The sequence below is a fragment of the Melozone crissalis genome, unplaced genomic scaffold, assembly GCF_028551555.1.
Source record: "Melozone crissalis strain CALT ecotype California unplaced genomic scaffold, PUWL_Pcris_2 ptg000042l_1, whole genome shotgun sequence".
NCBI lineage: Eukaryota > Metazoa > Chordata > Aves > Passeriformes > Passerellidae > Melozone > Melozone crissalis.
In genome coordinates, this window is record NW_026535820.1 from 41,689,924 (window position 1) to 41,761,313 (window position 71,390).

The following is a 71,390-nucleotide window of genomic DNA, read 5'->3' on the forward strand; positions in this document are numbered from 1 at the left end:
GTCTCCTGTGGGATGGTGCAATGCTCCTGAAGAGCATTCCCATTTGAGGTATTGAGCCATTGAGGCTCCCATTGAGCCTTCCCACTGAGGCATTCAGTCAGTAATTAGGATCCAGAAGAAACAAGCACTTCTGTGAAACAACTGGCTTGACCCAAAGCTATGGTAGTAGAAAGGGGACAAGTTTTGAGCCATTTTTGTTTCAGCCTCTTTCAAGGACCATTGAATGGAACATATTTGGCAAAGACTGTCTCCCCTTCATGGCTCAGCTGAAGGTCAGGGCCACATGGCAAACTGATACATGTGGATGTCAAAGAGCTAGGACAGGAGAGGACTTGCTAAGCCTTAATTTGACAGCAGGCTGCCATCTCAGCTCTAAGGGACAAAAGGCTAAAACAAGTACCTCAGCTTGTAGGAAGAAAACAGCTACTGTTTTTTCTGTGTATCAATACCTGTCCAGTTGTATGTCACCTGTCGTCTTGTGTCCATCCTGTCTTCCTTCCCCATTTTCTCTTTTGTGTCTCCTTTCCCTGTCTCCATTATTATTTCCTTCATATTCCTTTTAGGAAGTTTTTTCTGCAAAACAGTCTGACATTTCAGAACAGTGACTCTGCCTTTGAGACACACTATGGCTATAAAAGTACATACCAACATGTTCAAAACTCAGACACCTTAGCAGTGGAACCAGAAAGGGTAATACTAATCTCCAAAAGGGCAGGCAATTGAACTTCTCATCCAAGATACCAAATTTAAAGCAACTTTTAACACTTTGGTCTCTTAGCTCAGCTGTATTTGAATGCATAGTTTTCACCATATAGACTAAAATTGCTCCATTGTTTACATGTTCATATTGAAGTTATTAAGGAAACACACTGACCTTCCATGCTATTTTATAACATGAACATACACTTAACACTAGCATATTAATAAAGTCTGGTGGCAACTGGGGCAAACCTCCCTGGTCATTCACATCCTGCTTTTGGGGAGTCTGCAAAAGGTGACCAGGAAGAAAAGCCTTTGTAAGTTTCAAATTATTCTAAAAGGATTTATACCTTCACTGGGAAGGAAAAATTAAGTAAAAAGCATTTTTTAAATTGTTTCAAATGGGAGGAGTGGTGGTATGGCAAATCTTAGCAGTATTTGTGACAATTTGTATTGCATCCAGATGCTGTAATTCAATTTAATTCCATCAATTTAATGTTAATAAAAAGGAGCTACATGAGAAGAGTAGAAAGAAAACTGGAGACAAATATTTCATATCTGACTTCAGAGCTCTTGCCTAGCTTAGTTGGTATCTCTGGTGAACAGTTTCTTGTGGCTCTATTTATAGCTGCAGTTTCAGCTGAGTTGCTTTTTATAAATGGGCTTGCTATCTCTCTGTGCTCGGACTAAACTACAGAAAAGCACTTGCACAGTGGCAAGCAGGTCTCTGTTTAGGAAGCTGATGCAAGGCAGCTGTTGGATTTTCAGTTCCACTGCTCGCTTACACTGTGCTAATTTGGCCCATGCTACAGAAAGAACAGGATCTTAATTGGTAGAGGGACATTATTAGATAAGCAGATGGAAATTGTCACTAATGATTAAAAAAAACCACCCACACCAGTCTGCAGATTATAAAGCCTCCATGCTACACTTGCAAAGAAGCTGGAGTCTGTGTAATTCAGTAGATTTATAAAGGGAGAGTGGCAGCTACATAGGGACAATACTTTTGTAGGCCTGAATTATTGCCTGGCTCCAAGATGCCTGAAACAATCAGTTGTGAAGATTTCTAGTACTCTGAAAGTTGGGGGATTTAAAAAAAAATTTGGATGTTTGGTAAAATTCAAGATGCCTGGGAGAGTGCTATTGTGAAAGTGCTTTCCAAAAGATACTGCACCCCAAGAAAGGGACCCACGCTGAAGCATTCATGACAGACTACAGACTGTGAGAAGGATTCACAATGGAGAAGTTCTTGGAGAACTGTCTCCTGTGGGATGGATGCAATGCTCCTGAAGAGCATTCCCATTTGAGGTAGCATTAATAACAGTAATGCTGTGCCTACAGGACTGTAGCTCTACACCTGTGGTTACAGACAACAAAGGTAAACTAAACCAAGCCACTCACAGATCCCCAAGGACCACAGAAGAAGCAGCATGGGCATAGTTACATATATGTATTAAACCAGGATAACCATGGGGTGAACATCAAAACTAGGAGCCAGGTGCTACTAGGGCAGAGCAGTTTTACAGTCAGTCTGAGATTTATACTCAGAAGACCTATTTTCAGTGTTCCCAACACAAGTAAGTATATGAGAGAATTTTTGAATTGCACTGCCTGAAATGGCTGAGCATTCTATGCTGGATTCTGCACCTGGGATGGGTCAACCCTGGATGTATGCACAACTCAAGGAATGAGATGCTGGAAAGTAGTGCCATGGAAAGGGACCTGGGGGGTCCTGGTGGATGTTAAGGTGAATATGAGTCAGCAGTGCCCTGGCAGCCAGGAGGGCCACACGTGTCCTGGGGTGCATCAGGTACAGTATCAGGTACAGCCAGGCAAGGGAGGGGATTGTTCTGCTCTGCTCTGAGCTGGGGCAGCCTCACCTCGAGCGCTGGGGGCAGATTTGGGTGCCACAATTTCAGAAGGACATAAAGTTGTTAGCATCTAGAGGATGGCAACAAAGATGGTGAAGGATCTGGAGGGGAAGTCATATGAGGAGCATCTGAGGTCACTTGGTCTGTTCAGCCTGGAGGAGACTGCAGGGAGATCTCACTGCAGTTACGGCTTCCTTGTGAGGGCAAGAGGTGGGACAGGTACTGATCTCTTCTCTGTGGTGACCAGTGACAGCAACTAAGGGAAGGGCCTGAAGCTAAGCCTGGGGAGGTTTAGGCTGGATATTATACAAAGGTTCTTCATCCAGACGGTGGTCGGGCACTGGCACAGGCTCCCCAGGGCAGTGGTCACAGCATCAAGCCTGACAGAGCCCAAGAAGCATGAAAGCCTGTGCCCGAGTAGATGAGCTACTATCCCAAGGGAGAAGCCCAAGGTCCTCATAACACTGGCTCCTTATTCTGGTGGAAATTCCATGCTGTGGTGTGGTTTTATTCAACTTGCCCACCTAGAGGGGGATTTGGGGCCTAGTGCAAGCTGTCACAGCAAAAAAAGACAGTCCCCTTCGGCTAGGCTTTGCTCTAACATTCATCCCCAGCTTCCAAGGACGCAAAGGACCAGGGAGCTGGAGTCGCTGCACAAGACTGAGACCAAAACTCCGCTATCGGGTGTCCAGGAACCCACACTTCATGTCTGACAGAGCCCTTCGGGAGTCCCCGAGCCCCGGGGCGGTTCCGGCCGTGCTGCCCGGGCCGGGCGGGGCCCAGGGCGCTGCCGGGTAACGGCGGCGGGGCACCATGGCCGCCAGCGGGACGCGCTTGGCGCAGGAGGCGCTCGGAAACGCGCCGGGGAGGAGGCGGCCTGCCCTCGCTTCCTTCTCCGCCTTCAGCTTCGTCCCGCCCAAACGGGAAGGGCCTCCGGAGCTCAGCTATTTCAACCGGCCGCACAAGGTGAGGGGGTGAATGGAGCGACCCGGGACAGGCGGGGAGCAGCGCCGGGACAAGCTTTCCCCGTGGGTCTCTGAGCAGTGTAGACCCTCTGCTTGGACCCGGTGCAGAGCTCCGTCCTCACCATGAGCGACCTGGTCAGACAGGTGCCAAAAATCGTCATAGCATCGTGGAATGGTTTGAGTTGGAAGGGATCTTAAAGGTCATCCAGTTCCAACCCCCTGCCATGGGCAGGGATGCCTTCCTCTAGACCAGGTCCAATCCAGCCTGGCCTTGAACACCTCCAGGGATAAGGCATCCACAGCTTCTATGGGCAACCTGTTCTAGTTCCTCACCACACTCACAGTGAAAAATTTTTTTCTGATACAGAAATGTGGGACATAAATCTCTATTACTATGCTATCTAATGCCAAAATAACAAGAGTCACCATCAGAGGCTTTTGCAAAGTGTGTTTGCTAGTTGTGGATGACAAATGAGGGTAAGGTCTTTCACTGGATAACAAGAAAAGGCAGAGACATTACTTCCCAAGGATTGAGGATGAATGGGCCACTTGGTATCAATGAAATGTGAGGCATTTTTAGGAGGAACACTAGGAAAGGCATCATCTGTCACTAGGGTTTGATGGAGCACCAGTGGATTTTGTTGTAACACACACTCTTGGGACCCCTTTAATAAGAAACTTCTCCATTCTCATTTGAAGTAAAAGATTTTCCATGTGCATTGCATGAATTTTCTGCATGGTCAGCTTTAATAAAATCACTAGAGCTACTCAAAACAGTAACATATATATGTTACAGATATATAATATATGCCTCTGTAACTGAATGCTTCTGAAGGTGGTACACTGCCACTCAATGTGTGGTAACTCAAGTGTGCTGGCAGGGAGCCTCACTCCTCACTCTGCTGCATTATGTCACCATTGCTTCTCATTCTGTCCTCATATTTAAAATCAGAAATGAGAACAATCTTACACATTCTGCCTCAGCTGAGCTACAGTTTCTGGGTGGTGAACTTTTCTATGAAGTGTCATATGAGACATTGAAGTTAACCGGCTTTTTTCTCAAAAAAAAAAATTGTATAAAAAAGTTCTGAAATGCCTATTATGTCAATGTAACATAGCAATGCTATGGCAATTTATAACAATAAATACAACCCATGAGTCCTCTCCTCATGCAAATGACAAGCTGTTGAATGCACCAAGCACTGGGCAGCACTGACTGGTGGTTTGTGAGAGTTTGCAGATACTGTGTCCCTGGGATGTGGGCAGGGTACAGACCAGAGCACTGTGCTGGGTATTTAATGAACAGCAAATTTCCTGCATTGACCAGGTGGCCCTGCTAGAAGACAAGAAGATTTCTCTTGTGACTCTTTTGTGTTGATTGGCAGGGTGATCTGACCCAAAGGTGAGCAGGCACAGTTGGTGCCATCCTTCACGAAACAGTAGGGAGAGCACAACAAGAGTGGGATAAGTGCAGGTCAGAGGGCTGGCATGGTGCTCTTGGAACTGGTGGAGCTCACCAGTCTGCACAGAATTTGCAGCCCGGTGGCAGAGCTTTCCTATTCTGCTTTCACACTCACAACAGCCTGGTTTGTGAAAAAATCTGCTCCAGTGGCATGGAAACAAAAAGTGATGACAGCTGTTTAATAGGTTTCTTCACAGCCCAGGCCTTGGCCACAGGGGAGGAAGCAGATTCAACCCATTCTTCTGCAAAATTTTGGAATTAGATCATTTTAATATTTTTATTTATAGAGCAAAAGGAATCTCATTCCTTTTTGCAGCTTAAATACCTAAAACCAACCATGTATGAGAGACTGAAGCAGAGAGAAGTAGGAAGAAGATGGGCTCATTGCATGGCCAGAAGCCAGAAATTTCTACCTTTTAATCCCTTGGTTGACAGTTTCTCCCTGGATTGCTTTACATAAGTTACTGTAGCCAGTGTGCCTGGTGTTTCCTCTTCTGAGATGTGGAGAAAGCTATTACCTATTTTATGTGTGTCTGGAATACTAATGAATGCTTGCAAAGCATTTAGCTTTAGCAGCAGTACACAGAGGATGCCTACCCTGAGTGCACATTTATCATCAGCTCTGTGTGACTCACTTGCTCTGATGGGTTTAAGAAACAGCTTGCTGCCACCACCACCACCACCCAGGCCAACCAAGTTATCATTTACAGCAAAGAGAAACAGCAGCAGAAAGTTATCAGTGTATTGAGCAAAGAAGTGTTGTCTCTACAAATCTGGCAGAAAATCTTAAACAGATATCTGGGACAGAGCTAGTTCTTGATATAACAGATTGGCTGACTGCGAGTTCCAGAAAGGATGAATTATCTGCTCTGACATGAGCAACAGATGACACTTACTCTTTCTTACTCTGAAACAAGTAACAAATAATGCCACATGAATACCAGCAAAGAACAAACAACATTTCTGGTGGTAAGTACAAATTAAATGCTCACTGAATGAAACTGGTAGTGTGGGGAGGAAAGGAGAAGCAAGGAAGCATGGAAATAATCATGGAGATGAAAAATCATTGCAGGGTGCTCTTGAACATGCCTGAAATCCTTTGAAGCTCAATGGTTTCTGAGTAGTGAAGGGGTAGATAGGTTAAATACAAAAGAATCTCTCCTCTTGGCAGAACCAAGTATTGAGATACCTTTACAAACAAAGCCTGAAATTACAGCAGTGTCTCACTAGTGCTCTTAACTATGATTTCATTTTAATGGAACTATTATAACCTTCTTGACCTGCCATGACTTGACTATATTTGGAGAATACCACTGTAATTTGAAAATCTCAAAGTACATGAGATTTTTAAAGGTAAATTGGACACGCTGTAAAATTAGAGGACAAAAAAGGGCCAAACAAAATGCACCATTCTTTTAGTCAGCCATGCACAAAGCCAATATTGATATTTTTAACAGAATATTGACCCTTAATGAAGTTCAGTTACAACAGGCAGCATATTTCAGTAGGGGATTTTCTTTTTGTTTTTTTTTTCATTGAAAAGTTTTTTTAGTTTTGAAATTGCTTTGATTCCATTTATGAAAACTTCTTGACTGTATTTCACAAGCACCTTTGTTAGAAGAGCAGATCTTTTTTGTTGCTTATTTGGAAACAAACTGTGTCAACAGTTGAACAACAATATAAAATAAAGCACACTCCAAAGCTTGGAGTGTGTTTTATTTTAATGTCTGACATATGTGTGTCATGCATACCACCGGATCACAGGATTACCTCTGTAGCACATTTCTCAATTCTGCTCTAATCAAAAATTAAATTGTGTTTACAGTGCAGGGTACCTTTGTCTGTTTGAAAGTTCCTGGTTTGCTTTTACATAATTGTGCCAGATCATTTGACAAATACACAAATTTAGGAAGGAGAATATTAAGTGCAGAAAATTAAAACAGATCAGATCAATTTCCAAAATTACAACAGATTATGGGGGCAGGGGCGGGGAAAGAAGTAAATTGCCACAGGGGATATATCAGAGCTGAACAAAGTTAATAAATGATACCACATGTCATTAGGTAATTTTGCAAACAATTCAAAAGGACTGGCCCAAACTTCCTAATGAGGTCAGTAATATTACAGTTGTCATCATCTAATGCAATATATGCACTATTTAGATGTTGATTTGACTACACGTATTCTGTAATCTGTAAAGTAAAGCAATTATGTGAATTAGCCATTTCCCCCCTTTTCTCAAGACAGGAGATTTTTTCACCTATGATGCTGCTTTTGGAATGCCAGACGATTATGACCAATATCTTCCACGATGTGACAGAAAACATGCAAAGGCTCGTGGCCTTAAAATTAATGAGGAGGTAACCCTTTGGTAAATTCATCATTATATTTGTTTAAGGTGTTTTGTACTTTTTTACATGACTGGAGGCTCTAGGCATTGTTTAACCCTTTATAATGTAGCCCATATTGTAAGAAAGGAATTGGAAGGAGGACATCAGCCTGCAGGTTTAGGAGAAAGCATTATCCCATGAAGACACCCAAATTAGCTCTTGCTCTTTCATATCCTGAAGATTTCCAGGTGACAAGACATATGCAAGTTAAAGCTATGGGGAAGAGGCAAATCCTCTTTTGCAGAGTGCAGGGTGTACTCTGAACCATCTGTGCTCCTCAAGAGTTGTACTTCAGGTGGTTCTGCAGTTATTTCTGTGGTGCTTAAAAACTCTTTTCCCTAAGAGGACTGGATTCAGAGGCCATGACTTCACTACTGTCCTCTGACACCCCACCTCTCTACGCCAGCATTTTCTGTGCAAGCCCAAGTCTCTGAAGCTGGTGAGTTTGTTAGGAAAACCTACCAGATTGCCCTGCAGGAAGGAAATTCATAGGGTGCTAGTGTAAAGGTGTGGTCAATCAGAACACATGGGCATGCCTGGGAAAGGATGGGCAAGTATTTAGGCCAGCAGAATCTGGGTTTGATGTGCAGCCCACTAGGTAAATACTCCTTTGGGAACAGAAACACTATAATGTATATGATAAATGTATGTGGATGTATTTTTGCATGCAGCATCTGAATAATAGACATACATACAACTGACTCTGTATATAACCATATATATTATATATATATAACCATATAACCATATTTATGCATACACACACAAGACTACACACAGAGGCAGAGGCTGTCATAAACCAAATGAAGTGTAACCACTGTGTAATAACGACCTCAAAATCCCAATGAGTTCATGGGATATTAGAGTGATGGGTAGGCTAGGGATGGCTGCCTGCTTTGATGGTTATGGAGAAGGAAGAAGGAAGAATGACACAAGAGTTCAAATTCCTCTAATATCTGTGCAGTAAAATTGTTTTTTTTCTGACAAAACCCACTGCATGGGATTCGTCTCACTAGCAGTTATATATGCCAGGCATTTCTGTGCAAGTGTGTAGCCATAATGCCCTTCAACTCTATCAGACAGTGCAGGAAGCATTAGATGCTCCCAAAGGAATCCCAGGAGTGTCCATTAGCATCACCTTTTCATGCCTAATAACTGAACTGCAAATCTGTGCATCTGTGTAAATGACTACTCCAATTAGAAATTAAACTTTTTATTTAAACAAAACAAAGACAACCTCCCTCCTCTAGTACCAAGCTTATTTTTCAAGTGGGAAATTTGTGTAGAAAGTTCATCAATACAAAGTTACAGCTTTTTACTGAGCTCTTGTATCAACAAAACTCACTTTCCAATTGGCTTTCTTCCTAGAGCAAACTTGTATGGGCCAGAATTCATACCAGCTGTGCTGGGCAGTGCACACAAGGGACTGTCCAAACAGGTGTCCCTTAATCCAGTCCTTTAATTAACATGGATACACATCAAACCCACAGTTACTTAATACTGCAACATGATCCTCCTGCATGTCATGGCACCCAACACTGTAACCATAACTAAGTGCAGATCACATACTCAACTCATCTTTATCACAGCGGCCCTCTCAGGTTTTATGTAATAATAACTAAATTATAAAATATAATAAATAGAAATACAATTGACATCTTTCTAGTTCAACATTGAACACAGACTGTACCCACCACAGCACACTGCTTTACCTGAGCTACAAAAAAGCAAACCACTGCAAGTAAGCCCCTTATTTCCTGGGCTGCACCCAGGGGATTCAAGAGTACAGTGACAGATACTCGGTTTAGCTGCATGCAGCTGAGTGACTGCAGTGGAGTGTGTGCTCAGGGCTGCCATTGCTGATTGCAAGTGCTAACAGTGCTAGAATTACACACTGCGAGGGCGGGCAGCAGGATGCTTCCCAGCCAACTGTTGGAAAATCTGAAACCCACTGAATGCCAAACCCACAGAGATGAAATGCCAGTGTGCACAGTCAGCACTGTGCTACCAAGAATGCTGAAAACTGATTTTAAATAAACTTATTTATTTAAAAGGAACACAAACTGTTGGAATTACATACTGCTGCCTGTCATTAGCACTGTAAACCCTGAATTTCTAGCAAAGTCTTTCTTGATGGTACAAAGATTTTTTAGTTTCTCATTTTTCAGCATTTATCCACAACTAGGGCAGGGGAGGAAATTATCTTAATTTTGCCTGCCAGTCTTCTTGACTTGATTTTCATTCTGCTGGGGTTAAAAGTTGGAGTACTGAATAGGTTTTAATAGGGTGGAGTAAGGTGGGCAGGAGAACTGGGAGATCAATGGTTGTTTTGAAATGAGCTTTTGTATTGAGTGGGTTGGTTATTTATTTATTTAGTTAGTTAGTTAGTTAGCTTGTTTGTTTGTTTGTTTGTTTTTTAAAAAGTGTTTACAGCATCTTTCCAGGAACCTCAGGTTCTGGCCATGAGGCTAGAAATGTGTCATAGCTGACTGCCCTGCAATGAGATCCCACCAATCTGTGCTCCCACCAGCATCCTTGCAGGACATAGGTGCTGATTTGCTCACGCTTGTGTCTGTTGTAGCAAAGTAGTCATTTGCTTGCACTTGAACTATGGTGGCATCTGCATTTTGATTTGCCTGTTAGATACTATGTCTATTATGAGATGAGAAAAACACATTGCAGACCAAGGTTTACTGTGTTGGTCTGTGTGCAAACATACAAGCAGCCTGATAAATCTGAGACCTTTGGCTAGGGAAAGAAAAACAAACAAATCCTGTCTTTCCCTTCTGACTCCGTAGCTCCCTGTTGCTCTAACACAGGAAGGAACGGCAGATTGCAGATAGTGATTGCACAGCCACTTAAAGTGCAGCTTACTAAGAACAAGCTTAAAATCTTTTCTTGGTCAGGTTGTTTTTCATCAAGTCCACTTTCCATCATGGCAAAGCAGATATTTCTGTAATCTTACAGCTGCAAGTATTTTTAGTAAAACCTTTCATTGTGCAGAAATAAAGTAATATATGCTTTATTTCCTCCTGGAAAAGCTTGCATGGGCTAGTGGTTGTTCAGGGTTTTTCTTCAGACTTTGATTTTTTTTATGCTGTGCTTTCACTGAATTGTGCAAGCAGGGTAGGTGTTCCTGTAACAGGGGGCACAAATCTCTCATGTTTTTCAAAAAAATCATGCAACTCAGTGCACGAGAAAAATAAAAATAAAATCAGTGCTTTTCAAGCATTTAGTTACCCAGTAATCACATGGTAATCATGTGTGTATGTATTTGTGTAAAAAAATTATCGGTCCACAGCTCTGTCTCTTATCATCTTGTCATCTAGTGACACATTCATGTTTTACTAAGATAAAAATAACATAAAAAACTAGAGCAGGGATAGAACAGTAAGGGTGCTAAACAAATACACATGCATATTGCAGATGCTGTACAGTTGTGTCAGCTATTTTACCCCTGGCCACAGCACATTTAGCAATAGAAAACTGCCATGTTTTTTATTCACCTTGTGATTTTCTTCTAAGGCAACTTTTGTGTTTTGACAGGAAATGGCAAGAACTGTTCCTGTGCTGACATCTTCAGAGTATGGGAAGCGCATAGATAAGCTCTTAGACCCACCAACCAGAGAGCATGCCAGGGTTCATAGCCTGCACGCAGCAATCTACGGGGAAAGCAGCCGCCTCGCTCATTAAAAACCTTCTCCAGGCCTGGATCCATGGGAAATCTCTTGTGTCTGTCATCACCAGCAACATTTATTTGGGAAAAAAATAAACCAGCACTTTGAAAAGCAATATGGTGCTTTTGCCTTTTCCTCTACAGTTTATTTAATGAGAATTATCTGGATTAAAAAATAGGGTGAAATAGCAGCTGCACATTTTCTCATGCTAATTCAAATGCATGTCTTCTCCTTATATTCTCATAAAAATCTCATAAGGAGTAGCACCAACAAGAACTTTTTAGGTAGCAACGCTGGGAACAAAACCTGTTGGGTCAAAAGATGTGCCTGCAATTCTGGGCACTGCAGCTACATAACCATTCACAGATCTAACATTTTATACAAGCTTGTCCTTCAAGGTATCAATAGTCACAGATTTTTCAATTCTTACAGAGTTGCTAGAGAATTGTGAGACCTTGTTTTATGTATGCAACAGCTGAAATGTATATTCAGCTCAGAATTTTCAAAAATGCATGAGTTTATGTGCTTAGCAGCTTCATTAGACTTCAAGTGGAACTCGAGTTAAAAGGAACCTCTGAGCACTTGGCATTTGAAGAGACAAAATCTGGGTTTAGCTGAATTCAGACATTCATTTCACTGACCCACTCTAGGAATGGCATCTGACTGATGTAACAAGAAAAATCATCATTGGTTCTGTATCGAATCTGAAAAAAATGGGAACATAGACTAAGAATACCAGCAGAACGAGCACTAAATAATTTGGTAGAAAGGGTGAAAAAAAATAAAAGGATTTGGGCAGTAGCCATTTAAAAAGCACATTTAGAACAAATGTCTAAATCTGATGAAACATTTGATGCCTTGTACTTTCACAGAATCCAGTACTTAAATTTTAAGATAATTTCAAGAGGAGTTTCTCCTGCAGAATATGCATAAGTTTGGTTCTCAAGAGCCATTGATCCTGTTGTTTTTTAAGGCTGAAGCAGTATCGTTCAGAAAGGAACAGCCAGCTTGATCATACCAGGAAGAGGACTGGAAGTCCACAGCTGTGACTGACACTGGTTTTGTCAGGTATTTAGACACAGGAAATCTGTGTCATTGGTAAATGCAGTGAGACACCTAGTGGGGAAAAAAAAAAGAGAGAAACAAAAACCTTTTAAATATGGGACCTGAAAAAATAGTAAATTAGGCAATCAATAGCACTTGTTTGGCATGATATGAGAAGCAGAGCACATAGAGCTGCCCATTCTGAGAGGTGTTTGTTACTTTCATTACTCATGACCTGCAGTTCTGTGACGGTGGTTCCAGGGGTCTTTGGATGAGGGAAGAGACGAGGATTTGACTCCATATTTCAGAAGGCTTGATTTATTATTTGATGATATATATTACATTAAAACTATACTAAAAGAATAGAAGTAAAGGTTCTCAGAAGGCTAGCTAAGCTAAGAATAGAAAGGAATGAATAACGAAGGTTTGTGGCTCAGCCAGAGAGAGAGCCAGCTGTGCCGTGATTGGCCATTAATTACAAACAAGCACATGAGACCAATCACAGACCCGCCTGTTGCATTCCACAGCAGCAGATAGTCATTATTTACATTTTGTCCCTGAGGCCTCACAGCTTCTCAGGAGGAAAAAAATCCCAAGGAAAGGATTTTCATGCAAAGATGTCTGCGACACAGTTCTTATACACTCAATGGGCTATGGAAAAAAGGACATAAATAGCTACATTATTTTCCAAAAATAATCGCGTCAGTAAACAAATTCAGCAGCATTAAATGAAAGGAATCATAGTAAGAACAAAGGGAGAAGGAAATGTTTTCTAATACCACAATGCTTTTCCAAAAATCAGTACCAAAGTTATACCAGTGAAGAATGAGATGGAATATGGCCATATTCTTAGGTTATTTTTACTTTGGGACAGTCAGTACAAATTGCTTTTTTGAAGTAGCCTTACTATATTTACAGACCATCTGTGTTTGAAAAACTATTGGAAATCAAATTTGTTTTAGAATACCACCACCTTCTGGCCTGTGTGAGAAATAGGCATCACTTCCACCACAAACATCCTAACACCAGTTTGAATTTTCCGAAATAATTTCCTTGCTTATGTCACACCCTTCTCATCTTTACTCACTTTGGAAGGTCTTTCACAGGTTGTTCCTCCCACTACTTGTTTCCCATTCAGTTCTGAATGGTTCACTTCTTCCTTCAGTGCTCAGTGTCAAAACAACACCCTGACAATTTCTTCTGTATTAGTGGTAAGTTCCTTATAAACGTTTGCAAAGCCATTTCAACTGTCCTTCAACTTCTTTCTTGCTAGAATGACAAATTCTTAGGTTACTGATGTTCTGTTCTTACTATTACACATTGGAAAGCACCTTTTGGTGCTCCCTCACCTGTCAGTGTTGACCTACTACCGTGAGGAAGTTTTATACATGCAACAAATTAACATGGACAGAATGGACAGTGTATACAATGTAAAGCATATTCTGCACCTGGATTTTGCATCCAGTAGCTTGTTGGGGCAATTGACAAGATACCTGCAACTCACAAATTATTGGAAGGAAAAACTGGCCACATTCTCTATCTACTGGTGAAATATACATAATATAAATTATGTGAAAGTTTCACCTTTTTTTAGCGTATCAAAACAACAGTGAAAATCAAACTAGGTAATGCTGGGAATTCTGCTTTGCTAGTCATAAATAGTAATTCCACACAGAGAGGAAGCACAAACTAACAAGAAAATGTGTTACATGGCAGTTCATCGAGAATCCATTATATAATCAGAACTAAAGGTTTCCTGTTTTCCCTTCATCATCTGCAAAGCAATATACTGACCCAAGTTAGTGCACTTGTTCTGGCTGAAGTGGGTACTGGTTCTCAGTTCCAGAATTTCTGTTCATACATAAAAAAGGGCTGCCATGGGACATAGTTCTTCTGAGCTTCAGAGCATAGAGTTTCTGTAACACAGAGGAACTCTGGAGCACATGCATGACCCCATTCAGACAGTTTAGCTAAAACTGCCACCAAAGGCAAAATGACAAACAGAATATACCTGGAACATTGGGTGGCCCCACAGAGACAGTTGTACAAGTTCATATCCTGTGGCAGCTGTTACTTTACAAAATGAAGCAAATCCTTTTTATTAAAAATCTTCTCATTTTCTGTAAGGCATTGCTATTTATTGAACAGCACTCTGCATCTCTTAAGTAAAACCATTAAGCCAATACTGTTTCTGCAACTACTTAAAATTTTAGTTTTATGAAACACTTGGGAAATCAAGTGAGCAGCAGTAAGTAAATTGCACAATTTCTTTTTATACTGTCAAGAAAAGCCCTGAATAGTAGGTATTCTATAGGCATATTCTGTAGATCCAAACTGGCCAGTATTCTTCAACAGTCTCACGTGGCTGTTGGCAGCTGTGAATTAGAACCAGTTAAAAATACAAGAGAAAAGCAGCACTGTCTGTCTGTCTGGCACCTATCTCTGTAAACTTGTAATAAATATTGACACAAATATTAAGAAAATATGATGCTCTTTATTACTCTTTACATGTCAATTGTTCCAAATATTGGAAGGTTTCACACTCAGAAGCTCACATTTTCTGAGGTGGAGTTACTTAGGAAAAAATAGTTTTTCTTCCATGCACAAAATTTACACTTTGTAGTATAGAAGGTCAGCCTGTTATCCAGTAGTATTCTCCAGTGTCAGTTGCTGAGTCATTATGTACAAGGAAAGATTTTTTTGTGTAGATAATCTGCTATTTTCCTGGTATTTTGTAGACTTTCTATCTCAAAAAATGGAATCTGGAAACAAAACAGAAATGATTGTTGAAAATACCTTTTAATAAACAACTGGGTAAGACTGATGTTCATTAAGCAGTTGCAAAACTACACATTAAATACTTACTTTGTTTTAAAACTAAAGATTTAATCCTAAATGTACTATTGATCTATAAATTACCTGAAGAGAGATTACTATTAAAATAAAAAGAGTGATATTTATTGCAATTTAAACTAAGCTAAATATTATGGAGTTAGGTTTATGTAATAAGTGATGATAAGTGAAAAATAAAATCTCAAGAAATGAACAGTTTTCATTCAAAATATGTTTCAAGAAAAATATACCTCTATTAATTCAACAGTCAAAATAAAGGTTATACTCTGTTGTGAAAATAATATTGTGAAAATATTATTTTCAAAACTGATACAAATCAGCTTTTTTAACTCCTCTTTTTAAACTCCAAATCTTTTTAAAAAGGATTTAATTAAAAATTTCAATTCTAATGAACTCTTACATTTTTCTTTAATTCAAGATTTCAATCTTAATCACTGAAGAGAAGTACCCTTCTATACAGCAACTATGTGGCAAAAAACACAGACAGAATACACTAATCGATCCAAGGAAGAAAAAGGTAGTTCTGTACAGCCTCAAAAAGGCAAAAACTAGGTAGAGAGAACGTAATATAGAAAGAACAAGACTAATCTGCTTTAGGAATTAATTGAAACTACAGTTTAAAGTATTGTGAAATAACTTTTTGCTTGTTTTCTTAGAGCAAAAGTAAATCACTGTCTTTGGACTTTACCTGCACAACTTCATAACCAAGTAACTGAAGGTGTCTCTGTTTAATAGCTTCTTCTCCCAACAGATGGTGGCTATGAGCACAAAATCTATTTTGACCATCAACACACAGGGCAATTCTAAAATTAAGCATAAGTGTAATATCAAAAAAAACCAAAAAACCCAACAAACCCACAACAATCAGTTACTTTAACCACCACAACTACTGCAGTTCCTAAGAAGCATGAGACAATACCTCCCTCTTACAACTCATTGAATCAGATGCAGGATGGGAATTATCTAGTCCATGATAGTTCAAATCACTCAATTAAAGGGTGGAGGTGAAACTCTGAAACTTAGTGAAACTGATCTGAAAATATTTTTTATTTGCTCTGAACAAAAATTACCATGCAAGCTAAAGAGAGGTTTTTTTTTAATGCTATGATTAGTAAACTGTTTTGAATTCTTCTAGAAAGAAAAATGAAAAAAAACTTGCCTCTGCTAGAAAACATTTCAGCATCTAAATGCATTTAACTTACGAATTTACCTGTTAAATCCATTAGAGTTCAAATTGAGTTTAAGCTACGTCTGTTTTAAGTTAAATCTGTACATATGGTTGGTAGGATGTATTATAACAATATTTTTTCTTCTGGGTGATAAAAATACCATCAAGTTAATCCACGGTTTTTATATCTACTTTAAAAAGTTGCTTAAATTTTCAGTATGTTAAGTATACTGTGAATTTATTTACTTTATGAAAGCTACTCTTAAAAAAACAACATTTATTCTTGAAATGTTTAAGAAGTTTATTCTTAAGCATGGGCTCTTGGAAAGAACCTGTATTAGCCGCTGAGTCTTGTAAATGTGAAGGTGTCCTGGTTTCAGCTTAAACCAGAAGAGAAAGCCTAATCTCTTCAAAGACTCTGACTTTGTTCACACTGCAGTTACAATTTTCACACAGGCAGGTTGCTTTACTTTGTATCCAAGGCTTCCCCCAGTAACCTTTGTTTAATAAACTTTTAAACACCTATGTATTTCTCAATGAAAAAAAACCACCTGCATCTGTAGTAAATATCCTTATTATTCAGGATTCCTTGCAGAAGTAAATTTGTGAACTCAAATCTGTTAAATCTGTGCAAATACACTCAGTTAGAATTTAGCTTTAATTTGAAAATTAATTACAGAATATCAAAGTAGATTAATCCAAATAAGGATCACTTGATTCTGTCATTGAGTAAAGAAACCAGCTGTCTGACACTGCATAGTCAGGTGGCAAAACAATGAGCAAAAAGATTGTTAATCTTGTCCTTCTGCCAGTGGGTTCAGTGAGAGACCTGAACTTTGAAGTCAATGGCAAAACTTCAAATAGCTGAAATTTAGCCAGTTTTTCACCCTGGATACTCTTTCCTAGTGTAAATCAACATTTTACCAGTGGTTTCTTTTATTCTCTTACCGTCTGTGCACCTCTTCAAGCTGGGCTGCAGGCAATACAAAACCTTCTTCATCTAATTTAATCTCAATATCTTGTGTACAGGAAAAAAGAGAAGTGACATTAAATGTCATTTCTTACATCAAACTTTCTACTTTAATTCTCATTTTCTCACAGTTGTTTTATTAAACAACTATAATGCTATCACAATTTTTTTTTTTAATCACAGAGGCTGGCAAAATTTGTATAGACTTAACACAAATGAGTGATAATTAGTAACAATTCAGCCTTTCATGATGCTAACAAAGTAGTATTCCAAGTCCACTCAAAACTGTAACACAGTTAAATGGTGATTTGCTGTGCTAGCTAGGATCTCTGGAATTTTGAGGGCTTTGGGGAGAGATACACTCTCTCCCTCTGCTAGCTTCAACATCCTCATGAAAGCTGACACACAAAGTAACTTTGGAATCATCCCCCTTTTTTATTTTTCAAAATCTCTCTGACATCCATGGTGTCCAAGACTCTCTTCCCTCAACATCCATCCCTCCTGGGCACGTGCCCTTCCTCATCACTGCCTTCTGTTTCCTGCTGCACACAACACTCGGTATTGCTCACTCCTGTCTCACCAGGCACAAACCCCCACTGACTGTGCTGCCAGCAGCTCCTGCTGAGGGGAGAGGAGCCCAGCAGAGCAGGGCACACAGCTCACCACCTTCCTTTACTCACCATTAAAGCAGGGAGTTCAGGCAAGTGGCATTGCCTCATTTTGCTCTACATTATATGAATTGTTTAATGGATAAGGAGCTGATAATAAAAACACAGAATACAAGCAGCTGTTTTCAGTGCAGACTGGCTGCCTGAATACCAATCTGCAGAGCTTTTCTCTCCATTTTCCTTTTTCTGACTCTAAAAATTATTTATTTAAATTTCCCAAATTTCAGATCTTTTACAGAAATTGGTATCCCAGTTTACTTTTTCTGTATTTGCAGAATTTAGACTGCCCACAAAGGAAATTGTAGTTTTGGCACCATACACACACATACTTAATAACTAATCTAAAGAAATGATACTTACCAACTACATAGAAATATGGTGTTGATACCTCTGATGCAAAATATATTCTTTTTTTCAGTAAATCAAGTAATCCTGTCTTCACCCTTTTAAAGAGGTGAACATCCAGAGAACTCTGAGGTGTGGGAAAGGCCTTAACCTGGTACTTAGAAAGGAGTTTTGGACCCTAGATAGGGACAGAAAATGAAATAACAAAGGGGAGATAACATTTTTGTAATTACCTCTTATTAACATAGCAAAATGTATTCTGTGCATTTCAAAGCCAAGTCTATTGAGAGATCCACAGTCTGAGGTATGATTTGCTGGAAACTTGAAATCACCCAAACAACCACCAGAACATCCTCAGGAAGCTTCAATGCTATCCTGTTCATGAGAAATGCAGAGCTGTTTCCATTCATACAAATATATCAAGTCATTCAATCAGGTAGAAATGCTCCATATTTTCATCAAGGAAAACTGGTTTGTCCAATTCCACAGCTTTTGTTGGGAAATACACGAAATTAAGTATAAGCAGGGTGCTAATGACCTTATTACCTCTTGTTAACGTCATTTCTGGTTTCACACGTACTTACCTCATAAAATGGGCACTCCAGGGTGACAGTCAGAAAAAGCTGGGTTAGCTGGGACATAACAACTCCGTTCAAACCAGGTGGCTGAGCTGAAACAACAACATTCAGGTTTTCAGGTGTACCTTCCATAAAGTATCTTTACACAAACCATAATGCAGAAGTTAGGAAAAGCTATTCAGTATGATGTGCAGAAAATCTACTTAATCATTAAAATTATCAGCATTTGCTTAAACTAACAGAAAGATCAGTATGAAATTAAACAGGTAGAAAAATGAGAAATTTATTTACAGAAATATCAATACAAAACTAGCAAGATTTTAGTTAAAACTGTCATATTTTTCCCCCCCCAAAAAAAGAACAACCAAAAGATGGATGACATTCTACACCGAAGAATAAATTTGAGTTGAGGCATTAGATAAATACCTCCTTCTTATAACCACTTTTCCCCAAGTTATAATCCCAGGATCTCACAGTTTATTATTTTTTTTTAATCTGAAAGTTGTGGATAATACCAAATAATTTCTGAATATGTATCTGCTTTGAAAAAAACAACTCCTTCAGGTGTTTCATGTTGTTGAAAAATTAAGTGACCAAAACTTCTAATCACTTTGAAAACTTTAGCTTAGTTTTATTTGCAGAGCAATCTTAGCTGAAATCTTATTATTAAGTCAGTCATTTTTCTGGCATAGCTTACGTCTCTCTACAATGACCCTAACAATGCTTTAGTATCAAGTAGAGAATAACTCAAAATTATGTGTTATTCATAATAGTTTTGTGTCCAAAAGCACTGAAATATGCAATGATTACAGCCAAAAACAGGCTACCACACGGGTAATGTTCTAGCATCATGTATAAGACAAGGACAAACATGGGGAACACCAAGTCACTGTTTTTTAGAAAACCAGAAGGATTAACTGAAATAATTCTTTTAAGGAAATTCAAGTCTGTGTTTTAAAACTGTACAGTTCAATTGTCCAACTCAACTAAATGATATACATGAAAGACAATGGCAACTGTGACAAGGAAGCATCAGCCTTTGGCCTCCTGATCACAATTTTCCAGCCACTTCAATTAGGTCACTGCTGATTTGACAAATTAAATTGATAACAAATAGGTGCTTGACAAGAGAGAAACTCCATAACAGAAAGAAATATGGAACATCCTGGGAGAAATTCTGCCCATTACCTTGAAGCTTTTGCAGAAAATAGGGACTAAATATTTTTGGCAGGAAATTTGTCGGATAACGTTGAATAAGGACACACGAGTGTAGCAGGTTCAGCAAGGTGTGAGGCTGAAAGTGCCTCAGGCGGGTGTGCAGCACAGTTTCAAGCTTCCCAAACAAGGAAGAAGCACTTGGAGGGAGGTAGTTAAGGGTTCCAAATGGGATAATATATGCAGCAATCTGGTCAGTGGTAAGTCTGTCAGCACTGGAAATGAAACCTTCTGCCACTGCATCAAAGATGGGCTTTGAAAGGATCATCTTTTCACAGCAATACTGCATGACCTTGCTGACTGTTTGAGGATGCACAGTGTGGATGAACTTGGGGATACGTCTTTCCAGTGCCTCTGTAAAATTTTGCATTTTTTGACCAAAGTATAAGAAAGCTTCCAGAACATTTACCAGTTCATGATCTGTGAAATAGGGAACATGCTGCACTGAATGTTTACACAGTGCAGTAACTAAGAGAACTGCCCGAGTCTGATGAAGAACCACCAGTGAATTCAGTATTTCACTTACAAAGTTTGGGCTCAGTTGGGAAACTGCACCTAAAGTGACACCATTCAGTCTGTTTAGCAAGCTTTGCCATTGTTTCCCTTCCCTCACAGTCACTTCCAGTATCTTATAAGCCATCACTATTTCCCTGGGGCTCCAACTCTTAATGTCTCTTTCTTGCATGTGGTTCACAATTTGTTCCAGCGTGGCACAACTGGGGCTTTCTAACTCGAGCAAACTCTCCCCAAGAGCACAGAGATGTTCAGCAGTCAGCTGTCCCCTGCCAAGCCGCTCCTCGCTCTCCAAAAGCAGGCTCGTCATCAGCGTGCTCTGCGGGTCTATACGCAGCTTTATCAAAGCCTGCAAGGCATTCAGCAGCCCCGTGTTTGACAGGTTTGAGGATTCAAATTCAAACTGGAAGCATAATGCTCTGAAAACTTCATTCTCTAACAGCGCAGGGTTTTTAAGACCATTGTCATCCACCTCAAGTTCAGAAATCTTCTGCAGGGCTCCCGAGGCCATTGTATCAGACATGACTTCTAGAGAGCTAAGAAAATATAAAATCTCTTTTGATGTACAAAGGCTGTTCAACCTCTTGAAAAATAATTGTTCATCCATCCACACAGTATTTGATTTAGTACAGTTCCTCGTATCTCCACAAAGATGCACAGCTTCATTAACAGAAAGTGACTGCATCTGCAGTTGTACATGTTTTTTCCTACAAAACGTATACTGAGATTTATCTTTGACATACATCATCCTCATGGCCACGGAGCTACAGTTTTGGGGTTTGTGCTGCCCACTGATAAAGTTCAACCTTCTGCTTACGGTCATCAAAGCAGACCTGCTCGCTGGTGTGCTGGATGAATACAGCTGGAAGCTTTTTCGGCTAATCAAAGCCATATTGAATCAAGTGTGTTCTGAAATGTTACCTAGGGGAAGAAGAACAGATATGTAGTCTGAAAATCCACCAGGGTCACTACAATGCAGAAAAACACCAACCCCAATCCTTTTGGTGGTTGGAAAGATGGGTACGATCCCTCTTCCCGAGCACGAGCACAGATAGCAGAAATGCTAGGAGCGGCGATCCCCGTGTGACAGGCTGCCCCATGCTCCCGCAAGGACACTCCGAGAGACGGACGGGAGACTTTGCCCGCCACCCCCGCGGCCGGGGCGGCACCGGCGCGGCCCCTCCATCCCCCTCGGCCCCAGCACCTACTGCTGCTGCTGCTAGTGCCGCTGCCGCGGGCCGGGGCCGCGCCGCTCCGTCCCGGGGGGCACCCAGCAGTGCTGGGGTACCGCAGCCGCCTCACCTCGGCAGCCATCACGGGCAGCGCGGCGCCTGCCGGGACCTTCCGGCGCCACCGCCCGCCCCGGCCCTGCCTCCTCCCCGCGTTGCCACCGCCTCTGGCAGTCGCGGAACGGGGGCTGGCGCTTTGCTTGGAAGCGGGATTCGTGTCCGTGTCACCGCGTCCTCCAGCGCAAGTACTCCCGCTCCCCGCTCGGGGGGCACCGGGGCCGGCCGGAGCGGGTGGGCGGGGCAGAGGGTTTGTATTTCGCTGTTATATTTGTCTGGGCCCTAGAATGCTTCTGGGCAAGTCGCAAGCTGTTGAAAAAGTGGCTTGGGAATGGCTCAAGGCACGGTGCCACAACCTGGGTTAAAGCCACAGAGGGGTGCGTGAAGCTCTTCTGGTTGCTGACAGAAAGAAGACGTTCTTCTAAGTTTCAGAAGGGCGAACCTCCAACATGTGTGCAGCTCAGGTTGAATGAGGATCTAAGGAGTTTAGCCATCTACTGATGACATAGTTAGCAGTGTGCGCTCTTAAGTTTCTTGCTTTTTTCCCCCCTGTCCGTGGCCGCGCGGTTCGTATCTGACAGAGCAGCTCGGTGACGTGCGCGGTCTGGCCTTGCCGCGCTGCTGCGGCACTGCTGGGCAAGTCGCTGTTTTTTAGATAACAGTGGGAAGCACGTGGGGTTGGTTCAGCGGCATTCCTGCAAGGATTGTCCTACACTCTGCTGCCTTTGGGAGCCGCTGGACTCCCTGCTAATCTTCCGTGGACTGTTAGCTCTCTGACTTCCAAGTATTAAATCAGCAGAGCTGTAGTTTGGAATTTCATCCTTAGTTTCCTGTTAAGCCCTGGTGTGATCCGGGAAATCACAGGCTGTGTTCCCCGTTTAAACATTGTATTTTGATGTGTGTCTACCAGCACGAAAACCTGCTAAAGGCTGCTAGTGTGGTAGTACTATTAAAGTTACAGGGATTCTTCAGAAAGTTCGATAGCTCATGAATTGCCTTTTTCCCTCTATTTATTCCAGTTGAACTTGTATCACGTAAGTGGAAGTGGCATAGCATCTTTGAAGAGTGTATAAGCAGCAAAGCAAGAGCAGTGTGGGCAGCATGCTTGTCTGAGAGCAAGTGTGTTCCTGGGTAATGGTTGTTCATCTCCAGGTAGGCATGACTTTTATTTCTCTCTTTGAGCAACATCGCTTGGCAGTCTGTGCACAAAGATCTTATGGCTGATGACAGAGGGAAGATGTGTTTGCAGGGTGAAACTCTTCAACTTGTGCAGTTTAGATCAAATCATGATCAAAGGAATTTATTGGTCTGTTGTTGACATAATTAACTTACAGGGAATTAAATAAACTAGTCAGTTAATTGAATTATGTATTTAAGATCAAGAGTAACGATGCAAAACATACAATACTAGGCACCTGGAAAATGTTATTAAATGCCACAAATATTTAAACAGCTTTCTGATTCTAATTCCAAGGAATTGTCTCTTTGTGTTCTCTTCCATTGCCACAAGGATGCATTCACACTGTTGCATACACATACAGTACCCTGTCTCAGGAGGTCTTGCATGTGCATCTCCAGCATCATCAGCTCTTCTGGTTGTGTATTTCTGGTTCTCTTGTTTCCACATGCTGTCTGTGAGAGGTGCAGTTGCTCCATGTTTTGTGTCTCCATGCAATCTACTGGTCCATTCACCAGTGGAAAAAACCTCTCTCTAAGTTCACATATATGCACCGAAAATGTGTGTGGCTACTTTTTGCACCCTTTATTGTTGCTATACTAACTGGAATAGAAAGCTCACAACGTCTTACAGGAATCTAGGCTGCTCTACCTGACCTAGGCAGAGGTGATAGCACTGTTAGGGCCACATCTGACCATGTCAGACCACATCTTGGTTGCTAATACTTCTGTTGCCCTCTCCATTCCTTCTGCTGTTGCAAACTTTTGTGCTTCTCAAACATTAACAGCTTCCCAAAGTGACTCTTGTTCTAACAGACTTGTTGGTAATGCCTGGGCTACAATGTTGGCAGCTTACTCCTCAGCTTTTGTTGTATAGAAGTTTTCTGTGCTATGGTGTGATCTTTGTGGGATCTGATTCTCTTTCTCCCTTTCTGAGGTATGAGGAAGAGTGTAGTAATGGAGTGCTGCTTTGTCTTTTTTGGTTTTGTTTATTTGTGGTCAGGTGATGCCACCTGCTGACAAGAGAGTTAGGTGAAAACACAGCACATGACCAGGATGAATCTGTATTACTATGGGGATCTGAGGGTATTTAAACTGTATTTATGCTATTTTATAGGAATCATCATAATTAGCACATTTTTTTCATTTGGAAAGGAAGGTGAAGAATCATTTTGAGCGTTGTTTTGTTGTATACACTTTCTGTGCACACATGCACATAAAACCAATTATGTAAATGAATTTTTTTAAAGGTGGCTATTAAGGTAATCACTTATAATTTTAGATAATATATGTAATTAATTTAAAATGAAAACTAAAATGGAACACAGTAGAAGGAAATACAAGGAAAACCTCAACATTTTCTAGTAATTACATTTTTCATGAAATGCACATATGATACAGGCATTTCTAAGAACCTATGACTTAGTTTTGCTACTTTTGATGTATAATTATGCTTTTAAAAAAAATTCCTATAGGAAAAATCTTCTGGAGTACTGTGGGGAGAAATATCCTGCCATATTTATGGAGTACAGTATTCTTATACAATTGAACTATGTTTGTTTTCCCTTGAGAGAAAGAGAAAAAAGAGGTACCTTGAGTTATACAGCCACATGTTTCCATAACTCAGTGTGTCTGGCTAGGACACTGAATGCTTTCTGTAGTTGAAACTGTGTGGAGCCAATAGGTGAGGTGCAGCAAACTGGCATGGGAGAGGTACCTCAGATTGGGAACTGAAAATTTCTCAGTATTTTTAGGTATTTCAGTTCTACTGCACCTCCTTAGCAATGACAAAGTGATTTGCAATATTCACTCTAAGGACGTTCTGCTTCTATCTCTTATTTACTGCTGCCTGAAGTTAAATCTGTGGTGTTCTCTGTGTCAGAATAATGGAAAACTTGCATTCAGATTTTCATGGGACAGGTGAATGGATAAGGGTATGCATCTCATTCATCCTGCTCCTTGCAAGGGACTTGGTGATGCCACGACAGATTCCTCTAAGACTGTTTCTTACTTTTAGGAGAATAAAACCCCAGAGTCAATTCTGTAATTCACAGAATCACAGAGCAGTTTGTGTTGGAAGGGACCCACAAGTATCATCAAGTCCAACTCCTCCAAAGTGAATGGCCAATATGGGGATCAAAAGCAACACCTTGGTGTTAATAGCATTGTGTTCTGAGCAGCTGAGCTAACCTCAGGGTCAGGTTGCACTTGTGTAAGGAGCTCCCTTTTGAAATGCAAGATTGAAGTCAGTGTTTGTGCTCCAAAATATGTAGTGGACAATAAAGTGTAAAGTCATTGCAGCAGAAAATACTGATTTCAGAAAAGAAGAAACTGAGAATTTAATTTTTTTCATCAGGCTTTGTACTTTGACTTCACTAGGTCTATGTTTTGTTTTGTTTTCGAAGACAGCTCGGAAAAGTGAACAAAACAGTCACTAAATGGAAATAGAAAATATATAATAATAAAAATAGTATATAATTAATTTTAAAATTTTTCATGTTATATTTGTTACAAACTAAATTCTTGATATCAGAGATATTGTTACATTACTGGAGCATCAAGGCAGTACAGCACATAGTGCCAACACCACATATCCTTTGCAACCTGATCTACAAAGCTTGCTTGAGAGAAATGGCTTCCCTTCAGAGCAGATCGCTCATTTCCAAGTTAAACACCGATGCTGCTGTCTTTATTTCTTTTTAATCTCATAAGCAAAGTAAAATCTTGCTTTTCTGCTTACATAACATTCACATTTTAATTCTTTTTTCCTCTGCAGTATTTCCAAAAAAAAATAAGATGTGCTGTGAGTCAAAAAGGAGATTTTTGCTCCTCTATGCAACACAAAAGGGGCAGGCAAAAGCCATAGCTGAAGAAATATGGCAGCAAGCAGGTGCCCATGGACTTGAAGCTGATATGCACTGCATAAGTGAAATGGATAAGGTGAGATACTTCATGCTGTTTTGAAAAATATGTATTGAAGCACTGAATTCTTCTTCGCATGCTAGAGTGGTGGCTCCAGATGTCACAAAGGCTAGCAGATGCACCCACCTGAAAAACACCATCTAGTGTCAAATTCTTGTTCTTTGTGAATCAGTAATTTCAACCAATGCTCACAGTTGCTTAATAGTCTTCTGCCAGAGATAAATCTTATGATTTTTCTTATTGAAACTGTAAATTAATAAGTTTTTATCTCTCTTCTAACAATGATTGAGTAACTTCTTGAAAACTTTCTATGTATGCAGTAGTGAATAAATTCTGTATTTACAGGTCAGGTCTGCTGTTACTAGAAATTATGCTTTTTCTTCTTGTTTTTTTCTGGGAGTTTTTTTGTTTGTTTTTGTGGGGTTGTTTGTTTGTTTGGTTAGGGTTTTTTTTTCTTTTGTTGCATTGATGTTTTGTGTTGTGTTAACTGCGGACTCCACCATGTCCCGGAGATTTTATGGGTCTTCTTATGTTGCTTAGCATATGCACTCATTTCAATTCCCACAGGACTCACTTCAAGTTATGTTCTAGAACAAAATAAAATGCTTGGCTGGGACAAGGAAGTGGCTTTTTATTACTTGCTGTTATCCAAGAGTAAGAAAGCTTAGTTCTGTAACTGAAAGCATTATGGACTGTAATTTCCTTTACAAAGTACTGTCAACTGTATGCCCTCAAACAAAAACATATAAAAAACAAACAATAAAAACTTGATAGCCTGGTATTTCATATGAGATGAGGAGAAAATAACATTTTAAAGAGTTTTTTTCATGCACTTGAAAATGTGAGACATTTTGAGTGAATGTGTACTAAGTACAGAGCTGAGTGTTAGAAAGAGAGACTTATGCAGCCAGCATGGAATGTGAAGTTTCTCTTTATATTCTTGTATTTAATTTCTTCTGCATTTGACAGGTTTGGAGATTAGTTTCATGAAGGTGATAGTCAGAACATTTCTAGCCCTGTTATTGGCCTGCCACTTAAATAAATGTATTTTGCCAAATTTGGCAAGACAATTCAGAGCTGCAAATTAATTATGAATTGAGAATCTGAGAATTGGGCATTGAGGAAAAAAGTGACTTCTGCAGCTTTGTAAGTCTTGTCACAGATAAGCTTCCAGTTTTTTCCCTACTTGTCAGTTAGAAGGTCTGTCTTTATGTAGCTTTTGGGTATCTTCAGACCTTGTGAAGGTCTATGGAGGGAGTAGGTGGTTACAGAGCCAGTAATAGTAATACTTGCCATTCAAAAGTGAGTGATCAAATACTGCTCAGGTCTCAGGAACACTGGCTGTTTCCAAGTATTGTCTCTCACCTACAGTCCCAGGGGTGAGATAAGGTCATAAATCTTTAGTTGATTGTGGCAATTACGTTTTATGAAGACTGAAATGAAGTGGAAGTGAGGAGCAGTAAAAAATGGGAGGCTAAATGGAAATCATCTTGGGTCACAGTGTGTGTAGTCAGCCTTGGATGAATTATCTGAATAAGTACATTTGTCATGATATGTATTATTCTGGATGAGACAAACCTGGCTGCTTTGAGCCCATCCTCTTCTTTCAGCAGCCATGCACAGCTTGAGCAGGCTGCTCACTGTTCTTGTGTGGCATTGCTGTCCTCAGCTGAGGAGAATGTTTGAAGGAAAGAGAAAGAATGAGACAAAGCTGAAATACAAAGAATATAGGAGGAAGTGGAAGGTAGAGTAAAAAACTTTGTAGTTATGTTAGGTTCTTGCTGGTCTGGTAATGTAGCAAACCTCACAGTAATTGACACATGTCGCAGTACGACACAAAATGAACAACACTCACACACTGAGATGTCCAAGGCAAAAAAGGTGTGTTTGTTTCTGGACCTCGATATTTATAGAATTTTAAAAATGCCCATGGATTGGAGGATGAAGTTGCCACCTCTCCAACCACACTGGTCAAACCAACAGTCCATCAATTCTCTCCTCCTCCAGAAAGGAAGGCAAAACAATCATTATTTACATGAAAAGTGCGGGAGAAACTCCATTACAAAAATACAAACGTCAGAAAGCTTAGAAGAAGTTTAGAAGAACAAAGCAACAGACACAAATTATTGCAGAACCTGTATCACCAAATGTTTAGTTTTCAAAAAATATCCAAGTTTGCAGATGAAAATCTGCAGTGAAGTAAGCAATAACATAGTGAGTTAATCATTCTTCTGTTCTAATACACCACTTCATACTTTCTGAGCTTGTATCTTTTTTGTTTTTTTTTTAGTGGAGCTCATTTTAGTGTATATTCTGGTGTGATACCAGTAGACCCTTACTTTCTTTACTTCAAGAATTTGCTTTTCTTTGTGAATGTGGTAGTCACCTGTGGCAATGCACTGCAGAAGCTCTGGGTCTGTGTTATCAAATCAGCTGTGGAAACTTTGAAAATATGAGTCCTTATTGCAACAGGACCCTTAAGGCCTTTTTTTGTACAACTTAGAGTTCAGTTTTGAAAGTGTTAGGATTTTGTGAGTACTTGGGGTTTGCCTGAACGTTGTAAAAGACGAAAGCTGTGTTTAGAAAGTCCTGGGCCACAACTCATTGAAGTCTGGCAAAGTGCCCTGGGAATAGCATTGCATGTTTACTCTGTTTACTTGTGCTTCTCTAGACTTCTGCTGTAGGCCACTGTCAGAGGCAAGACACGTAGTAATTTAAGTTTACCATGCAACTGCTTTTAACTTCTTCAGGAAAGATTTGGAAACACTGCCAAAAGGAAAACTGCTTTAGTCTATTTCTGTGTATTCCTGGCCTTTTTGGGTTGCAGGTGTCAGGTAATTTTTTTATATGGCTTGACAAGGAGATAAAGTTTGAGTGATTTATTGAGGGAGGTGTTTAGAGCATAACTCCTCAAAATCTGAAGTTTTGAATTTCAGTCTTGAAACTGCTCTGAGTGAAACACAGCACCTCTTGCAATCTTTCTATTTTCTCATAGTCCTGTTATTTTTATTAAACTTAGAGGGCTCGGAGATGATTTAAACTATAACCCACAGGGAGCAGTAGAAGGAGCTTAGGTTATTATGGCAAAAAGGAGGCTAAGGAATGCTCTAATAATAGGCTGTGTGAGCCAAACTGGACAACAGGAGACCATATCCATTGGGTGCTGCCTGATAAACTCAGATTTGACACTGGTGGAGAAGTTCTGCATGGAAGAAGCTGCCAGAAAAGGGAAATCTCTACCCTGAGAAGTTTTCAAAATTCAGCCGGTTGTAGCTGACCGAGTGCAGCACTGTCTGTTAGTCGCACTTGAGGCATGGGGTGGGAATAAGTGATCTCCAGAGGTCACTCCCAAGCACTGGATTGGAGCTGTGTGTCACAGAGGTCACTACCCACAGGCCATAGGGGTTGCTGCAAGAGCCATTTGTATGAGTGACCTGACTGACAGTACATTGGGACAGTGCTGCAGCCTGCTAAAGATGGGATAGTCAAAGATTCTGAGGGCTTTTTAATGAGAAGTAATAAATGTTTGCATGAGATGTGAATTTATGGAGCTGACACAATGTAGTCCCTACTACAGACAGTTCTTTCAAGCTGGTATAATGGAAGTAGCCCCATGAAACTCTGGGAAATGCAGGAGACCAGTATTAGCAAAGGAGAGACAAATGAATTGGGGGAATGGTGAATGGGCCAAAATTAATCAGACTGTAGAGCATGGTGTCTGATTATCACTCTTCAGAGTTACGTTAGTTCTCCCAAAAGGACTGGGGGATTTTCTGGGTGTGATCATCTCAAAGGTCTTTTCCAGCCTAGTTACTTCTGTGATACTGCAATTCTGTAACATGGAAGTTATCAAACAGGACCAAATGATACTTAATGGAAATTAGAAATGATCCCTTCAGTTTGTATGGCCACACCCCACTTATCTGTGTGAAATCATGAGGATTACGGCTGTGTGACTGTGATCATATGTACAAAAGTACTTTTTCCACTTGACAGAATACTGCAAGGACTGTGTATTTAAGCTGAGTGCAGTTGTGAAGTATTCTTCATGTATCTACTAGCCTGCTCAAAATGCTGCCCTTAGACATCTGTATATGGGATCATAGGATATGTCAGGTTGGAAAAAGCTTTATGATGTCATCTTGCAGCAAGGTCATTTGAGGTCAGAGCAGGTTCTTCAGGGCTTTATCAAATTTGGTCTTGAAAGCTCCAAATATGATCATAAGTTGCATCCCCAAAATTGCTTGTAATTATACTTGAAAGACTTATATTATACTTCCATGTACACTTGGGAAGAAGAAAGGTGGGAGATAGAGTATCTAAGGCCCACAATTATGTATCAAATGGCACCTTGTAACTTAACTTGTTCTATTGCTTGTAGTATAACCTGGAAACAGAAAAGGACCCTGTAGTTATTGTTATTTCCACTACTGGGACAGGAGAGCCACCAGACACTGCCCGCAAGTTTGTGAAGAAAATTCAAGACAAGACCTTGCCTCCGGACCATTTTGCACATCTCCAGTATGGATTGCTAGGTGACTTAGTATTTTCTGTATTATTGCAGAACTTGTCTGTCAGTGAATAATTTTTATATTTCATTTATTTCTGAAGAGATGGTTTTGGCTTTTTTAAGTGCCTATAAAACATGTAAGCATTATAAAACATTTGTTTTTATAAACAGCAGTTTTATGTAATGTCCTCTATGAGCAATAAAGGAAAAACATCACAAAAATTATCTGAATGTAAGCTACCAATGTAATTTTTTACAGCTTAATTTTCTCTCTGCATAAAAACTATATGATATAAGCTATCTATAGCTGTTTGAAGTTTAAATTTCATGTTAAGTTTCTACAGAGATTAGTAAACTAGATTAGTTTACTTGGCTGTGTGAGTCATTGAGCATTTTTCTCTACAGAGGAAGAGGCAGTATAAAATGTTCTTAAAAGTAAAAACCTTAAATCTTCCCATCCCTTTAAATTTGCAATGATACTTTAGTTTTGAATGTTGTACTCGTCAAGAGAATGAATGTACCTTTGACTTAAAAATGGATAAGCAAAATACAGATTTGGCAAAATGCATGATGTATCTTGAGCTGATTGTAAGCTTAGTTTGTTCAGTTTTCAAATTTCATTTATAAACAAACTCCAGAAATGTCTATTTAAACCTAGGTTATTTTTACCTGACAAGTAATTTGATAGGTGGGAGTAAGGAAACTTCTAAGTTTCTAATAAGGAAGGGATCCATTAGAAGGAAGTTTCTCCTGGATATATAATGTGGAAGTCTGAACGGTATGCGTCCTAATCAGGTAGCATTTTGAGAAGCTGTTATGCTATTGCCACATAACAATTTATGAAATGGGCAGGTTTTTCACAGCTGGCTGCATGCATATGTGTATGTGTAAAGATAAGTACTGTATTAATCCTGAATTTTATTATGGCAGAAATTATTAAGGTGTCTAAATTACAATGTCATTCAAGTTTAGCAAGTTATCAGTCTTAAAATACTTTCATGGTGACCATCTAAATTGGTCCAATTAAATGTTTGTTATAAGTACTGTACTTGAGAGAAAGCAAAAGTCCTCTTAAAAGGGAAAAAAAAAATAAAAGGATGTTAAAAGGAGAGGGGAATGCTCCATTATTAGTTGGCATCATGGTTTAACCACAGCCAGAAACCAAGAGCCACCCAGCTGCTCTCTCCTTCCCCCAAGTCCTCCCTAGTGGGAAGGAGGAGTGAATAGGAAGTCTAAAAGTGATTACACTTGTGGATTGAGATAATGACAATTTAATAGGGAAGGCAAAAGCCATGAACACAATTAAATTAAAACAAGGAATTCATTCACCCTTCCCCATGGGCAAGCAGGTGTTTCAGCCATCTCCAGCAAAGCAGAGCTCCAGCAAAGCAGAGCTCCATTCAGTAGCAGTGGTTTGGGAAAATAAATGCCATCACTGCATATGTCCTCCCATTGCCTCTTCTTTGTCCAGCTCTATGTGCTGAGCATGGTGCCATGTGGCCTGGGATGTCCCTTTGGTCATTCTGAGGTATCGACACTGTTTCCAGCACAAGTCCAAAGTACAGCCCCTAGCTGTACTAGCTGTGATGAGGAAAACTAGCACTGTTTCAGCCAAAACCAGCACCAGTGGAAATAATCAAAATCTAGTGGTTTGAAATTGCACACAAGAAAGGGTCAGGCTGTAGAAAATTATAATAGAAGAGTGAAACAGTGGTGTAGATTACTTAAAGATTTTGTGAAGATGGACCTAAACCCAGTGGTCTTTAGGATTGCTGGGCAAATATCTCTAAAGGATGATTGATCATTTTTTGTGGGGTGGCTCAGTGATTTGGTTGACCCCTTAAAATCTTGGATCTTCCATGGACATAACCTCCTGAGTGCACTGCCTGTTCAACTGGTAACAAGTTGGAAACAAGGTGGTAACAAGGAACACCTTCATCTAAAACAGCTTCATAACAGTTAAGGAGCAGAAAACCCAGTGCAGGTAAAACAAGATCTGCAAAGAAATCTTTGATTCCTGCAGAGGAAGTTGCTGGACTTTTGTCCCTCATGCAGATGTTCCAGCTTTCTTCTTGTTTAAAATCACTGCTATATTTGATCCTTTCTTTCCCCTCAAGTTTCTAATACTTTTTAATTTCTTTTAATACTCTCACATGTTGTTGACATTATTAACAACTTAATCCTGAAAGATCAATTATTTTGATAATTCATACATAGTTTATCAGCTTTCAGTTCCTTATGTTTTTCCTGCTAGAGGAATTTTGTATATTTTAAAAGCCTCAAACTAAAGCAGTATTCTTCTGACATGTGAAATATTGAAAGCAAAGTGTTTTCAGGGTATTTCTCTGTCTTACGTTTGGGAAGGAGGGAGACAGTTTTGCAGCCCTATTTCGGGACAAAAACAATTTTGTTTGAAATTCATATACATGTATGTATATTTCAATTTAGCCTCTGAATAATACACTTATATATGCACGTGTTTAAGTATGTCTACATAGCACAATTATAATTATCATGGAATCATAGAAGGCCTTTGTTGGACAGGGCCTTTAAGATCATCCAGTTCCAATCCCCTGCTGTGGACAGGGACACCTTCCATTAGAATGGGTTGCTCAAAGTCCCGTCCAATATGACCTTGAACGCTTCCAGGGATGAGGTATCCACAACATCTTTGGGCAACCCGTGCCAGTGCCTCACCACCTTCACAATAAAGAATTTCTTGCTATCATCCGATCTAAACTTACTCTCAATTTGAAGCCATTCCTTGTCCTGTCACATGTCCTTGTAAAAATCCCCCATGTCTTTTTTGCAGGCTCCCTTCAGGTACTGGAAGGCCGCAGTTAGGTCACTCCAAAGCCTTCTCTTTTCAAGGCTGAACAAACCCAATTATGTCAGCCTTTCCTCCTAGGAGTGGTGCTCCATCCCTCTAATCATCTTGGTGCCTCTTGTGGGCTTGCTCCAACATACCTGATTCTTCTGTTAGCCTGCAAGAAAAGTCTGTCCTGACTTTGCGTAGCCTGGGAGGCTGCCTGGTTGACATGATTCCTCTTTCCTTGAATTTGCTAGGTCTGGGAGACTCAGAGTACATGTTCTTCTGTAATGGGGGAAGGACAGTAGACCGACGGCTTCAAGAACTTGGTGCCCAACACTTCTATGACACAGGATTAGCAGATGACTGTGTAGGGTAAGAGCTGGATGGGTCTGGATTTTATTTCTTCATGATGAAATATTTGTGTAGATATTTGGCTAAATGTTCTGAACTGTTTGAGGTCCATTAAAGCTGGATACTCAGCACCTCCTAGAAATGAGTTCTGCCTGAGCACACTATGCCTTTTCAGTCTCAATTGCCATTAAGTAAAATTCCATTTTTAAAGTGTAATGCCTGGAAAATTAGTATGTAGCAGTTCTAGAAATTAAATAAGTCAGAGTAAGTAGAGGGGTTTGAAAATGTAGTTTCTTTTTTCTTTTTTTTTTTTTCTTTTCATTTTTCTCTTTTGGGCATGGGCAGAGGATCACTTTAGAGAAATTATATAAGAAGATTTCTCTCTTTGCTGTAGAGGAATTATGTAAGAAAACACCTCCCTTTTTTGCTATTCTTTCTGGCCAGTAGGCTGTAGTCTTGGCTTAGTTATTTTGAACCGCTGCTTTTATTGGTTCTGTGCAAGGCAGTTGAGCACAAACACTGTCATAACCATAAAACTTATCTCTTGTGTTCTGAAATAATAAAAATGGGCCATTAGTGTAAGCTATTGATGTTGCTGTTGCACAATGAAAAGTTGCATATTCTGCTGCCATTCCTTCAACTTTCTGTCATAAAGTTCAGCATATGAAAATAAAAATGAGAAACTGTTGGAAGAGCAAGACTGTTACACATTTTAGATTCTGTAAATTTACATAGTGGTAACAAATAAATAATTATTTTTTTTTACAAAGGAGTAATCTTGATAACAGCTGCAGATGTATATTAGAAATGGAAAGTGAATAGTGTTTTTTTGCTTTTGTGGTCTTTCATTATCTGTAAATTATCAGTCCAGGAAGTCACAATAATTCATCCATACATTTTTTTCTTTTTTTTCTCCTCCATTCCCAGTTTGGAATTAGTGGTTGATCCTTGGATTGATGGACTTTGGCTTGCTCTCAAGGAAGCATTACAATTGCAGAAAGAGAAAGAAGGCATGAACAATGCTGTCAATGCTGTTTCCAGCTCTCTCTCTACAGCTCCACATGCTGTGCATGAGCTAAAGTTAAGCTCTGAAGTACAGAACTTGAAGCTAGAAGATGAGGAAGCAAGGGGTTCTGATACTCTGTCACAGAAACTGGATGACATCAATCATGTGGCTCCAGCTGGAGATGCCGAACCTTCACTCGTTCATTCTGTCCCTCCTGTCTCTCAGTCTGCTCTTAATATTCCTGCCCTGCCACCAGAATATATAGAGGTGGAGTTTCAGGACACCCAGGGTGAGGTAAGGACTTCCCTTTGAGTGATGGAAGCCTCTAGTGCTTGTAGGAGTATGAGTGTATACTCCTACGTGAGGCTCAAAAGAGCAAGTGAATGCTTACATAATGGAGATGTGTCCCCAGTGCAGGAGGCTTTTGAATTTTAAGTAAAAAGTCCATTTATACTGAATGTAGGTGCCACCATATGCGTTATGGACACTTATGTCAAGATATAATTCAGCTAATAGGCAAGTTGGTATTGCATTGTCAGGAAGGCAAGAATTCAAATCCTCCGTGGCTTATAACAATGAAAACATCTTGCTGTAGTGAGGAGCACAGTAAAGTTTCTGTTCAAATTTTTTGTCCTTTCAGAACGCACTAAGAGGTTGTAAAATTGCTCAAAATCTTGCTGCATACTTAGTAATGGAGAAATTTGTCATTGTGAAATTAAGATCCTTATTGTACTGAGGGAAATGGAAGGTGAACTGTAGATCAAAAGCTGGTATGCTTTTCCTATTGAAGCCACATTGAACAAAGACGTGCTGTCCTAAGAGAAGAATTATCATGAGCTGGAAATCACCTCCTGTTGGCAGGAGTGACTCAACTTTTCTGGTTGCCTGCAGAGGGCAGATGTTTCAGTTATCCATGCAAGGAAGCAGTGAAGCCTGGCTGCTCTTTAAATGACAGGGAGCCAGGAGCTGAGTGTGGTAACAAATCCAGCGTTGCTATCCACTATCTAAGTAGTGCAAAGCAGGAGGTGGCAGCCTGGATCAGCCAAGAGTGCAGATCCTCAGGCAGGTTTGTGGGAATCTTGGCCCAAGCCAAGAAACTGGTCTCAAGATCTAGACCTGGATCAACTTTCATGACCATGAAAGTCCTTTAGTATCTTCAGATGCTGGCATTCTCTGTTGAGACTGTTAATGGAAATGCTGAGAGAATCACTTAGTCTAGCTAATATAATTATAGAAGAGTGTATGGATTTAAACACTGGATAATTTTGCTTCTCTTTTAAACCTCGTACTGTTGGTTTTGCTCAGATTGTTGAATTTAATAATCAAAATTCTTCAGGTTTATGATTTAGAGGTGCTCTTCTATTAAAGAGTAATAGTTGGGTTGAATGTGCTGCTACAGTCCTTAAAAGAGACCATTTTCTTAAAGTCAGCATATATGCAGACTGATCTCTGAAATAGTTTGTCAGGTTCTAATACTGATGCCCTTTCTGTATATAGAAAAAAAAGTTAATTATGCATTGGAACAGCAAATGGAAAAAGCTGAATCTACTAATCTGGAAATCAGTGACAGATTAAAGATAATAGTCCAGATTTCATATATAGAACAGGGTGATCATCGTGAGCACTGGAAAAAGTCAAATGCATGTTTATGGATTTTTTTCCTTTGGAACTATTTTTGACATAGTTGGGTAGATCTTGTCAACAAGTAGGTTCTATGTAGGGTCATGTTTGGTTTTGCAGGTATCACACAATTCACGTGCTTTTTTGGTATCTCACATTGCAACAGCAGCTATGGATATTTTTTGCCAAGCAGAGCTGAAGTTGGTGTGTTTTGAAATTCATCAAGGTGAGGTTTGGATATTTCCAAGCAGAGACTCGCTGCCATTTAAAGAAGGCCTGATACATGATCTCTCCAGTTACTTTAAATTATCTTGTCTTGGGCTTTTGAGTCTCAGGGTTGAATTAGCAAGTTGCTACATACTAATACCAGGGCAGAATAGTGAGTTGGTCTAAAGCATTTCTGTGAAGTGTAAGATAATACAATTTAGCTTAAATCTTGATTTCATTATGCCTTGAATTTGACTTGGAGAGAATACAAATGTAGACAGTTACAGCAGTCCAGTTGATGCACAATGACTTGATATGGCCCAAGCTATTAATCACCATGTCAAAATCCTAAGAAAACAAAGAAACTTCCAACTTGGTCTCAAGTGATGCTCTTGTCTCCTTTTTTAAATAGGAGATCTTCAGAATAACATCCTATTGGTAGGATGATTCTTTTACATTTGACAGAGTATTGTTAAAGGCATTTGGTATCCCTCCTGCCTCTTTTTATTTTTGTCTGCATTGATGTCAAATGAAACTTGCTTACTATAGTGATGGAAAAGTGAGGGCTGTATTCTGATCAGCCTTTGACATATGTGATATGGAATTACTCTTGTGCCCATTTGTCATACTTGGGGCACATTCTCACCTGTCTAGAAATGTTGTGTTATTACATGATGCTGTCTTGTAGAGTGGGTTTTGCTCATTAGCTCTAATTTAAAAATCCTTTTATAAGTTGCCTGTAATAGTAGACCCCAAATGGACCCCAAACCCTTAAGCTGTAAACCTGCAGTGATGTAACTTCTGTTCTGACTTCTTATGTCCATTCTATACACCTAATAATCCTTTAATTAGGCAGGAGTTTTCTGGGGTTTAACATAAATGCCATTCTCTAATTGGCTATTTTCAAGGCAGTTCTTAAAAAATGAAACAGCTCGCTGCATTTGATAATAATGTTGGCCCATTAGACTGTTCAAGCCTACTGACTTTTTGTAATTGAATATATGCCAGTTATTGTTTAGATGTGATTTTTTTAAAAGAGCAAAACACTATATGTGTATAGAAGAGTCATGTTTTTCCTTATTGTTTTGAGTTGTTTTCTAAGATTGTTTCAAAAACAACCTGTACCACACCAATTCCTGTATGTCATAGTAAGATGTCTTAAAGCTGATTTGCATTTTTAGTGTAAGTTTTTGTGTTGTCTTTTTCAGAATCCGCATCTGTCTTCACTTATCTCAGAGGGAAGAACCTTTGAAGTGCCGGTTACAAAAGCAGTTCAGCTCACTAGGGAAGATGCAGTAAAGACTGCATTGCTCTTAGAGCTTGATATTGCAGTAAGTTGGTGATGGCTTTTTCTTTAGTGGGTTAAAATAAAGGGTGAAAAACATGTGTGTTATGTATAATAACTGAGGGGGGGAAATTATTTATTTGACTGTTCAAAAAGAAAAAATACTTCTGTATTCAATAGGATGTCAGCTTATGCTGATCCATTTTGTAAATGTAAAGGTTAATTTATTTGCTGAAAAACAGGACTCCATGGAAGTCAAAACAGGAGCAAAGTGTCAAGTTAATTACTTTGTTGTTCCATGGATATCATATTGAGTGAAATACCTTTATGAAGGGAATTTGCAGTGGAGAAAGCCAGTCAGTGAGTATTAAAAACGAGTAATTGTTCAGTTTTTAAGTATACAACTTGAAGGATATTCACAAACTATATAGTAAATTGTGGCTGTTTATTATGGTGGGTAATCTACACAAGTAGTAATTTCATTAACAGTGTCAAGCAGTAGGAATTAGCTCTTGAGCACTGTTTCTGCCTTTGACATTCATTTGCTCTGCCTTGTTAACATGATACTCAAACTGTCAACCTTGGTTACCCTCAATTAGAAAACTGGTTTAGTTTATTCAGTGAAGATCATATTAAAAAACTGGTTTAGTTTATTCAGTGAAGATCATATTTTGTATACTGATTTGAAGATGAAAGGCAGGCAGAGAGTGCTTGATATTACTTTATAGGAAAGCTTGAAAAGGAAGGAATGTTACTTTGATGTGGTTTCCCAAATTGATAGAATATTATTTTTGGGTTATTATGATTTTTGGCAGCACCTTTTGTTGGACTCTCTTAGCCTCATCTGTCTCAATATACATGAGACATCTTTAAATCTCAATTATAAATAGATTCTATTAAGTTTCGAGCAACTGATTCTTTGAGCGACATGGTTTTTTGCGTGTATTGGTATGTATATATGCATTCTGTCATCAGCCCTCACTGAAAATATAAGCATTTTCTTGCCTTTTTCACCTAAAATTCTTGCTAGTCTGTGTATGCAGGTCACTCACGTGATGCATGAGGGAAACATAATGATGCAAGTATAATTCTGCATGTTCCTTTAACAGGCAGGAGCTTGAGTTGCACACAACAGTTTCAGCAGTTGCACACAAGAATCTCAGCTAATCTAGCTAAACTGGAATCTAGGTCTTAAGATTTGAATTTTCACTGTGCTCTTGTTTGGTTTTTTTTCTTCTTTTCCTCCAAAAAATAAAAGGAATTCTGGTCATTTCTGTCACTAATTCATCAAATAGTTGAACCAGCAAATTTTCTTTTAGCGATGATGTGTATCTACAAAAAGTTACATTAATTATGAGGACTTAATTTCTCTGCTATTCTCCAACCAGAAAATGTAGAACATCAGTAATTAATGATCTGAGCTGATTATATAACACAACCTCTTAATACGTATTTATTTTCTTTCTGTTTGGGCTGCTCAGCAGTTCTCATTACAGAGTGTCCAAATATTTAAACCAGATAACGAAAGACTTTTTCTAATTAGTAAGGTTAAGCCTGAAAAGAAAACATGACTACTTAATTTCTGATGTGCTCAAAACAGCAAAGTGTTAGTACAGAGTAAAAATATTTGCCTTAATGTGAGCACAATAGTAGGAAGGTTGTTGTCAGGAATGGAAATGCCTTGGTTTGTAGTAAGATTTAATAGAAATGTTTCATGTTTTAAAACAGGATACAGCTTTTGAGTACCAGCCTGGAGATGCCTTCTGTGTAATGTGTCCCAACAATGTCAGTGAAGTGGAAAAGCTTCTTCACATTTTGGGGCTTTCTGAAAAAGGAGACAACTTTGTTTGTGTAAAAGTTAAGCAGGGCACTAAAAAGAAAGGTATGGTGTAATGCACTGGTCATGGAACAGCACTCCTTTCTGTGTTGCTAGGAGTTGGTGTGCATACTTTCAAATATTTTTACTGTATGTGTGGGAGCACAACTGTCTTTTATGGAGGCATGTTGGAACTCAGAGTGATGTGTTAAAAAAGAGGATGCATAAGAATGCTGCTGCTGGTTTTACTGTAGTTGAGCTCTTGACTGGGAGCTGCAGCCTGGCATTGGCATCCATCCATCTCATTCTTACTCTGTGCTCCTTCATGTTTGTGGCGATAAGGCTTTAATCACATAACCTTCCAATGCCTTACTTGAAAGTGAAATCTCCTTGCACAACACAGCATGTCAATCTGTTTTACATCCTAAGAGGGCTGCACTCCTCAAGGACAAGCCTTAATGCTGTTGCAAAGGTGCCTTTTAATGGACTTGTAGGTCTGTGGATGTGTTCTGCTGAGTCTTATGATGTCATATTTCAGAAGGAGTGGCATCAGATTCACTGTGTAGTGCTGGCTGGACCTGTGTGAATTACTCCTGTCTTGTATTGCATTTGGGGTCTTAATGGTGCTGCTGAGTTGTGTCTTTATTTCCACAGGGTGGTGGAAGGCTCTTTGTTGTTCTGGTTTATAGGTAAATCAGTTCTCACCGTAAGATTCCCTGCACTTTTGAGGGCTGCACAAGTTGTCCATTAAGTATGAGATGTGTGATGCCACTTCTGTATATTAATAGATGCACATTTTACTTTTTGTTTTTTGTTCTTCCCCTGAACCAGGAGCAGTTCGTCCACAACACATCCCTGAAAGAAGTACTCTCAAATTCATTCTAACTTGGTGTCTGGAAATAAGAGCAATTCCCAAAAAGGTGCTTATGTGTTTTTTCTTCTAAAGACAAATCAGTCATTCTATGCTATATGGTCTCTCACAGATCTGTCCTTGCTTTGTATGTAGTTATGGTATCTCTTGGTGAATAAGGATTGTCAGTTTGTATGCTACTGTTTGTACTTTACTCTGAGAAAAGTCACTTCTGGTAGTTTATCTGGCAGACATTCCTGTTCTGCAGTATCTTGATTCATGACTAGTCTGGAAGAAAGTAGAAAAGTATTAGATGACTCAGTGCCAGATAACTGGGAAGGCTGACTGAACCTAGCCCCATAGTAATTTTAAAGTAAACAGGTTTTTTAATCAGAGGAAGCCACATCTGTCTGTCAAATGCTCTACGTTTACCGAGGAACCCACTTGCCGCGGCAACTATGTCCAATCATGGACAGAACGGGACAATCCGGACCAGTGACATGAGCTTTTTTATTTCAGCACATCAGTCTCAGGACATTGTTAGACAATGGAGACAGCATGTTAACAGCTCGCTGATCCACAGGGAATGCCAAGGAGGTGTGGCATTACAGCATAGCATAAAACCATCTCAGCCTAGATTTCAGCCAGTCTTACATAGAACACATACTAACAAGCATTCTATCCAATCTTATAAAACACACGTAATGGTAGTTAAAACAAAGACTGGTTCATAAGAGACAAAGAACAGAGATCCATTCATACTAACCTTCTAAAGATATACATTAAATAACCTTGTTGCAATCCATAAGCCAATTCTACAGAGGCCTGTTGTTATTTGTCAGGTATGCTCAACTGCTTAGAAAACTTTTTTGCTGTATTTGCAATGCTAACAAAATTTCAGTCTGAGGCCTATTCTTTTTTAACCATTTCCTAAAAACCCTCTAATTTTATGAATTCCAGCACTGTCAAGTTCTGTTGCTAAAATACACATTTCTGTATGCAAATGTACCACAGTGTCCTCAGTTAGTCAGAGCATGGTGCTGGTAACCCTGTGTGGGCCATTCACTTAAGAGCTGGAGTTGATGATCCTTGTGGGCCCCTTCCAACTCACAATGTTGTGTGAAATCTGTGAAATTTTAAAGCTTTTCTTTAACATTTCAGTAACATAGCAGAATTCAAAAGAAGATTTTTGCTTTTTAGTATTTGTTCTCACATGTATGTATTATTTTCCTTTCATTTTGTGCATGTAAAAAAAAAATCAGAGCTTCTAACTGAAAATGCGTCTGTATTTCTGGTATTGTCAAAACATATTTTAAAGATAACTTTATGTGAAAGATGAAGCTAAATGACTGTGTGGTCATGTCTCTGAGGGAAATCAGTTTTTGGGAGGACCTTTTTACTCAATTTAGTGGATTTTGCAGCAGAAGGGAATATTCCTGTTGTTCCAACCTTTTCAAAATCGCATTTAATATTTTTGAAAATTTGTCTCAGCAATAAGAGTAGGCAGAGAGTACTGGTTGGGGAATATCACTGAAGCCAGTTTTTATAACCTGTCTGCTGTATTAAGTCTTCAGCATGAAATGTGCTTTATGTGACTCCATACTCAAAACTATTGTCTGGAAGCTCTATGGTTGAGCACACATTATTTTTCAAGTATTCCTTTGTGTAGAATGTGTCATCTGATTGCATTTGGTGTTTTCTATCACTTTTCTTTTATGCACTGTGTCTATTTCCATCTTTCTTTTTTGAAAAAAAAAATACCTTGTAACTACTTACATCTGATCTTCACTTTATCTTAAAATGCTGAATTTAGCTTCCCTTTAGGAAAAGTTTACACTACCAGTGTGTAGGCATAAGGTATAGAATAAAACAGCACAACAACGTTAACATGACTCATTTAATACCATACTTTATTTATAGTCATACCTCTTCTAAGATTTTTGTTACTCATCACCTGGCTTCTGTACCCTAGCAAATGGTGTTTTGTCTTGAATTGTGTTATGGAGCTGCCTAACTAAAGTGTAAATAGGGCAATAAGAAACCTTTAAAAAATCTGGAATTTTGTGGGGAAATGGCTTGTGCCTGTTTTTTTGTCTCTTCCTTGGTCAGGCTAAGTAGGACTTCCTGATATGCCAACTTGTTGTAGACATTAGAAGAGCAATAAAAAAAAAATTAATAAAGTGTATTATCTATTAATCTAATTCATGTCCCCAGGCAACCCAAGTTTTTCCTAGTTTTGTGATCATTTTCCCAAATGGACAAGTTTTTTACCCTTCACTCTTTCCTTTCTTCCCTACAGGCATTTTTGCGAGCTCTTGTGGAATGTACCAGTGATGCGGGAGAAAAACGGAGGCTTCAAGAGCTTTGCAGCAGACAAGGAGCCTCTGATTATACTCACTTTATTAGAGATTCTAATGTTTGCCTCCTGGATTTACTTCATGCTTTTCCAAGCTGCAAGCCTTCACTTAGCCTGTTAATTGGTAAAAGACTGATTCAGATTTAATTAGATTTGGTTTTTGAAAATGCATCAGGCTAAATGTTCAATTTTCCAAGAAAGGGGAGTAGCCGTTCAGTTAACTGCTTTAGGAATATAGTTTCTATAGTGATCAAGCTGAAACTCTTGTTGAGGAACAAAGCTCTGTTTTATGGTTCATAGTCTTTGGCTTTCTTTCTGCAAACACTCAGGTTCGTACCAATGCTTTGACTCTGCATTACTCCTGTACATAAAAAGTAAGCATAAGCTGCTTGCAGGATTAGGGTCTTTATGAATTAGTTCATCAATTACTTACAATTATAAAATACTTATTTTTACAATTCCTAATTTCTCTGCCTACATGGTCTTTTCTTGCACTTTTACCTGTTAAAACAGAATGCCCTTCCTAGTATATCTGTGTTTATGCTATGTCTAACACACTCTCAGGGTTCCTGATATAAAATACTGAAAGGATGGGACTACACCTGTAACCATGTCACATACATCTGAAATTGCTGGCAGTTATTTTTCAAATTAAAATCCAGAGTTTCTTAGTATGTTTCATAATAGGAGTCAAAGAAATTGCTTTCTGTGTTCTTGCAGTCATTTTGTCCACCTTTACCCAAAATTACTGAAAGGGTTTAGTGGCTTGTTTAAGTAATTTCACTGCACTACCTTTTGTTAACTCTGCCTAGCAACTATCTTATGTAGAGCACCTTTAAAATATGTCAGGGTGTGCATGCACTGACAAAAAGAGTATTTCTGCTTTTGTACATACGTAGACATAAATGTATGTGTGATATATGTAGGGGGTTGCTTGTTCAACAAATGCCCTGTGAACTCCTGCATCTTGTTTTTTCAGCTGAGATTTCTAAACTTTGCATAGGTAATCACTGGTTTGAAACTGAGCTGGCACATCTGCTTCTTCTAGGACATTATATTATATATAGGAAACATTCAATAAAGCAGTTTCTATTGTGAGAGCTTTTGAGCTCATAGAGGAAAGGTGGGGAAAATTAAATTTCAAGCTTCACCTCATTTGAGGTGGAGTAATTGGCAGCTCTTCTGTACACCTTTCAATCACTTTTGTTTGACCAAGAAGCCCATAAATTAAGTGTTATGGTTTCATTGTATAGGATCTCTAATTGATGTTCCACAAAGTCTAAAACCCATTCAAAATAGCGTTCAGGTCTTAATTGCTTGTTTCTGAACCACAAACGCTGAATGTTACTAGAGTAAAATTGCAGTTAAATTAAAATACCTTGTAATCTGTTGCGGTGTAAACACTCATTATGCGATATCTTCATTGGGGTGAATCAAATAAGTGATACTTTTTTTTTTTTCCTATTCTTCAGAACATCTTCCTAAATTACAAGCCAGATCCTACTCTGTCTCAAGGTAATGAAGTATTCAAATTGTATCTTTTTAGTTATTTAGGTATGGGGTTTTTCTCAAATATGTTTGTGTATGTTAGAATCTGAGGAAGGAGAGGAGTAAAGGAGAAAACATGGTTGTGATCCTATTGCAAAAAACATAGATTATTTCAAAGAATATTGTTCTGAGTTTGTGACAAGACTTTGGTAAAGCTCTCAAGAGCAAGCTCACACACAGGTAAATCTGATAGGAATTCGGATTCCCTTCTGTAGATACTGGCCTTTGAGTCCAGCCTTAAAACAATTTCCGACTAAATATAGATATTATGCCGTTAGCTGAACATTGAGAATCTTGATTCAATTGAAATGGTTGGGGCTGCAAACGGACTCACTGCAAGACTGTACAGCTGTCTCTCAGGTTTTAGGTTGATTTTTAATATTTTTGTCTTTGCAGTTCAGACTTATATCAGCCAGGAAGGCTGTGCTTTGTATTTAATGTTGTGGAGTTCCCTGCCAGTCCCTCTAGACCAGTCTCACGGAAAGGAGTGTGTACAGGGTGGCTTGCTGAGTTAGTTGCACCTCTACTGCACCCCAGTAAAAACTCTCAGGGTACAAAAGGAGGAAGCTCTTCAATTGAAAAGGTATGAATGTTAGCTCTAAAGTCATTAACTTAAATCTATGCATGTCTGAAACAACTGCAGGTTTCTTTGTTCACTGTTGTGATGTAGTGCATGTGGTTTGGCAGCATAAACCTTAATTTTGCGGTTCTACTGTACTTCTGTGTAACATGTCCAGAACTTGATTCTTAAACACTAAAGTTAAATTTTACTTATCTATGCATACCTATGTTGTGAAATTTCCCATTGCTGAAAGGCCAGAGTTGTTTTCCACCCCTCTGTAGCTCTAAGTGTATCTCAAAGGATGTTTTCGTGGACTAAACTACCACTTCGTAATTAAATGGTTGTGACGGTTTGCATTACAAGACAGAGGCACTTGGTCATTTCCAGGAAGCAGTGGTAGGTAATAGGGGAGAAACTGTAAAAATCACATTTCTCTTCAGGTCTTCCTTGAATATGACACAGGGGACAGTCCTCTGTGTTTTTTTCTGGCATGTATCAGTGATTGTTTGGCACAGTTGATATTACTGGGAGAAGGTACTTCTTTATTTTTTTTCCCCCTCATTTCATTTTGTGGCAGAGATTTTGTGTAATTAATCCATCTCAAAGTCACTACGTCTAAGCTAATTATTAAAAAATAGGAACTCTACTGTATAATTGATATGTGTGATATACATATCTTTTCTCTAAAATAACTACTGGCAGCCTGATCTATATTTGAATATGAAAAATGGAAACAAGAATAGAATTTGGTTGAAAGAAAACTGTGGCAGTAATTCAAGGTATCAGTCAGACAAAATAGGGAAAAACACCATACAAGTTATCTTCATTTTTTAAAACTAATGCAAAGATTAATATGTATATCATATATCTTATTCCAGTGTTCATGTCTGCTCTTTACTTAAAGTATAATTGATTTGAAATTAATTGAAGATCAAAAAAGAAAAAGAGGTGGAAAAAAGAAAAAAATTATTATTACAAAATGAGTCTGGATAAACTTTAGAACAATTTTATCTACTGCACAAGCTAGAATTCAGCATAGATAAATGGGCAGCAGTGCACATAGATTGCAGAAATATATGGGATAACTATGCAAAACAGATGAGTGTGATCTTATGCAAAAATATATTAGATAAATTGAATACACTTTACAGTATAAATGTGTTTACCATTTGCAGTCTGTTTTGAAAGAATGACCAGTTTGGAATCATTAATAGGGTAAATATCCTCCTAACTCAAGTGTGGTCTGAAGTGTATATATATATATAAAGTATCATTCTTCACCAGCAAGAATTATTCTATTTTTTTATCATCATGAAACTAGGAAAATAATGCTCTTTAACATTGTCATATTTGTAGTAAATTAAGCTATAAAAAAATTAGCGGTGCTAAACCTTTCAGATTTACACAACAAAGTTTAAATAAGTTGGTCTACTGCCTTTCTCCTTCGTTAAACTTGAAAGTAAATTCAAATCCTTTCATAATTAATGTACAAAACAAATTACATATTTACTTATGACTTTAATGTATGAAGCTTTGCTATGGCTGCTGCTGAGTCTTGAATAATCTCTTGGAATTAAAAATAGTAATCTCTTGTTTTCTACAGATTTTTTTGGCTGTGTCTCAGAGGATAGGTATGGAGCTCATATGAAAATATGACTTCCTTTCTGATACAGATATGAAAATTAGAATTACTGTTTATCACTGGGATTATATAAAATATTTTCCAAGATCTTAGAGCTGTTATGTGCCTCCCCTCACCCATATGCACTTTTGGAAATCATGTCAAACTTATGAAAATTAAGAAAGCAGGCTCTTTACCAGCAGGCTTCAATTCACTGTAAACAAATCGTGACCTCCCATAATGTGAAAAAAGGTTGAGTTGCCTTTGATAACAATAAACTAGCTTTGCTTCTCTTTGAATGCCAATAGCAAACTTTCTGTGCCTTCTGTAACAATATTCCCCAAGTTTGTGGTGCAGTCAGTTTTCATATTCAGCGACTCATGTCTGTGTGGTTTATTCTAGTTTTCCTCAGGTTTGTAAATAGGTGTGGTTTTGTTGTTTGTTTTTTTTTTTTCTCTAGAGACTTCTCTGAGATTTTATGCTAAATGTCTGTGTGGCATTAAAGATGAACTCTGAAGCTCAGGATTTAGAAGAGTGTGTAGGTACATATGCTGTGTAAATATCCTGAAGGTTCTAAAAATATCATGGTGTTTTTAAGGCTTAAGAATACCCTTCAATTATATTTTACCTGATTTTATTTTAGATCTCTATTTTTCCTCGTCCAAACAATGCATTCCACTTACCTGCAGACCCATCTGTGCCATTCATTATGGTTGGTCCAGGAACAGGAATTGCACCATTTATTGGTTTCCTACAACATAGGTATGTACCAAGTTGTTATCTGGAGAGCAGCCTTTTTATGTTGAGGAAAAATACAGCCTGAGGGTTTGAATATAAATGCAGTTAATTTTTTTTCCTTTATGTAATGGTGATATGCTGATTATAAGCAGTCTTAATAATTTTAAACAAGCATTTTTCATGCTTTTTTTTTTTTTTGAAAGTAGTAAAACTTACATTTTCATCTGACTGTATTTACTATTCATAGTCGATATATGAGAAGTTGGGTGAATTGCAGAAATAGTAATAAGAAATTAAATCCTTTATCTCTTTGTGTTGCTGGTGGAAGGCCTGTAAGAGTATGGTAGTTTTTTATAATATGTTGATTAGCTTAAGTTTGTTATTCAGTCCACTTCCTTGAGAAATGGCATCCATATTAGAAGGCATGGTGAATGTCTAGATTTCTTCCATATTATCTTATTTCTGTGTGGTTTACATTTTGGTGTTTTAAGATAAGGAGCTTAGCACCAGAACCTTCAACTCAGCAGTTATCTTGGTGTTTGGGAGTTTGTGTGTGAGGGAAGGTGGATCTCTTATTTTCCCTCTCCAGCTACAGCAGTGTAATTTTGCAAGGCCAAGAGATGTTTGTTCAAAAAGTGACAGCACATCACCAAGAATATGTAAAACCTTGATAATTTTGAGGAAAAGAACAGTAGGAGTGAAGTATTTGGGTGGGAATGGTTTTAAGTTTTAAAGGTAACCAATACATATTCTAATGTGACTCATTAGTGCCAGCAAGGTAATGGAGTTTCTTGGGTCCTATAGCAATTTTCAAAGCATTTTATTTGAGAGAAAAGTGAAATTTTGACATGGTGTTTCTAACTCCACGCCTTGCTTTAGCCAAATCATTGTGTACTCCTTCATTTTGATTCTCAAATATACCTTTACTTCTCAAAAGTATTTTGCATTTTATTTTAAAGTACAAATGAAGTATCTCTCTCTTGGTGTAACTAGAAAATGTCAGCTAAACTCCTTTAAAATAACACTTCCAGCATTATTTCAAGAAAATGAAATAATTTTTCTGATGATGTGATAGTTAATAAGTTGTTAGTCATAATATCTAGCAGGTATCTACAGCTAAATGGAAAGCCTTCTAAAACTGCTGAGTTTCCCCAGGTGGTTTTACATAGCTTCCAATGAAGGATAAAAGGCAGTGATTACCTAGGTAGTGAATCAGTCAGGATTATTTTGTGAGATGTTTGGCTATGTCAGTCTTGACTATTCCAATATGAAACTGTGACAAAAAAAAATAAAAATTGATTGATCGTGAGCTAGTCTGAAAGTGAGTGGTCAAGAAAATCAAATGAGGGTTTGACTTTGATTTACCTAAATTGTTTTAAGTTTCTGCCAATCCAGAGGCTTTTTAAAATTTTACTTTAAATGGAAATTAGGTTATATATGTTTCAGATTCTTCACTTGATAAAAAAGGTTTGATTTTTTTTTTTTCTTTAGGCAAAAGCTCAGAGAACAACATACAGACTGGGAATTTGGAGAAACATGGCTGTTCTTTGGTTGTCGGCATCAGGATCGAGACTATTTGTTCAAGCAAGTTCACCATTTAACATCTCTTTTGTATTCATGAGGGAATGCTCATCTCTGTGCCATTGCTAACAGCTCTTTATTACCTTTCAGAGATGAGCTCCAGTGTTTTCTTAAAAATGGAACCTTAACTCACCTTAAGGTTTGTTTCTCAAGAGACTCTTCAACTGCGGAAGTGGCCCCACCTAAATATGTGCAAGATGTCCTTAGGCTTTGTGCTAAGGAAGTTGCCAGAGTTCTGCTGAAGGAGAGAGGTTACTTCTATATATGTGGGTGAGTAGAGTGGAAATAGACTGTTCAGAAAGAGAGTAGCAGAAGTTTGAGGCTTTGGAAAGACTTAGAGCTGCCTGAAAGAAAGGACCAATATGATGCTGAAAGAGCCTTCCTGGAGAGCTGGACTGTCCACTGTTTTCCAGTATAATCTTGAAATACAGCTTGTAACCACACAGTTCCACTGATTGTTTTAGTTGCTTTATATTGATTTTCCTTTTTTTGTTCAGTATTCAATTAAATTATACAGATTTCAAGACAGTTGGTTTCTCTTTAGAAAATTATATATGTGAATAGATGTGATGAGAAACCACTCATCTGTGGAACAATAGCAGTCTTCTGTGTTCCAGGTTTAGGTGCTCCAGAATGCTAAAGCTCTGTCACAGTAACAAATTTTACAGTGGGAGGTTTTGTTTGTGGATGCTAACTTACCTGGAGGTCCAAGGTTTTTAGAAAGTTTGTTGATAAATGGACAAACTGTTTAAATATAGGGCCCAATGTTACTGTGTTCTTCTGCAGATGTAAATGTCAGCTATTTGTATTGAAAATAACATTATCAATAAATGAGGGGTTTGGTACCAATTTTTAGTTTGTTTTTTTTTCTTCAATATTTGAACTCTGTAGTGATATAGGAATCAAACCTCATTCAACAGGTTCAGTTCTTCCTTAGAAAGAAACCAATTATTCTCTGCCAGCTCAACTAGGGTTGCAAGGTTTGGTTTTTTTCTTAGGAATTACAGCATGCTGAAAACTATGTTGCGTTTGATTGAGAGAAACCCTAGTTAATGTCAATGCTCAGCTCAGACAGGAAAAGTCTGAGAATCATGCTGTACAATATAAAAGCTCTATTTTTGTTGGGGATTTTTTTAATGATTCTTTCCTCTGTTGTCCTGCCTCTGAAGCTATTGATAAATGGAAAAATACACTATCACGCTTTTCTTCCTCTATTTTTTATTTTTCAGAGATAAGAAGCACATGGCTGATGACGTAAGTGATGCTGTAGTAGACATTTTGAGCATGGAAATGGAAGCTGACAAATTGGAAGCAATGAAGAGCCTGGCCATGCTTCGAGAAGCAAAACGATATTTGCAGGATGTTTGGAGCTAAATGTTGAGCTTTCCCTATATCTTTGTAATACAAAATACTTCCTTTTACACATCTGTTTTTGACTAAAAATTGCTGCCAAAAGTTCTGTCAGTAGTCGCACAAAGGTTAACTTTCTCTGTTGACCTTTCCAGCAGGAGCATGAAACCTTTTAAATGACAACAAACCAGGCTGGCCTTTGAAGTGTATGGTTTTTTAGAGATGTTTCATAATGGACTGTCTCAGTGCCTTGATTTTTCGTCTTAAGATTGGGTTCCTGTATAAACTAAAAACTTCTGCACTTGTACAAGCATAACTGTATGTTCACATTGCATCATGTATCTTTTCCTATAATATATACATAAAGATGTTACAGAATAAATATGTTGCACAATGATCTGTGAATCATGAAATACATTACTGGCTTGCCAATATTTACTTGAACACTTCCTAGATACTTCCTGAGACTGCTTGTATATTTTCTTCTTGCACAATAACTGCCAAAAGGAATGAATGTCTAGGGTATTCCACAGACAGGTTACTGAAAAATTTCAACTCCAAAGCTCTCTTAAATAATTAGCTTTTCCATCACATAATTACATCATGTCTCAAAATTTGCAACACACCATTTTAATGCTTATTAGATCTTCCTGTATAATTCTTTTGAAATTGTTTTCATTCCTGTCTCTGAAACATTTGTGGTTTAATTTATGTGCAAACTCACCAGTTGTGCTGAATTTGGTTAATTGAATAATATTGCTTGGTAAATACTTTCTCAAATTACTAAATTAATCTTCCGAAATTGAAGACATAGAAAATATGGTGTTTTGAAAGTAGTTGCCTTATGTATGGCCACCCACTGCAAAATAAAGTGGCTGAAAGCAAATTACTGAAGTGTGTGGTTGTCTTTCTAACAAGAGACATTTGGAGTACAAATAGGTGGAAAAGTAAAACTAAGTCATTCAGGCTTCTCTTCAGAGCCCTGCTCTCTTCCCTCTGCTTTTTCTGACTTCTAAACATCCATGTTGTCTCCTCGATTCCAAGTCATGCTTAGACCCTTAAAGATAAACACAAAGCGTGAGTAAATGTTTTAGGCAAATCATTATTTATTTCCTGGGAGGAATTGTTGTTTTGTTTTGACTTACACATAATCAGAACCACATCACTTGCTGCAACTTTCGTTGTTTTCTAGTTATTATTCGTTAACTGGTAGGTAAATTTTTTAAAAAATTGAAAAATTAGAATGATCAGTTAAAATAAAACCATGTTTTTAGAGAAGAAACATTCCAGTGAAGTTCCTGGAAGTAAGATTATGATATAACCTGTGCAATGATTATTTTAGTAACTTTGGAAGATACCAACTAAAATTTTGTGCAGGAGTTCTTCAGCAGAGTGGTTATATCAATCTCTGTCATATAATCTCTACAGAAAAAACTCCATAGAGAGAGGTGGCTTACAGTAATTGCAAGCTGCATTTTTTAATCTTTAGCACAAAAAAGAACAGACGTGCTTCTTTTTCAAAAGTAATTTTAAACTCATGGAAATGATGAACACAATGCAAATGTCAACATTTTCCATCAGTGAATCAGCTTTACATATTTTTGGAAACTATTAATGAAAGAAAAATCTACTAACTTTAGAATAATAAAGATAAATCTTTAACCACCTTCTGTTGGCTGGGGCTTGTTTAGAAAAAACACTTACTGTATCATGTACATTCTCAGGGTTTTCTGTTCCACTCAAAAGTGCTTGGAGATTACAGGAAAAGCAATGATTTCCTGACTGCTAGCTTCAGCTTTCCCCATATCTCTTGCAGGTATTCATTTTCAGACTTACATCCCACAATCCAGGAGTTGCAGTGACCATTTTGGTAATATTGCAGGTCACTGCATGGCACCCTTTGGGGTACTGACAGCTGAGTGTCCTTTTCTGACTCTGTACGTTGCATTTGACAGATGTACAGTTGGTGTCTGCGCATTTCTCCTCTCCTTTATCAATCCTCAGCAAAATTAAAACATTTAGATGATTTAGGGGTAAATCCTTAGCTTTATTATGATATCTTAGAACCACAAAAAAATTGTTGCAGGTTATTATTAAATTTATAACTGCATGGTGCAAAGCCCAAAGCTCAAATAACTCCAGCAAACATCACTGCGTGTTACCTGAGGAGGAAGTTTCTTTCAGCAACACTGAACGAGGAGGACCTCCAAGATACAGGAATCGTGGAGATGGAAAAGGCTTGCGGTAAAAGCTGTGTTTTTCTTAATTGCATTGTGTTTCTCTGTAATTAGATAATGCTGATTTATGACTCAGTGTATCTTTTAGAAGAGCATATGGGGTGGGTTTTATTAAATTTTCTAAACTTAAGGAGGGTATTTTTTTAACATCTTTTAATTTTCTTCTACTAGAGAAATACCACATATCTACTTTTCCTCAAAATTATAGAATTTGTTACAGAATACCTTTGTTATTTAAAAGAAATAGTGAAGATTGTGTGCAGTATCATTTAGGAGGTTTGCAATTTTTATGCTGCTGACAAGGACTAGTGGTTGTGCTGAAGCTGCTGTGCCAGAGCATTGCTTATGGCCTTTTTTCTCAGTAGTTTCTTAATGCTATTCTGAATTTGGGAAACAGGGTTGACATTGAAATTTCTCTTTTAAACTACAGGTTTTAAAAGAGGGTTGACTTACCAAATTATTAAGGTCATGCCAAATTTTGTCAGTTTGCTGCTTCTAAACTAAAGCTGACTTTCCTGCACCTGGAAGCAATAGTAGTATTGGCATGTTTATTGCCCCCCTTTTTCCTTTCCTTTTCCTTCCCTCTTCTCTCATATCTTTTCAGGAAATCTAGCATATTGGCAGAAATAGAATGAATAGGATTTTTTAGCAGTGTATGAAGATACTGAGTATCTTGAGAAGTTTCTTTTGGAAAATTACAAGGCCAGATGAAAGAAATGCCAGAATCACATAACATCACTTGTGTATCCATTTTAAGGGTTGAACTTACGGAATGGCACCTTAGATATTGAACAGCACAGGGGTGAGGGGTTGGAGAGAGGTTATTGGGAGTAAAAGTACAGGTTGATTGGGTCTCATAAGCTCTTGGAGTAAGGAGGGGGCTGTGTTGCAAAGAATAGTTCGTTGGCAATTTTGAAATAGGGAACCAACTTGTTCCTTTCACCATTTCCAGTTATCAGCAACCATGATTTGTGATGAATCACACAGTGTTTTACACAAAATGAAATGTTTTGTCCTAAGGGGATTTATATTGCTGAAATGAATCTTTTTGAGTAGATTTGCAAACACTGCTTTATTTAGTAAAATTGGCTTGTCCTCTGTTAGTACTTGTTCTGCCCAGCTTTGTGAGGAGAGCAGTACCAACTGGTGTGCTATGCTTGTTGAATCTGTTTCACACAGAAGCCCGGTCCTGTTTTTCATGAGTCCTGGGGAATGTGTTGTGTATTGCTGTCTGCTTGTTTCCTTTGGAAATTAAGCCCCAAAGCCACAGTTTTTGGCTTAACTGTTCAAATTTTACTTTTGGAATGGGAAATAAGGAATAAGAGTATTAGTTAAAGAGAAAGTAGGTTTTGCTAGTAATATTAGTAGGAATTCTGCTCATAAGTTTCTTTCTATCTTTATATATGTTCATGTTTCTCTGTCTAAAAGCCTAAAGTAACGTAGGAAATGAACAAAGCCTCCCAGCTCAGATCACTGCCTGATACAGATCAGCATATATGAGTATACCAGGGAATGTTCTTGTCCCAAATTGTATCCCTGAAATAATGGACTTTTAAATGTATTTTGAAATAACCCTCCAAGCCTATATTTGCTGAAATTTAGTGTTTTGTTTTCATCTAGTTTATCTGAAGATGAGGCCACATATGGGAATATGTACATTTTAATATGTGTGAACCCACAACACAGATTTTGTAGCAGAGGCCTTGTGTCTGGTTTCCCCCAGCCCTGATTTTACAAATGACTGCTCATGTGTGTATATATATATATACATATATATATAAACAGAAGTTCTGAAAATTCATGAGCTATTCCTTACTCCTGTGACATTCTTTTTACCCTCCAGTTACTCTCAGTGTCTCTGTACAACTGATAATTAACACATCAGCTGCTGCTTATATTCAGGAACGTGGTGAAGTCATTTCATGTGGTTTTGTTTGTTTCTTTTCTTGGTTTTTTGGCAAGGTGTGTTTTTTGTTGTTTTTATCAACTGCATCCACTGGTAGGTGTTAGTTTCAGATATGTCCTGCTTTTAGGGAGACTCACGGGACAAAATTATTTCTGTCTTCCTTGCCCAACAGAAATGTCCATGTGATGATTTCTTCAGATGAAAGTACCTTCCTCACCCCTTCATTCTTCTATAATTATTTTAATATATATTTCTTATTGGATTGTTGGGAGGTTTTTAATAGTGCCAAGCAATCATAATTGGTTTTCATTAAAACTTCTCAGAGCATTTACTGGGCACGTTATGTTGTTCAGTTTTTATTCAACTGGTTAGATCATTACAGTGAAGGTGTTACTATTCCAATATATTCAGTTAAAAAGACCCTTATTTCTGCTTGTTAGGTATTCTTCAGTTTCCTGCTTGTTCTTTGCCCTCATTCATACTGCTGCACAGGGCAGGAGTTGCATAGAATGGTGCAGTTGGTGGCACTGGTGCAGTTTAATGTAGACTCTTCCATTAACCAGTGTCTCACTGCTCTTAGTTACTATATGGTATTTCATACTCTGAAAATTACAACTTTTTTGAAACCTGCCCTGAATGTAATGCAAATTCTTTTCCAGCAGTAATATTTTATGCAGCCTAATAACAATTACTGTTACTATACAAGGATGTTTTGTCACATAAAAATTATGGAAAATGCACACTGCATGTTTTATCTGAATGTTGTGCTGTATCCTTGCTGATGCTGCTTCCCAGATGATAATAATTCTCTGCTGTTGAGGATGGAAATATTTTGTCAGGCTCCATGCTTGGCTAAAGTAGTGTCCATAGAAGATAGCATATCAGATGCCTACATCTGAAGACTTTGTGCTTTTTAAAACCTTGGTCAACACCATGCCAGAGATAATTTTAAACGTATCTGACTCAAAAATGACCCGTTTAAATAGACAAATTCAGCTGCAGGTCTAGGTAGCGATGAATTGTACTAAATTGGCCTATTTGGTCCAATATTCTGCAGCTGAGCTTTTAAAAAGAAGAATAGAAGAACACTTACAGCAGCAGATACGAGATGAGCTGCTTGTAACTCAGCTTTGAGTTTTATGGCTCCCACAAAGCCATATGCTTGCAGCTTTTACTTTCTATAATGTAAAAATTGATGTTCTCATTGCATATTTATACATTTAGCAGTTTGGTATGTTGATGGCTTTGCACAACCAATTTATTAGTGTCTCAGTTTCACTGGATGTCCTTTGTGTAAAAGGGACTTTTTTCTTTTCTTTTCTGAGTAGTTCTGTCATTCTGCATCTTAACCTGACATCTTCAGATTTATCCCTGCTCCTCAAATGGAAAAAAATTATGTCTCCAGCTCTGGATCAATTTAATTCAATTACGTATCATCTGAGTTGGGAAGACCAGCTCTGAATCCAGTACTCCAGTTTCAGACATGACAGTGATTATATAATAAATAGCAACAATATTTTCAATATAATTTTATATTCCTTTATGGGTTTTGGAGTGTCATGGAGGAATGAAAATGGGAGAATCACTGCATGCCTGCTAGTGATTATAGGAAGAATATTACATCACTGAAAGTTACTATATAGAAGTCCTGGTCAGTTATGGTAAATAAGAGATGAATCTACATTAGCAGAATATGAAAAATTGGTTTGTTGTGATATTTGATAACAATGGTTTAATATAAGAGCTTTAGATAATTTTAATTAATTTTGTGTCTGTTCTCTAGATGAAGACAGTGTAAATATAAAAAGCTGCTCAGTATTATTAGAGTTGCCTCATAAAGAAGTCAAAATGCTTTCGAATTGATGGAAAAAACAGTGTATCAATTTGTTTAGTCTGAAAACCCTATTCAAATATATTTCATTTTGAAAGAATCAGACTTTTATAAAAATGCAAATTACAGTCTTGAAAAGTTGATTCAGCACCACTACAAATTACATTCGCTTTCATTAGCATTTGAATAAATGCTTCACTTGTGGTGGAGAAGGTTTGTCACGTTGACAAAGCACTCCAAGCCAATTGTGCTTATTAAAAAGGAGGTTCTACTGTTGGTTTGAAAACAGCAGTTTTGTAGAGCTCCATCAGTCTGGAATATTCATTTCTAATCTGCTTTTAACTTGATTGCATGGATGATTGATTAGGTTTCCTTATTTTTTTGTAATGCATTGTATGGTAACTTGCTGGAAGATCATCAGGGCTGCTTCCAGTTCTCCTCAATGTTTTCAGTTTTTTGAATGTTGTGAGAAAATGATGTCACTTGCCCTTGATTTATGAACATCAAACCAGACTGAAGTAGAATTATGGGGCTGTAACTACTCAGCATTTTTGGTTGGAGGCAGATGTTGAAATAGGCACTTCCGTGTGCATCTGTACATCCTGTGTGTCTGTAAGAACTCCTCTGTTTTCCAGATAAATGTCAGCTCCCTCCTTGTGATTCTTACAGGTCATTACTTTGAGACTAAGATAATACTGCACTCTCTTCCTTATGGTGGGAACAGGTTCCTGTAGATAAACCAGTCTTTATGCCACCTTTTTGTGTTCTGCAAGGATGAGAAAGGGGCAGTATATCAGCTACCAAAACTACAGTCAAGCATCAGCTTGTGGCATTTGTAAGACACTGGTTTAAAGGCAGAATCTCTTTCCCTTTTTTCATGTTACAGTTCCAAAGCTTGTTGGGAAGGGGTGGTTTTGCAATGGACACCCCAGAGGCACAGCTTAATGGTAGTAAATTTTTTATATTTTCTTTGACTAAAACAGCTAGAGAAAACACAAATAGGAGGGGGAAAGATGAACACTGTCATGTTTTTTAAATAAATTTTTGGATGCCCAAGAATTTCACACACATTAGTTTTTAAAATATCTGTTCCTATGAGAAGCAGAACATACTGATATTTCTTTAAGCTATTTTTGAAAAATTCCCAAACAGAAAGGTAATTCCTAAGTAGAAATGGCTATATTTATCTACTCATAGGCAAGTTTGTTAAGGCTCTTACAAATTTGCACACAGAGAGTACTGCATTTTAAGGTAAATGTAAGCATTTTTCATGCTTGTAAAACTTCCTAACAAAGTCCATTCAGAACTTTCATTGCCTATAGGCCATGGAAATAATAATTCTCTCAGCAGTTTGCAGTTGTTTTGCTTTTTCTTTTTTAATGAGGTGTGTAAAACATATTATTTGTCTTTGTAGACATGCATGTGTATATCCAAGTACAAAAAATAAATATAAATAAATATATATTTCTTCAAATATAAATATATATCTTTTAGATATGCATTGCCAAGATCTGCATACAGGTTTTGTCTTTGCTTTACAGACAAGATATATTTTGAAATGCCTGTCTGGATAACGGTGTCCTTCAGTTTACACAGCTATATATACTAATAAAATATATGCAAACTTTAATTCAGAAAAGGTCAAATGAATGCTTCCAAGAAAAAATAGCTTCCAGGTAGTTTCCTCCATTTATTGGTATCAAATGAATATAGGATTTATTTTTTTCTAGAGAAAAAGAAACTTATGAATGCACAAATAGTAAATAAAAATGAGGGCATAAATCTGCACACTGCTCTATAAATGTGGTGGAAATATTTATTTCTCTCATTCATTGTTTCTTACAGTGCCTGTAGCATGCTAGGGGATTTCAAACACATGAAGAAACACAACTGATCTTGTTCTTCTTAATCTCACTAACTATAAAGGCTTTTGTAAAGTTTCATTTAATCAACTGACATTGCTGACAAAATTTAGGGGAATGAGGGAATCTCTGTTCTGTGAGTATTATTATTAACAGTGGATAACATTATTATCCACTGTTTCTATTTATGTATTCAACATGTAGATTGTGAGTCCACTCTAGATTATCTCTGAAAGGTCATGACAGCCAGGAGAGATTCCCGAGGGCTGGAGGAAAGAAAATATCACTTCAGATGAAGCACAAGGAAGATCTGAATAAGGTCAGCTTTGCCTTGTTTCCTGGGAAGGTGATAAGAGAAAATCCTCCTGGAAACCATTTCTAAGGAGAAATTGGTGATCTGGATTAGTCATCATGTATGGTGAGGAAATAGCAGCTGACCAATGTAATAGCCTTCCTGAATCAGGGCAGAGCAGTGGAAATCCTTGGAGCTCAATTGTAATATGGATTTTACCACTGTCCTACTGAAGAAATCGGGTCTAAAGAAATAACAGTGATGTGGCTTGAAAACTGGCTGAACTGCTGGTCTCCAGATATTAGCTCAGCCTGTCGCTAAAGTGCCCCAGAGGACAATATTGGGTCCAGTCCTGTTTAGCACCTCCTTCAATGCCCTGGATGATGGGGCAAGTGCAGGTTCAGCAAGCTGACAGGTGATGGAGAGCTGGGAGTGCAGTGCTGTTTGATAGAGGAGTATGCTGCCTTTTAGTGGGGGGCTCTGACAGCCTGGAGCACAGAGCCAACAGGAATCTCTCTTGCAAGTGACCTCTGCATGTGTTTGTCTCCAGTTTACATCAGCTAGCACCTCCCTTACATGGAGTGTAGATTCACCCAGACAGCTTTAGGCATGGGCTTCAGACACAGAAAAGATATTCCCCCAGGAAACCTGCAAATGAGGAGCGAGTCCTGTAGAGGTTACCCAAAACTTGCACACTGGGGAGTCTGAGCTGTTCCTTGGTGCCTCTGCTACCTACAGCATTATGTGATGTCTGTGGTCTCTTGCTTTCCTGACACTTTGTACCTACGCATATTTGGAAGGGATGGTTTGGGGGAGGGGATTTAATGGACCACTGCTGCCATCCATCCAGTGGAACCTTTTCCCCGATGTTTGCTTTAAAAATTACCAATTTGTTTCCTAATAAAACTTCTGTGTTGAAGTTCAACAGTATTTTTCCATTATAAGATTTTCAGCACAGCATCTTAAGCACTGCTATGTGACTACATGTGATTTGTGCTCCTGCTTTGTTTTGGTCCAAAGCCAGGTTAATCTCCTAAAAGAAAATATTCAAGGCATGGTATGAGCTTCTGCAATTCAGTACATCTGGGGAAGTTTGTGCCCAGCAGAGCTAAATTAAAAATAAACTGGTTGACTGCGAGTCAGGCTGCAAAAAAAGGGTGCATGCAGGCTTCAGAAAGACAAAGTATACATGCCAGATGGCCTAATAAACCACATTTTGTTTTATACTTTTACCGCTGGGCTTGTGCAAGGAATGATTACATGGCTGTTTTTTGAGTCATATATTGAGGCTTTGCAGCACTGGAGAATAGTCAGCTTTGATCTGAAAAGAGATCCAGGTAATTGTGAGTTTCAGATGATCATTTATATATCTATAAGACATCTGAAGAGAATGGTTGATACTTGCTTGTAACATTGATGTGCAGGGTAGACAATATTTTTTTCTGTTTCATGGCAATAATTCCAATGGCGTTATTGAGGTTTGAAATTTCGTCTTTCTTTTCTGGCACTTCTGTTGCCATAAAGTGTAAAGCAGCCAGGAGTCAGCAACAGAAAAACTTTTTCTGTGTATTTCAAAAATAATTGCTATAAAATCCCCATTTTTAATAGAATACTCTATTTGTCTCTTAATTAATTGATTTTTTTTTGTTTTGTTTCTGAACTTGTACTGGGCAATTCATGCAGACTCTGGTTGTCCTCTGCAGAGGATATGCCCTTCTTTTTAAATGACAGAGCATTCAGAATAAAGAGATGGAGTATTATTGTTTTCTTCAGCACTGATACTGGTAAACTCAAAGTGAATGTGATGGAGATAACCATGTCATCCTTTGGCTTTGTTTTATTCCAGGTTCAAACAATGCAGTGTCAAGGGAAGCAAGAAATACACACACATGATATACACACCTCCAGCACCGGGGTGAGGAAGACGACAGTGTGTGCATCCTCTTATCACCACCCATGCAGGGGGTGTGTGTGTGTGTAAATCATTCCCCAGGCAAGCCAGCAAATAAGCAATCAATGATCAATGTAGCAAAGACAGATTTTTCTTACTGTGAATCTGCTCTTGGCATATTTATCACCTTTTTTTTTTTTTTTAAGAAAGGAGGAGAAGGATCATTAAAGCAGGTATAATGAGTATTGGTTTTCAGTATACACGGTTTTCATTCTCAGATTTTTGTCTCCTTGCTGCATGCTAGGGTTGAGAAGATTCCTTGACAGGGTCCCTGTGATTCATTGCCTGGATTGTTCATAGTAAACACAGTGGCTTTCCTAAGGCAGACAGCCCAGTTAATCTCTGCTGGCAAACTGCAGCAGAGGAATACAATGAAGGCAGTCCTGCCACAGGTGGACTTACTCTCTGAGGATGCAGAGGATGCTTTCACTGCTGTCAGGTGCTGCGGACTCTGCTGTCTTGCAATCAGCTTTAATTTGTGGCTGAAGTTAGATGAAAATTCCACCAAAGTCAGCAATATGGGAAATGTGCTGAACTAACACGGTCAGTCACCGGCTTTGAAGGATGCATAATTTCTGGCCAGCTATATTCCTGGTGAGATACTGTTTTGGGGAGTGCTGTGCACATCTGCCTTCAGTGATTTCTGTAACATCTTTGGGAGAGTGTGTTCCCATGTTGCTACTGAGGATATCAACAGCTTCCTGCACTCCTCAAACACCCTTAACATGTTACACAAACTCAGCATCATTGGTCACTCATTGCCGGGGCCATGGGCAGTTGCCACACCAGAGAAAACATTTTGGTGGTGTTTAAAATGCCTACCACCCTTAAGGTGGGGATGAAAATGGAAAAAGGCTTCTGGAAATAGCAGCCTGTGTGATGTTAAAAGGAGTTGTCGGATGTTATCTTGTAGAAAGAAAAAAACTAAGGGTAGAAAAGAGAAGAAACTAAGGATAGATTTGCTAGGGGGAAAAATTCTAATTGCTTTAGTGGAAATTGTTACTCTAATTAAAATAAGGCAAAATATGAATATCAGAAGTGAACAGGGATGGAACTTCTGAACAAATAATATTGTCAAGGAGCAGAAATTTGTACTTGGACACAAGCAAGCAGTTCTTATGTCCTAAATCAGATCATGAGTGGGTGACACAGCACCTCCATAACTTGAGTCTTTTTGTGAAATCACTGGTGAAAAAATTATAATGTTAAGGGTGAAGCATAAAATAAATCCATTATGTCTTAATTACAGATGACTAAAAATACTATTTGCAATGTGCCATCCTCATTGTGTCATGATGAATAACTATTACTGTGATCCATTGTTGTCTGTGTTCTAGTCTAGGTGATACCTGACATCTCATTTCTGCAAATTTTTACATTCAATCTGTTCTACTTACCTGCCATTAACTTTATACTCCTCTACTTTTTGTCACAGTTTTATTTTGCCTGGGTGGGTCAGAGAAAGAACACAGGAGCTATAGTTAGTTTTTCTCTTCTTATTTTTGTGGTTTATTCTTCTGTGAACACGCCTCAAAAGCATCTATATCATACAGAGAGAGAGCAAATAAAGAGATACCCATTGGGATGACCTTTGTAAGGAAAGTTGAAAGTATCATGACAATGTCCAAAAGTAAGTAAAAGATTGCTTTAAAATAAAACAGTAGGAGCAAAAGCAAAATGAGGCTGTCCATTGATTTAAGTTCAGAACCATTTTAGAAGAGCTGCAAATGATTGCAAGTCTAGAAAGTGTTTAACAAATTTAACCTCAAGCACTTCTATTTATCATTTTTGGCTGGTAGAATTAGCTTCATTTCAGAAGCAATGACAGATGGACTTCTTGATTTATGATATATTTCAGCTGAGGCCTGAAATAGCTTAAAACTCTTGTAGCAGAAATCTTATATATTGATCTATGGGAGGTTTGAACTCCAACAGAAAGTAAGGTAAATTCCTCATATAGCCACTAAGTCACATCTTATAAAAAAAATTAATCAATCTTGATGCTCTTGTTTATTGTTTTTGCATTTTTTAAAGGAGATATAATCTTTTGTAGTGATATGGCTGCTAATAAGATGAAAAAAATAAAAAAGAAACCCAACCAAACCATCAATAATTTTGAAAATGTTTTAGAGCAGCAACTTATTTTCCAAGACTGGTCAGTTTGGTCCAAATTTAGATTTATGCTTCTTTGTATGGCTTAGTTGTTGTATTTAGCAATGGCCATTTAGCACTGGCAACAATGACTCAGAAGCCAGACAGTGAAAGAGTCTGGGAACAGGAATTCTGGGCCTGTCTGGGAAACTTCTACGAACATTGGTACTTCTGGTCTCCCAAAAATAAATACATACCAGAAGTTCAAAAGATTTTTCAAGCCAGCCTAATTATTTACACTTCAAATTTTGTTGGATGCATGTAGAGGATTGACCCTGTCCTTAGCATTTTAGCATTTGAGTTTATTTGGTTTTCTATCACTCCATTTCCTTTCCCACCTACTCTTTCTCATTGCTTTTGTCTATTAAAATGTTGTAGTATAACTGGTCCCCAAAAGGGCAATAATCAGTATTGATTTTATGATTTATAGAAGCTTGATTGATTTTTTAAAGAAACTTATTCTTTTTACAAATAATTATGATATAGATGGAATTGACTGGTTTTTTTTTAATTCAAACACTATTACTATTGGTTAATTAGGAAATTACTTTTTGGTAAACAAATTTTTCTAACACATTTTATATGTTTATAATACTAGGTGAAGTAAGTTAAGAATTGTTTCTTATCCTTTTCTCTCATCTTCTCACAGCCTTTCCCAGGATAATGTTTAGGAGAGTTGTGTGTTTCTGTGGCTAGAGAGCTGCTGCCACATTAAAACATGCGCTAGGTTTGTTTTTTGGCAAAAACAAACAACAAAGGGGGATTTTAGAGACCTTGCCCACTCATGTAAGAATGCTCTACAGGACATCAAAGAGCACCAGGAATTAAGTGGGCATCAAGAAAACTCTAAATCAGTAGCAAAAGGCTGTTCAAAGAAAGCATGGCCATTGCTGAGTAGGGCAGGTGCTCTAGTGCCATTTGGAACACACTGGGTGGAGATGCTCTGTTGATGTTTTGCCCCAATCTTCAGCAGCAATGTCTTCCAGGCCTCTCTCCTTAAAGAGAAGAAACCAGCACAGTGGATGTAGATCAGATGAGGACAGGAATCACCTGAGATCAATTCATTCAGACCCAGAAGAGTGCACAGGCTGCATGCAAAAGTGCTGAGAGAGCTGGTTGGTGTGCATCACACTGCAGATACACTCCCTCATCTTTGATGTACTGAATAGGGTGGGGAAGATCCCCAGGGGCTGAAGGAGAGCAAATGTTCACTGGCTTCATTTCAAACTGAAGGGACAACTAGGGAAGTGACAGACTGATAAAGATCTCTTTTTTTCTCTACAAAAATCATGGAGCGAGTCTCCTTGGAATGCATTTATGAGCAGAAGCTTAGGAAAGCCAGCATGGATTTAACAAAGATATAGCATGTGAGTTCCTTTTAGAATAACATAATTGAGTTTATAGATAAGGAGGCAGCAGTAGATGTTTTTACCTTAACTGCAGCAAGGCTTTTGGCACTGCCATCCCCAGCATCTCTGTATCTAATTGTTATGAGTTGACCCTGGTCAGCTGCTAAGCACCACACAATCCTTCTTCCCCTGCAGGACTGGAGAGAGGACAGTAAGAGCAAAAGTGAAGAAATTCATCAATCTAGATCAACAATTTTATGAGTGAAGGAAAGAAGTGGGTAAACCATCCCCACACCAATGGTGCAAAGGCAATCACTCATCACCTTCCCCAGCTCAGCAATGTCTTACAGGCCTCTGAGCAAGAGCTGCCTCAGAAAACTCAGTGTGTGGGGAGCAGCTCTGCAGAGGAAGACACAGAGGTCTTAGTAGACCCCAGCTAAATATATCAGTGTACTCTGGTAGCAAAGAAGGTCTGTTTCCTCAATTGTACTATCAGCCAAGAAGTTGAGGGAAGCAACTCTTCCCTTACTCAGCACTTTTAAGACCACATCTAGAATGTTGTGTCCAGTTTTGGCCCCTTAATTCAGGAATGACTGTTTTAGGGTGACCTAATAGGAACTGCCTCATACTTAAGACTCAGCAAAAACAAACCAACCAAACAAAAAAACCAGCAGGATGTAGGTGAATTTAGATCCCTATCAGGATATTAGTACATGGAATTGGCCATGATTTTTCTTTCACTATGAGGAAAATGGTTTGCTGAAGAGTGTGGATACACTACTACCTAAACCAAGCATTGTTTCTCCACAGAAGATCACCTGTAGGGAATTCCAAACTACCGAGGAAAATCAACTTTGATACACTTTAGAATGCCTTAGATAGCTACAGACTATCTGTATCATGTCTGATATATGCTTGCAGGATTGCACTGAGGCAGAACAACCACGCATGAGACCAGCTGTGAGTACAAAACCACATGTACCTGCTGCACAAAAGGATTTCAATGCTCAAACTAAAGTCTATTTTTCTACACCTATTGCTTCCTATGTGAGAGACAATAAAAAGTGTTGCTTTAGTTTTCCGAATCCTGTCAGTAAGGATGCACAGCAGGGTGGATAAAACCCATCTTACAAACTGGTAATGTAATTTTCTTTAAATGGGGAAGCCAGCTTGCCTGATTTTTCAATGTTTTTGTCTTAATCTTTGGGAAACAAAAAAATATGAGGGAAAAATGTAAGGTATGAAATTGAATAAACAACTAATTTCTTGTGTTTTCACTTCTGAGCTTCTGTTAACTTTGCATGAAGACAAGCACCTCTGTTGTGCTGCCCTTGCAGTGGGCACTGCTTGAGGCAAAGCTGGTCAGCACCTGAGTTCAGGTCTACAGATCACAGGTAACAACAAAAAGACTGAATATTCATTTTGTTATTGAAGTAAAGTGTCCTCAGATTCTACCCCGGAGAGGTTTGTCCTTTGCCTCCAACAGCCTAAAAGCTGTTAATTTTATTACTGCCCCTGGGGGCTGGAATTTGAACCATTCCACTAGCTAAACTGGAAAATTCCAACAGTGAAATACCAGATATTCTGTATGTTAATCAGCCAATTTATTTTTCTTATTTCAAGAGAAAAAAAGTAATGAACTAAACAGGTTTTCTGATAATTGTAATTCTTTGTTTGGTTGGGGTTTAAGGATGGTATAATTCTTACTTCACATCAGTACCAGCCTGTTAACATTGCTACTCCATGAAGTGCTTGCTCTGGCTCCTAGGTAGTAGGAGCCCATTAGGGATAACCACACAGAAATATATGTGCAAAAATCAAACCTCTGTGGTGTAGACTCAGTGAGTTGGTATCAAGCTTTGAGGGAGCAAAAGTGTTACTTATTCCATCTTCAGCATGAGATGCTCCAGGAGCTGTGCATTGATTCTCCCCCAGAGTGCCCAGTCTGTACAAAAGACCCCTCTCAGAGTCAGCCCTGCTACTGCATGAAGTTCTGCATAGAGCTGCCTGGAGTTCCTTCAGTGCTGAACTAGTCTGTCCTGGCTTACCTAGGATGAATACAGGGGTGCAAGAGTGTCATTTTCATTGGGATTACTTCAGAAGCAGAGGGGGAAATAAGCCAGCCATCAGTCACTGACCTTCATTTAGTAAAAATAAACCATGGCCACTTCTCCTGTTCCCACACAGGGGAGAGTGAATTCACCCACAATGTCTATTTCCACAGTAATAAAGAAGTGTGATCTGTGGTCTGTTTCTTCCTCCCCTGTTGGGCATGGCTATTTGGTCTGCCTTCCGTAACATTTTAAGAGCTCTATCTTAGCTCTTAACAGGACTGCAATCTTTTGCAAGCAAATATGTTAAAACCAATCACTAGATGGTGGAAGACGTTTCTGCAGAAGAACATCAGAGGAGTAGTTTTTGGTCCTATTTCTTTGCATGGGAAAATAATATGCTTTCTACCCATGAATAAAATAAAACAAAAAACAGAAAAAAACCCCCAACAAAACAATCCAACAAGAAAAAGCCACGCAAATAAAATTACTCTGCTACAATGGATCCCATTTTCTTCTCAGGTATGGTTTTGGATAATACAAGACTAAGAAACAGGTGATGACAGAATATCTGTGGATAGTTTAGAGACAGCAGTACCTTAAGTACATAGAGTTTGGGTACTGGAAAAGAAAATTCCAGATTTAAAATGTGTTCTAGTTTCATTACCTTTAAATAGATCAATCTATTTTGTTGCCAAATATAATTGTTAAGGCTCATCTGCCTTCTATACTTAGTCAACAGTGTACAATTTTGTAGGTTTCAATATTGAACAGCAAGAAGTTTCACCTGCATGTATCCGTCTTTTTGCTTCCTGGAAACACAAGAGGTTGGGCTGACAGCCCAAAGAACAGTTATCCTTAAAACTCAGAAGCATTTACATAATCCAAATTGATTTAAATACTACTTGGGAAGTTAAGTGTTCTCAATTATTTACAAAAATAAGGTTTGGAGGTGTTAAGCATAGTTCTTGTGGCAAAGCTTATAAAGCTTTTAGGATAGGATATAAAGCTTTTAGGATATAAAGTTTTTAGGATTTAGGATAGGAAAGAAACATGTTCAATATTTAGAGAAATTAGTTTTGAGTTCTGTGAGGGAAGAAAAGGCTAAATATTTGTTTGTGTAGTGCAGTGAAATTATTGCACTGCTTCAAAATATAACAAAAATCAGCTAAAATTCAGAATTTGAGTCTTGGCACATAATAACCTGGACATATCCATCAACTTTGTATTTATTTATTTGGCATTTCTTTATTGTTTCTATTTTTTTACAGCAATTGTAATGACATATTCCCCTTTCTTATTTTCTCACTATGCTTTTCAGACTTTGAGTGAGCAGTGAGCACTGTTTAAATAAACGTTTTGACCTATCAATGAAAAGTACTTTACATGCTGTTGTAATATTAGCAACATAAAACTTAAGTCTGTGTAAAATCTTACGTGCAAAACCTGATAAATTAAGAATAACATTTCTTATACATTAAAACATAAAAGCTGCAACTGAATGACAGATGAACCCATCTTATGTTGCAGTGTGATTCTGAAAGCAGACAGGTTTTACTAACTGAGCCAAAGCTTCAATCTTTAGTACACCTCTGTTCTCCTTAAATATTCTCCAAGTACTCCTCAAAAAGCTGAGAAGCCTCAGACAGCATTGAAATGACTGCCTTCTCTTTAGCAATTCCAGTGTGGAAAAGGGCCTCTTGGACATGCAGTCATACTATTCTTGTGAAAAAAAAAGTTGAGTCTGTAATGAAAAGTGAATTTTCTGCAGTTTCTCTTTCAGTCCGAAGAGTAGTGAACAAATGCAACCATTTAAGTTATAAGGCTTCAGCTTTTAAGTCTTAAGCTTGTAATTTTTTCTAGGAGCTTTCTGCTACTCAGAAATCCTGTTTGAAGACTGTCATGATCACTTCACAATCACTTAACTTGGTTTCTGGAGGTTGGTAAGAGCTATTATAACCATGTGCTGCCTGAGTCAGGCCCATTTCACAAAACAACTCTGCAAGAAATCTTTGGACACAAACAGCTGTAATAAATCTGGTTGCTTGAGTGCTGGCAGCCTGCTGCTTCTTTCATTTCCATGCTAACCATGCATATCATAGCTCATCCAAAAAACATATCTCACAATTTTGCATTGTCAGACTCATAACAAAAGATTCATGGTGACTGTGTTCTTTCAACTTGTGATGTCTTTTTGATTTTTACACACTGCAGAGAAACACCAAAATTGAATAAAACAAATAATAAAATATCCAAGAATGAAAGCTTTAAAGCTGTGGCTTGTGGTGGTCTTTTCTTAAGGCGGCTTCAAGGCAGATTTAGGTGATTACCACACTGAAACTATTATGTGAATATTTATGATATTGATAGCCAACACTAATCCACAGGAATGGATTGTGGGAATTCCCTCTCATCTGTTTACAAAGAATTTATGAGCCATTTTCCTGGACCTAAATTCTGCAATAAGCCTGCTCTTCTGCACTGATTGCAAGAGTCAACTTGCTGCTGTCAGTGATTATCAGCTGCCTTTACTGCTGTTTATTTTGTTTAGGTTTGGTATTTGGTGTTATCAGGCTACTGAATCGACAAGTCTGATAGATGTTTTGTCTGTGCTTGCTGCAGCCATAGATAACCACCTAGTCTCTACACCTCAAGGAGAGATCACTCCATCACAACATCTCATTCTGTTCAACCAGTTTTCTCTGGAAAGGGAGAATTTGCCAATATTTACCTCAGCATAACATATTCCCAGTTAATAACGGCACCGATTCAATGCCATCTTGCAAACATATCACAGCATAATCTCTGTTTGTTGCTTTCAGTCATTTTGCAAAGTCTGCATGAAGCAGCCTTTTCACTTGCAATGTGACTGAAAATCTTTACAAGATAATAAAGGGAAATTTAAGTTGCATGCTGTTGTTAAGTGGAGATTATTGACCATTTCCTTCAGGCCTGGGATAGAAACTGACACAGGATTCTTTCTTCATCCGTCTGGGTGCTCCTTTTCCATCCTGGGAAAATATCTTAATCCATTTCTGCACTGATCCTTCTGACCACAAAAACTTCTCTGATGGCAAAACAATTGCTCTCTAAATTGAAGCGCTCATTAGAAAATTCTGGAATAACCTCTGAAGTTCACACACACGGATTGGTGTTTTTACTTTGCTCTGGAAGGAGCATTCCTCTGTGCAGGTCTCAGGCTGCAGGGAATGCCTGGAACCCCTCACCAGGCCAGGGAAGTGGGAGACAGTCTCAAAGCAGGCAGGACATGGGTACTTATTGAGGATCTGTGCTGCCAAGTAAGGGAACTGTGGGGGACAGCCATAAGACAGGCCAGTGCTCAGCACCCAAAGCAGCGTGGCCAGCAGGGTCTCATTGAGGGGAGAGGATTCTGCCCCTCTGCTCTGCCCTGGTGACACCTCATCTGCAGTGCTGCATCCAGCTCTGGGGTCCCCAGCACAGCAAGGACTGAGGCCAGAGAAGGACTGAGTCCAGAGAAGGGCCTCAAAGATGATCAGAGGGATGGAGCACCTGTTCTATGAAGACAGGCTCAGATTTGGGATTGTTTAGCCTAAAGAACAGAGGGTTCCTGGGAGACCTTATTTCAGTACCTAAAGGGGGTCTACAAGAAAGCTGGAGAAGGATTTTTTAGAGGTGAATGTAGTAACAGGACAAGAGAGAATGTTTTTAGACTGGAAGAGTGTAGATTTAGGATAGACACTAGGAAAAAATTCTTCCCTGTAAGGGCTGTGAGGCACTGGAACAGGTTGCCCAGAGATACTTCACCCCTGGAAATGTCAAAGGCCAAGTTGGATGGAGCCTTCAGCAACCAGGTCTAGTGGAAGGTCTCCTCACTAAAGGCAGGGAGGTTGGAATTAAATGGTATTTAAGATCCCTTGAAACCCAAGCCATGTTAAGATTTGAATTCTTGATGGTTTCCAGTTGGACATGCTCCTTGAGCACAGGCTATCATTTGCATCTTATCTCTCTGACAGAGGTCATGGTTCCTATGCATAATCTCCCAAAGTTTTATTTCCCTGTCTCAGGTGCTGTTGTTCTGCCTTTATGGAACATTATATTCAGTCAGAACTGTGAAATGTTGGTGTGGGAGAAGTTTGCAATCAAGGGGACAGAGACCTGTTGCAGCCCATTTCTGTAAATCTGTGTGGGCAAGGAAAACACTACTGCTGGTGGGGCATCGCAAGTACAGCAGACCAGTGGTGTAATCTTTGGTTTTGGAGGTTTTTGGAATGTGCCTGAGCTAGATCTTAAACAACCTGACCAAGAAGCTAGGAGATAATGTAGATGTAGAGAGAATAAGTATGACTGATTATATGATTGAGAGTATTTCTTATCAGCTGCCATCACTGCTTCAGGGAAAGGGGTTGAGGCTGAGACAGATCTGTGAGGGTTTGAACAGACTGTCTCCTAAAGTGAGGAGGTAGAAAGCACTGCTATTTCCAACAAATAAACAAAATCAAGTATTTTTTTATTCTTTTGCAGTTGGAGTCCATTTCTCATGAGTTACAGAGAAATATATAGTTCATAGTCTTTTTTGTAATGTGGTGCACACTAGAATGCTCTTGAAGCTCACCCTTTGGTCTTGAAAATTCTGTATATTTAAATGTTGCTTTCATTTTATTCTGTATTTCTCCCAAAGCATAAGGGACTTAGTGTATTCAAATGATTAACAAACATTGGCAGTCAGGTCTTTGTTTTCTCAGCTTGCATGCTAGGTGTTAGCATTATTCAATTTAAAATGATTGAGATAATGATCTCTCTCCTTGTAACATGTTACTTTATCTATCCTGTACAGCCCACTTTTTTCTCAGTAAGGTTACATGTCATGCCACTTTTTGATGCTGATAAATAATAAAATTGAAAGTCTCTCTGATTTCTTTGCCCTCGTGGCAAATTCAGCTTTGAATAAATATTCCTGGATTTAAATGTGTAAGTGCAAATTTTTTCATGGAATGTTTGTTAAAAGTATGTGCTAACCAGAAAAAGATAGATTCCATGGGCTTTAAAAGGAAATACACATAATCATTTTGAGTTGTACTCAAGCAAAACTGTGAAATCAGTTTGATTTTCTATTACAAAGAAAATAATATGAGTTTAATTTATACTATATTTGAATGCAATTCTTTTATATTTATAGCTGAAGTTCAGTGAAATATTTGGTTATAATGAGGCTTTTGCTTTAGAAGATATTATTTCACAAATTGTTCTTCTAGAACCATTCAAAGGTTTTTAAACTAGTGGTTCCCTTTCCAACATTACTTTTTTCCGCAGTGAAAATAAGGTAGCTTTGGGAATTCCTAATTGAAAAATCTCCTTTTCTGGAAGTCTCTAGTCCAACCTTCTACTCGGAGCTCTCCTTCTACAGTCAGCACTACCTTGGGTTAACTGTGACACTGCCCTGCTGTCCTGCTGTCTTAAAAACTGCTAAGGGTAGGGAAGGACATGTTCTAAACATACATCAGTACAATTTTTCAAAGTTTAGATTTCCATTTCAAATTAGATTTTATATTTCCATTTCTGAAAGTGTTGCAGTTTTACAGTGATAATTAATGTAGCAGAGTGAAGATAGTATCTAATAAATTCAGTTTTAACTTTAGGAATTTTTACAGTTTTGATTATGGTCTTCTAACAAATTGTTCAGGATCTGTTCTAAATTCTTTTGAAAGCAGGGGGAAAGAGCAGATTTAGATGCAGTCAGAGCCACCTGCTTTAGCATCAGCAGAA

At 38.5% G+C, this 71,390-nt stretch overlaps 3 protein-coding genes across 5 annotated transcripts; 2 read left to right on the forward strand and 1 right to left on the reverse strand.

Annotated features, from left to right (window-relative positions):
• Positions 1-3,383: 3,383 nt before the first annotated feature.
• On the forward strand, positions 3,384-11,125 carry CFAP90 (cilia and flagella associated protein 90). The gene is made up of 3 exons (XM_054285329.1): positions 3,384-3,536; positions 7,241-7,357; positions 10,934-11,125. Exons 1-3 carry the CDS (start codon positions 3,384-3,386, stop codon positions 11,078-11,080), a joined length of 417 nt encoding a protein of 138 aa, XP_054141304.1. The 3' UTR covers positions 11,081-11,125.
• Positions 11,126-12,493: 1,368 nt separating this feature from the next.
• Positions 12,494-21,756, reverse strand: FASTKD3 (FAST kinase domains 3). 2 transcript variants are annotated; one of them, XM_054284825.1, is made up of 7 exons: positions 21,721-21,756; positions 19,879-21,339; positions 18,697-18,782; positions 18,128-18,290; positions 17,078-17,147; positions 15,650-15,764; positions 12,494-14,870 (listed from the first exon to the last, which is right to left on the reverse strand). In XM_054284825.1, exons 2-7 carry the CDS (start codon positions 21,308-21,310, stop codon positions 14,787-14,789), a joined length of 1,950 nt encoding a protein of 649 aa, XP_054140800.1. In that variant the 5' UTR covers positions 21,311-21,339; positions 21,721-21,756; the 3' UTR covers positions 12,494-14,786. The 2 variants fall into 2 exon arrangements, with proteins under 2 accessions (XP_054140800.1, XP_054140801.1); XM_054284826.1 differs by lacking the exon at positions 21,721-21,756 and adding an exon at positions 21,627-21,675.
• A 38-nt stretch (positions 21,757-21,794) lies between these two features.
• Positions 21,795-51,117, forward strand: MTRR (5-methyltetrahydrofolate-homocysteine methyltransferase reductase). 2 transcript variants are annotated; one of them, XM_054284827.1, is made up of 16 exons: positions 21,795-21,892; positions 22,724-22,856; positions 25,657-25,820; positions 30,184-30,337; positions 33,379-33,496; positions 34,403-34,775; positions 37,517-37,639; positions 39,322-39,475; positions 40,241-40,329; positions 42,559-42,739; positions 44,088-44,130; positions 44,560-44,746; positions 46,990-47,108; positions 48,576-48,668; positions 48,756-48,935; positions 49,895-51,117. In XM_054284827.1, exons 3-16 carry the CDS (start codon positions 25,677-25,679, stop codon positions 50,037-50,039), a joined length of 2,103 nt encoding a protein of 700 aa, XP_054140802.1. In that variant the 5' UTR covers positions 21,795-21,892; positions 22,724-22,856; positions 25,657-25,676; the 3' UTR covers positions 50,040-51,117. The 2 variants fall into 2 exon arrangements, with proteins under 2 accessions (XP_054140802.1, XP_054140803.1); XM_054284828.1 differs by lacking the exon at positions 25,657-25,820 and having other exon boundaries at positions 49,895-51,116.
• The last annotated feature ends 20,273 nt before the right edge of the window (positions 51,118-71,390 follow it).

Coding starts and splice junctions, on each gene's coding strand:
- CFAP90 (XM_054285329.1), top strand. CDS start 3,384: ATGGCCGCCAGCGGGACGCGCTTGGCGCAGGAGGCGCTCGGAAACGCG. Junction 3,537..7,240: donor ATTTCAACCGGCCGCACAAG/GTGAGGGGGTGA, acceptor CCTTTTCTCAAG/ACAGGAGATTTTTTCACCTA. Junction 7,358..10,933: donor GCCTTAAAATTAATGAGGAG/GTAACCCTTTGG, acceptor GTGTTTTGACAG/GAAATGGCAAGAACTGTTCC.
- FASTKD3 (XM_054284825.1), bottom strand. CDS start 21,310: ATGGCTTTGATTAGCCGAAAAAGCTTCCAGCTGTATTCATCCAGCACA. Junction 18,783..19,878: donor TTTTCTGCAAAAGCTTCAAG/GTAATGGGCAGA, acceptor TTGTTGTTTCAG/CTCAGCCACCTGGTTTGAAC. Junction 14,871..15,649: donor TTGGTTATGAAGTTGTGCAG/GTAAAGTCCAAA, acceptor TTTTGTTTCCAG/ATTCCATTTTTTGAGATAGA.
- MTRR (XM_054284827.1), top strand. CDS start 25,677: ATGTGCTGTGAGTCAAAAAGGAGATTTTTGCTCCTCTATGCAACACAA. Junction 30,338..33,378: donor TCTCCAGTATGGATTGCTAG/GTGACTTAGTAT, acceptor TGAATTTGCTAG/GTCTGGGAGACTCAGAGTAC. Junction 42,740..44,087: donor TTCACTTAGCCTGTTAATTG/GTAAAAGACTGA, acceptor CCTATTCTTCAG/AACATCTTCCTAAATTACAA.